The sequence below is a fragment of the Rutidosis leptorrhynchoides genome, chromosome 1, assembly GCF_046630445.1.
Source record: "Rutidosis leptorrhynchoides isolate AG116_Rl617_1_P2 chromosome 1, CSIRO_AGI_Rlap_v1, whole genome shotgun sequence".
In the NCBI taxonomy this organism is placed as follows: Eukaryota; Viridiplantae; Streptophyta; class Magnoliopsida; order Asterales; family Asteraceae; genus Rutidosis; species Rutidosis leptorrhynchoides.
Window position 1 is genome coordinate 568,824,286 of NC_092333.1, and position 72,089 is coordinate 568,896,374.

The following is a 72,089-nucleotide window of genomic DNA, read 5'->3' on the forward strand; positions in this document are numbered from 1 at the left end:
GTAATTAGGCCTCCAGGCCATGTGATCGCATGGAGCAGGAATCCAGCTCACATTTCTTTGTCTCCTAGTTTGCCGACGGTTTATATATATAATATAATATATATATAATTTTAAGAATTATTTATATATTATATTATATTTATGTGCATAGTTGACTTGTAATTTTTAGTCTGTTGCGTCGAGCGTTGGGAGTTGACTCTGGTCCCAGTTCTGGATTTTCGAACGTCCTTTCGTACTATTTAATATCTTGTACTTTGCGTTTTGCATCTTGTACTCTTGTAATTTTGAGACGTTTCTCATCAATAATTTGAACCACTTTGATTGTACTTTGTACTTTTGAGCTTTTTGGTCGTTTGCGTCTTCAATTCGTCGAATCTGTCTTTTGTCTTCACCTTTTATTATTTAAACGAATATCACTTGTAAATAGAACAATTACAACTAAAAGCTTGTCTTTCTTGAGGGATAATGCTATGAAATATATGTTCGTTTTTAGCATTATCGGGTTAGGGTTTATACCCTAATCAAGAAACAAGTGATATAATCGTGTAGAGGATGATTAGTAGAACGCGTTTATGTATAACAATGGATGATCCAAGCCTTGATTTGATGCAAGATGATGATGATGGTGAGTGTGAAGGGTGACGGCCACAAGAGGGAGCAAGAGGGAGGAGAGAACAAAAAATAAGTTTTAGGTTTAAGATGAAAATGAGAAAATGGATTGCAAAAAGAAAAATCAAGGGATTACTCCCTCCCCCCCATGAGGCTTCGGCCGAAAATGATAGTGGGGTAGGCCACACTTAGCCCAAAACTCTAACATGTAAATTCCTTGTGGCCCGGAAGCCCGAACGAAACCCGAAACGCGAAAACACGCTTACGCGATTAAAAATTCGGAGAGATAATGAATACGCAACGAAAAATAAATATAAATACTATATATAATTATATGATCTTAAAATATCATATTTAAAATAATTAGGATTTAAATATCCCAAAAACTCGACCGTTGGTTTGAAAACCGAAAAGATTCGCCGGATAGAAATCCGCGACACGTAGAAACGTATAACTCAAAATATAAATACAAACATTCATTTAACACATAATAATTAATACATATATTATTACAAAAATAATAATATAGGTCATAGAGATGACGTGGCACGAATAATAGTTAACGGTCGTTAAATAATTAACAGAAAAGATAACGGAAAAAGTAGGGTCATGACACATGAAGCCGCCGGCTTCATGGACCAAAGCCGCCGGCTTCATCTGGATTATTTAATATTTGTATGTTGTTTATACTCAGATCAAATTAAAAAGTATTCGGCGGAATTATTCAGAAACTTCAACGAAGCCGCCGGCTTCGTTGACAAAGCCCTTATGTGATATAAACAGAATTTATGTTTTGACAGAATCTTTGGAATTCCTGTTATGTTTTATGTCTGATTAAAGCACCACCGTTAAATTAATCTGGTTTACATAAATTAATTATTATTAGGTTTTAACTAGAACATCACTACGTTTAAAACTTGATAAACTTAAATATAATCGGATTAATTTAGTTGTGAGGATTATAGCTAGTAACTATAATTATGGTTTGGTTAATCACACTAAATCTATTATCAGGTCTTAATGCAAGCAGGGAGTCTAGCCATCTATTTTAGGGTCCTGATCAATTAATCTTAGAATAGGTATTCTTAGGTCAATTATTAATCTGAGTTCGATCTTAATTCAAAAAGGAAATTGTGAACAAGGTGTGAAAGATTCAAGCATGTGTTCTCTTTATCATTGTTTATTTCTTTTAGTTATTTATTTGCAATTTATTTGTTCATTGTTAGTTAAAGTTTAAAACCCAAATATATATTCTAAAAATCCACTCGTTCAATTGGGACGAACCTTAACTTACAAAATACTAAACTACATCTGATCGGGTTTTGTTGCTCGTTAGGGTGTTAAAAGTAAATCATAAATTAAGATATTATAAATTTAAAAGTAGATTAAAAAGGCACGAATTATTGCACACACTTTTGACACATCAACTTTTTGGCACCGCTGCCGGGGATCGGAGTGGAATCAAAAGAATATAAACTAAAACACCTATATATACAAGTGGTGACTGTCTTCCTTTAGGGAAAGGTTGTTGGGCTTCCGATTTAAAGGGCTCTGCCGGAACCTAGACGCTGACGGCCATTTGTTGGTAAATAACATAAAATACTTAAAAAGCACTTAAAACACTTAGAATATACAATGAATGATTTAAAACTCTCTATGGAAGATCACTTAAGAGCTTCAAGACAAATTCATGGAACAGCTATAATTCCACCAACTATTAAAATTAATTTCACTATTGAAAAACAAATATTAGACCTAATTAAAGAAGAATGTCATTTTAATGGAACTATTGAAGAAGATGCTTATCAACATCTCCGTAACTTTGCTAGTATGTGTACGCTTTTTAAATATAATCAAATAGAGGATGAACATATTTATCTTATCCTTTTTCCTTGGACACTTAAGGGAGAAGCTAAAGATTGGTTTAATCAACTTGCTGAAAGGAAAATTGCTACATGGGATCAAATGGTTGAATTTTTTTAAAAAGATTCTTCCCACCTTCTAAAATGATAAGATTACAAAATGAAATAAATCAATTCAAACAAGAACCTCAAGAAACTTTATATGATGTTTGGACTATATATGAAAGATTAATAAAGTCATGTCCTCAACATGGATTAAATGATGTTCAAAGATTAATGCAATTCTATAAGAATATTACTATAGCTACTAGAAAAGAAATAGACACCGCCGTTGGAGGTGCAGCCCTTTCTAAAACTCCCGAGGACTTACAACAATTAATTTCCAATTTAGCCGTTCAGTCACATGATTGGTATCAATTAAACAAAAATCAACAAGAACTTAAAATTGAAGCTAGAAACGAGATAATTTCCTTACAGGATAAGATAGAAGTGTTGGAAAAAGAATTAAGAGAATTGAATGAAAGACCTATGATAGAAAATATCTCTCAGGTATCACAAGAGGAAACTATAAGTAAAGGATTAGCAGACGTAATGAGAGGTTATATTCACAACCAAACTGAATTAAATAATGTTATTTTATATAAGATCTCTGAGTTATATCATAATCATCAAAGTTTGATATTAAATTTAGAAAAGGATCTAGGAACCTTATCCAAACAATTAGCTGTTAGGGAAACTGGAACACTACCATCTAAGACCTTAGAAAATCCAAGGGGAAATTTAGAAATGCAAGCTATAACTATTAGGAGTGGTAAAACAACACAAGACCCTGTCATACCTAGTCAAGAGGAAAAACATGAACCACCTAATGAAGCTAGTACTACAAAAAGTAATGATGAAACTCCTTTGAAAACAGATTTATCTTTTAAAATTGACAAACCTTTAGAACCCGTTCCATACCCTCAACTACTAAGGAAAGCCAAACAACAAAAGCGTATAGAGAATTTTGCTAATATGTTTAATAACATAAATGTTAATATTCCTTTAATAGATTTATTAAAAGAAAGTCCACATTATGGAAAATATTTAAAAACCTTGTTATCTAATAAAGGAAAAGACGCTGAAAATTCTTCTAGGTTTATTATCACAGAATGTAAAGCCATTTTTCAAAAGTTTGACATACCCGAAAAAAGCTAGGCGATGCAGGAAGTATTACTGTCCGGTGCTCATTTAATGATTCTAGAGTATATCAAGCATTAGCAGATACCGGAGCTAGTATAAATTTAATGTCATATTCATTATATAAAAGATTAGGTCTAGTAGAATTAACTCCCACTAGAATGTCTATTTGCTTGGCCGATAGTTCTTTTAGTTACCCAATGGGGATAGCCGAAAACATACCGGTGAAAATTGATAAATTCACTTTTCCCGCTGACTTTGTTGTCTTAGAAATGAAATAAAATGATAAAATTCCAATAATATTAGGAAGACCATTTCTAAGAACTGCTGCTTTCAAATTTCAAATGCAGACTAAGACATATAGTTTAGGGATAGGAAACGACGGAATTACTTTAAATAATAATCTTGAATTAGATCTCTCTTGTCCAAAGATAAAATATATAGAAACATTTATTGAAAAAGAAGTCAATGAATTGTTATCAATGGATATAGATGAATTTGTGTGTGAAATAAAAGAGGAAAATCTTGATGATGAGTTTGAAGAATTAATGAAAGATAATTTTGTAACAGAAGAAGAACATGAACCTATAACTGATGAATTAAAAATAAAATATTCGCTTGAAGTACCGTCAAAATTAGAACTTAAAGAATTGCCTTCTCACTTAGAATATGTTTTTCTAAAAGATAATTTCGAACTTCCTGTTATTATATCTTCCGAATTATCTAAAAATCAAAAAGAGCAACTCTTGGAAGTTTTAAAGAAGCATAAAAAGGCTTTTGCTTGGAAAACCTCTGATATTCTGGGAATTGACCCCACCTCCTGTACTCATAAATTTTTATTAGAAGAAAACGCAAAACCCATAATTCAAAGACAAAGACGTTTAAACCCTAACATGGCTGAAATAGTAAAAAAGAAAGTTTTAAAATTATTAGACGCAAGAATGATTTATCCAATATCTGATAGCCAATGGGTTAGTCCAGTACAGTGTGTCCCTAAAAAGGGAGGAACCACTGTTGTCCAAAATGAAAATAATGAATTAATTCCCAATCGAACCGTTACCGGTTGGCGAGATTGTATAGATTACCGTAAATTAAATGAAGCTACTCGAAAAGATCATTTCCCGCTTCCGTTTATTGATCAAATGATTGAAAGATTAGCAAGAAAGGAATACTATTGTTTCTTGGATGGTTTATCTGGATACTTTAAATTCCGGTAGATCCTAAGGATCAAGAAAAAACCACTTTCACTTGTCCTTTTGGTACTTTCACTTATCGAAGAATGCCTTTTGGGTTATGTAATGCCACTGGCACCTTCCAAAGATGTATGACGGCTATCTTTCCTGACAAGGTGGAAGATTTTATGGAAGTCTATATGGATGATTTCTACATCTTTGGAACATCCTTTGACTCTTGTCTATCCAATCTCGATAAAATGCTTGCTCGTTGTGAAAAAACAAATCTTGTTTTTAATTGGGAAAAATGTCATTTTATGGTAAAAGAAGGCATTGTCCTTGGCCATAAATTTTTCTAATAAAGGAATTGAAGTTGATAAGGCAAAAATCAATGTTATTTCCAATCTTCCTGAACCCACTAATGTTAAAGCGATTAGAAGTTTTCTAGGACATGCTGGATTTTATAGGCGTTTTATTCAAGATTTCTCAAAAATTGCTCGTCCATTAACAAAACTCCTAGAGAAAGACGCACCGTTTGAATTTAATAAAGATTGTAAGAAAGCGTTCTCTATTTTAAAAGAAAAACTTACCAACACACCTATTATAATATCACCTGACTGGTCTAAACCTTTCGAACTTATGTGTGACGCTAGTGATTACGCTATAGGAGCTGTTTTAGGACAACGAAAAGAAAAACACTTTCATCCAATTTATTACGCTAGTAAAACATTAGCATGAGCTCAATTAAATTATATAACCACTGAAAAAGAGTTGTTAGCTATAGTCTTTGCGCTAGATAAATTTCGTCCATATTTAATAATGAATAAAGTAACAGTTTACACCGATCACTCTGCACTTAAATATCTGCTCAATAAACTTGATGCTAAAGCGAGACTCTTACGATGGGTTTTACTCCTACAAGAATTTGATATGCAAGTTATTGATTAAAAAAAGGAGCTGAAAATCTGGCAGCAGATCATCTTTCGCGTTTAGAGAATCTTAATCTAGACAATTCCATCGAAATTAGAGACACATTCCCTGATGAATGTCTCATGATGATCTCTGATGAGTCATACCCATGGTTTGCTGACTTTGCAAACTATTTAGCCGCAAAAGAATTAAGGAAAGATTTAATGTATCAACAAAGAAAAAAATTCTTTGCTGATTTAAAACATTATTTTTGGAAAAGTCCTTACTTATTTAAAGTAGGACTCGACCAAATCATTCGACGTTGCGTACATGGTAAAGAAGCAAATGAAATCCTAATACAATGCCATAGTAGTGCACCAGGAGGACATTTTGGTCCAAATTACACAGCTCGCAAAGTATTAGATTCTGGATTTTATTGGCCTACCATATTTCAAGATGTGCATAAATTACTTCGGTCATGTGATGCATGCCAACGAGGAGGAAATCTCTCAAAGCGTGATGAAATGCCCCGTCAAAATATTCAAGTATGTGAAATATTTGATGTATGGGGTATTGATTTCATGGGACCATTCCCCTCTTCTGAAAGAAACCAATACATTCTTGTAGCTGTTGACTACGTTTCTAAATGGGCTAAAGTAAAACCTCTTCCCACTAATGACTCGCGAGTAGTAGTTGACTTTCTTAAGAAATTATTTTGTCGATTTGGTTTTCATAAAGCTTTAATTAGTGACCGTGGAACCCATTTCACTAATCAACTACTTGAAAGAGTTCTTAAAAGATATGGTGTTAACCATCATTTTTCTACAGCCTACCACCCTCAAACGAGTGGTCGGGTTGAAAACACTATTCGAGGATTGAAAAGAATACTCGAACGAACATTTGAAAATAACCCAAAACTTTGGTCTCGAAAGTAAGATGATGCATTATGGGCTTTCCGAACTGCCTACAAAATACCTATAGGAACTACTCCTTTTAGGTTGGTTTATGGAAAAGTTTGTCATCTACCCGTTGAAATTGAACACCGCGCATTTTGGGCTTTAAAACAATGTAACTTAGATCCTAAAGAATCAGAAAAACATAGATTACTTCAACTAAACCAACTTGATGAACTTAGGCTTTCGGCTTATGAAAACTCAATAACTTATAAAGAGAAAACGAAAAGATGGCACGATGCACGAATTAAAAATATTAAAATATTTCAACCAGGGGATAAAGTCTTAATTTTCCAATCAAAATATAAATTTTCTCCTGGATAGTTAAAATCTAGATGGATGGGTCCTTTCGTAGTTAAGCAATCTTTTTTCACTGGATATGTTGAATTATATAATAAAAAGGGTGAAACATTTAAAATAAATGGTCATAGATTAAAAATCTACTTTGAAAAAGATGCATTACCTGGAGGGGAAGTAATTTCCCTTGCCACAATTAAAACTTAAAATTCATGACTTAAAATATTGTAGATTTTTGCAGAATACTTGTATATTATTTTTGTATTTCGAAAATTGAAAAATTTGAAAAATGAAGCGAAGTCGCCGGCTTGGTCTACTGAAGCCGCCGGCCTGGAGAAATCAGAAAAAGCTGCAAACTGTCATTTCAATTAATACCTTTTGACCAACGAAGCCGCCGACTTGGCTTTAAGGCCGCCGGCTTTTCACTACAGACAGTTTTTAACCCTAAATCGCCATATTTCTTCATTTTTATACTTACAACTATTCAAAAACGCTCTCAAGGAGAAAATTTTCTGTCTTCTTAATCCAACTTGTAATCACTCATGGCTGATAGGGTAAGTTTCGATTTTTAACTTTGCATTATCAAAATCCTTTTAATTTCTTCAAAATCTGCCATGTTTGCTCTGTAAAAACATGAAGCCGCCGGCACTAGCATGAAGCCGACGGCCTCATCTACCTGATTCCTTGATGAATTTTTGCTGTTATATAATGGCTGAATTATAAATTGCTATAGAATGCTTGTTAATTACTGTTAGATCTGTTTGATTGATGTTATTAGACTTAAATTGATGAATGCTGAAAAAACCCTAAAATCTGGAAATTGATATAAAGCCGTCGGCATTATAACAAAGCCGCCGGCTTCCTGATAAAAGTATCCAATTTGAAAATTACACTGTTTGAACAGGTTTCTGGGAAATTTTGTGAAAATTGCTTATGCAGGTTATGAAGCCGTCGGCGTGGCTCCGCCGGCTTCGTTCAGCTGTTTATTTTATTTTGCTAATGTTTATGTGATTTGTGTTAAAATGGAGAGTTAGGAACAGGGAAGAGCGTGAGGAGACTGAAATTAGAATTAACTGGGTTGCTTTACATGAGTGGTTAAGGTTTCCTCAAGATAATGTTAGGTTTGAAACTATGGCACGCAGGCTCCAAAGGATGATGCATCAGGAGATGTTGGCTCCTTATACGATTGATTGGTCTGCATTTAACTCAGCTGGTTTGTTTGATACTTATAGGGAGATGCTTCAGACTAATTATTTAGTACCCCTGGCTAACGGAGGGGGGGATGAGTGTAGTGTTTGAAGATTGGTTTAACTTGTTTATCAGTAGGGAGACCATTTACCCTAGCTTGGTTTATGAGCAGCTTTCTTCTGCTGTTTGCTCCCGTCACATTCAGAGTGTGATGGAGTCCTCGTTTTTTAGATTTTGTTTGGGTGGACGCGAGCAGTCCATGAGCTTGGTTGGTATTGCTCGAGCTTTGGGTATCTATGGGGAGCGTGTTAATGAGACTTGGTTTGAGGGTTATTTGATGAGTGCTGCTAGACAGGGAGGATCGGGTACTAATCTGGGTTTTGACTATGATGCTGCTTGGAGTGAGTTTGGTGATCAGTCTATGGGCGAGTGCTGTGTGTGGTGGTCATTTTGTGACCATGATTGCTAGAGCTTTAGGGGTTCTGACTATTGGTTTGCAGCCACTTATGACTGAGGTTGGTGAGGTAAATGCTAGGATCTGGTTGAGTGCTAAGGTTGTTAAGAGAGGATCAGGTGAGATTTATATTCCGTATGAGCCGATGGTTGGCCATTTGATGGATGTTGAGCATGTGATGACCCGGGAATTTCCGACCAAACTTAAATTTAATCTCTATATGATTTTGACATGATAAGCAAAGTCTGTTAAGTTGAATCTCAAAAGTTTTGAACTGTTTATATATTCATTTACCCTTCGACTGCTCTCGATGATTCACGAACAGTTAATTGTAAATAGATATGTGTGTATGTATATATAAATAATAATTCGAAATATAATTGGAAGTATTATATGTTATTGTTATTAAAAATTAATAAAATAAAAATAGGATATTATAATAATTATTATTTAAAATATATCTTTATATATATATAAAGTATATTAAAATAAATATTTAATGAATGTAATACTCGTTTAATGTGTCGATTGATATTAAACAAGTTAAATTCAAACTTATGTAATTTTAAAATAAACGGTGATACGAAAATGAGTTCTATAAATTTTAGACTTATTAAAAATAGATTTAGGAACTATTTGTTGAATTTTAAACTTTTTGATATTTTACTTGGGGTTGGGAGTGAATAATTAGTGTAATTTTTTATTTAATAGTCAATGACCGAATTTTATATCATAATGACCGAAATAAATAAAGACACCTAATTTAAGAAATTTGAGATTTTTAGGAACACTCTTATACGTTAACTGTTTAGCAATGGACACTATTATTTTCGAAATCCAAAACAATATTTCATTCATTCCATTTCTATAAACGTGTCTCCTTTTCATTTACCAAATTAAACGTTATTTAAAAACAAGGACTTAATTATTAAAATAATCAACAAGAAGATTCAAGGATTGTTCAGTACACTCGATGAACACGTTTTAATAAACAAATAATTCTTTTGAAAAGTGATAATAATTCAGTGCATATTAACTATTAAATTGTTGACTTAGTGATCTCTTTATTACAACTAATCTATTTAAAATGCATATATCAGTATGCATATATGCATAGGGAGGAGTCACCCATGTTACTCGACCAAACCACACCACCATCTTACTCTCTCTCATTCCCTCTCTTTCTTCCCTTTTCTTGATCGTGAAAGCAACAAGACCACAACCAATCATCTAGTTCTAAATTCTATAACCCTTTCATCATATTGTTTAGACAACTCGACACCTATCAACCCTCTTCAACCACCGGAGCCACCCTAAATCGCTATTCTAACACACTACCGTGAATTTACAACCCAAACCGCCACCACTATGAAACCTTCACCTTCACCACCTATGAGCATCACCAAACCGCCAAAAACCATCACAATTCATGACTGCAAATACCTACTGTACATTTTTCTGTTTTGTTTATAAACCCAACTGCACACCGTAATTCATACTGCAGGTATGTTATTGTTTTCTGTTTTGTCTTGATGACTAAACCATCACCTTAAATCACACCACCACTGTGTACCGCTGCTATCCAGTTCCCATTTTAAATCAAGCCAAACCGCCAATATTTTTGTTTCTTTGCAGATCAAGATATTGGCGTAATTTGTTTTATGTTTTTCTGTTTCAAACGATCTAAGACCAAACCTATCGAACTTAGGTAATCACCGCTACAGCTCCTGTTTTGCTGTTTATACTCGAACTAACCAAAACTACCATATCAAAGACCCATATTAAGTTGCTGCTGCAGTTACACTATTACTATTGCTACAACCTTTCAAAACCTAAAACCACTCGCTAAATAAATGTCATTATTTCTATTCTCGCTGCTGCAGATGTTCTTGTTTCCATTTCTATATTTTTAAATATAATAGTATTAGTGATAATGGAAGATGATGATGACAAGGACAGTGAAAAGATATTATTTCAGTCATTGGGACTGTTATGTATTATGGTTGTTGCAAAGTCAGAAGAATCCAATGTTACACGTACATTTTTTTATATAAATACCGGATCTATAATCACAATTAACGGGTTACTAAGTGTGTTGCAATTCGGGCTAACAGGCCAACTATTTTACTAGTGGGCCGAATTATATAGCCTACTATTGGACCGAATGAATTCCTTAGGATTAAGCAAATGTTGGGCCAATATCACGAAACCAACACATGCAGCTGTTGTGGTTATATTTTTTTGTGTGTGTTCGTTGTAACTATAGCGACTAAGATGTTGGTGAGGGTGATATGAAAAGTAGATGATATCATATCATGATTATGATGATAGATGTAGTTATGAGCATGATAGTATAAACGATGATGATGATCTTATAAGGTTAATAATGATGATGGGTCATGATGATGATTAACTTGATGAGATGCATGATGATGATGATGATCACATGATGATGGTGAAGTGATGTCATGGTGATGGTGCCAAGTCAAGATGTCCAATTCGGTTTTCTTTTTCCAATCGAACACAGAGGAATTAAAACTCAATCTTTCATGGGTCTTCTAATTGTTAAATGGGTTTTACAAAGAGATCATATATAAATGATTATACATACTATTGGGATGATATCATTCTAGAAAAATTCATGTCATAGGAGTGGTTTAATGGTGTTGTTGGGCTTCGAGAGGTCACGGGTTCAAGCCTTGGCAGAGGCATTTATTTTTAGACTTGTTTCTTCAAAGGTTGTACTCTACAATTTATTAGCATTATTACTATTATTATTAGTAGTAGTATTATAATTGTTATTATTATTATTATTATGATTATAATTACAATTATTATTATTATTATTATTATTATTATTATTATTATTATTATTATTATTATTATTATTATCACATTTATTATTAATATTATTATTAGTATCATTTGTATTAAAAGTATTCTTTTACTATTCTTATCATTATTAGAAAACTTATCATTCTTATTAAAAATTATTATTATTATTATTATTATTGTTATCATTAATGTTATTATTAACTTTATTTTAGTATTACTATAACTAACATCTTGCAAACAGAAGAAATCATATAAAAATATATTATTACCTAAGTACCCTAATATCACATAATATTATGTTTTAACTTATATAATATTATAACGTTAACTAAATTAATATCAAATAATATAACAAAAAAATTATAAGTATTAATGAGATTATATATAAGAGAATTTATCTTAATACATAACAGAATATATATAAACTTAGTTGAATTATAAGGTGTTAATGTATATAAATGATATAGGTTCGTGAATCCGAGGCCAACCCTGCATTGGTCAATATCGTCATATGTATTTTTACTACAAAATACATGATGGTGAGTTCCATTTCCCTTTTACTCTTTACATTTTTGGGACTGAGAATATATGCGCTACTTTTACAACTGCTTTATTAAATGCTTTTGAAATATATTGTGAACTGCGAATACATGAAATGCTTTTATAAATGTTTGACGAGATAGACACAAGCAAAACATTCCTCGAATGAATTATTATGCAGACAGAAGTTCTGCAGATTATTATTGAATTATGTGGACATGATAATTGCCACCATTGAATTATGTGGACATGATAATTGCCACCATTGAATTATGTGGACATGATAATTGCCACCATTGAATTATGTGGACATGATAATTGCCACCAGTTGATGTGAATGTTATATATCGAGAGAATGATTTTATACACAGGTTATGTGTATGTTATTTTTGTGCACAAGAGATGTGTACGGTTACTATGATTTATGAAAATGGTTTCGTACACGAGAAAGATGTACTGTATGTAAAAGATATCGCATGTACATTACAGGTGGGTATAGGATTCGGGCCCATTTGTACCATGCATAATTTAAATCTTGTGGTCTATCAAAACGATGAATTTTATTATTTTATAATAAGCCTATGAACTCACCAACCTTTTGGTTGACACTTTAATGCATGTTTATTCTCAGGTATGAAAGAAACCTTCTGCTGTGCATTTACTCATTTTAAATATATTATTTGGAGTCGATCATCGCAATGGAATCAGCTGTTGAAGACTTCGTCCACATGGATTAGGACGGGTCATTTCAGTTGGTATCAGAGCGGTGGTCTTAGCGAACCAGGTCATGCATTAGTGTGACTAACTGATAGTTACTTAGATGCCTTAGTGACTCTGGACTTCGACCGTGTCTGCATGTCAAAAGTTTTGCTTATCATTTTGTGTCGAAAATTACCTGCTTATCATTCTTAGTCTAGACACGTTTTACTGCATTGACTGCATGAATAGTGTAAAGACCAAAATTTATATCTTAGCGTATCTGCTAATTCATATCTTAGCGTATCTGCTAATTCATATCTTAGCGTATCTGTTATTGTTTTATTTGCCTGACAGGTTCCGTAGATTCCTCCGTAACTTATGAGATTTTAGTATTATATATGTATATGTAAATTATGTATTGCAGGATACTAATCTACATCCTATAATCTATTTCTTATCGAAAATCCTTCATCTGATCGTACGAGATGAATCCCCCAACCAATTCGAATTCCTTGGATTCTGACATCTATTTCGATATGGAGTTTCAACTAAGCTCCGAAAACAGAGTCACCAGAATGAATCAACCAATTCATTTGATGGGTTCGTAGTCTACTTAATCATTGGAGACAAGAAGAAGGTGATCCTTTTCGTCAACCGAATTCACCTCTTGGCGAAGAACCTGAAACACTTACCGGCGAACCTATTCGAAACACCATTTTCAGCCTCATTTCCAGAGTATCTCGAAACGATTATATTCTATCCATAATTCTAAACCTTATTCATCCACTCGTTCTGACCGACAATCATCCCGGAACCATAGAAGAAGTCAACGAGCTTCGCGCTCAAGTAATCAATATGAAAAATGTAGTGCAAAATGTACCAGCTTCAGCAACACCAACGGCACCAACAGTACCATCAGTAACAGCATCAGTACCATCAACAATCCATGCCTCCACATCTCATTCTGTACCTCGAGTATAATCATCGTTCTACGTATCGTTCTACATCAATTATCTTCGTTCTTCATGACGATTAAGTGATCTCTAAATGTTTTAGAGATTATGTATTCTAGTTCTAACGGTAAACCAAATGAGTTGAATATCATATTAACTCAATGAATCCATGATTACATCTGAAGAAAATGTATATGTATATACGTTTTCATAAAGAATGTAATTAAAAATTCTTTCGTACAAAGTGTTAATTGTGAAAATATTTTAACGGGTAGGTAATACCCGAGGAATATTTAGATTTCACATTAATAAGTTAAACTGTACACTCTTCGAATCTGATTTAACAGTTATCTACTATCCTACTTACAACTACCGTTATACGTATCCGTTCATCGCAGAATAACCATTTTCATTCAATTTCATATTTGAATTTTGACCTATCAGAATCCCACAAGTGGCATAATGAAGAAATAATGGACACAATAAAAATTGATTAGAAACAGACTAATTAACAATATGAAAAATTTTGTTAAGAATCCACGCTAACTGTTTCCAGCTAACTGTTAATTCCGTATTACATTTTATTTATCGCAATCTAATTATCGCAATTTACATTCTCGCAATTTTATTTATCGTCGTTTAATTTCTGTTATTTACTTTACGCACTTTATTTATCGTCATTTATTTTCTGTTATTTATTTTACGCACTTTAAATATCGGGACACGTATACAAGGTTTTGACATATCATATCGACGCATCTATATATATTATTTGGAATCACCATAAACACTCTATATGCAGTAATGATCGAGTTCTCTATACAGGGTTGAGGTTGATTCTACAATAATATATATACTTTGAGTTGTGATCGAGTCTGAGACGTATACGGGTCACGACACGTATTAATTAATTCGAATATTATATATTAAACTATATATGAATTATTGGACTATCAACTGTGGACTATCAACTGATGACTATCAACCTTGGACAATTAAAATGAATTAAAATATTGATTATAATATATGAAACTAAACAATTCTTCAAGTTGCCACTTGATTTCATCTTAAACCTTAATTGTACCTTGACGATTCCAATCTGCATTCAAACTTTCATAATTCTTGAAAACACCTCAATCGATAGGATGAATCAACCGCACTTCATCTATGGAAGGAAAGATTTGTGCATATAGTTATGCACCTGAAAAACTCTCGGCAACTGAGTAAAAGTTTAACACGTAGTTGCGTCAGATCCTTTGACATTTATTAGCCAAAATAACTTTGCGATCCCTTTTCAAGGTAGCAGATTTTGTCACAGCTTCAGCAAATCAACTTTGACTTTTCGTTCAAAACAACCTTATTATAACCTTGATTTATATGTGTACTCTTTTATTATTATCGGAGAACCTGTTATATTCCACCATATTACCGTCAGCGTTTAATCATCTAAAAACACAATTATCTTGAAATCATCTCAGAACGATAACCAATGATTCAGATATGGTAGCAGTAAATGTAGAGGAATCGGCAATCAGTACTTTGAAAACTCACAGCGTATCTACATCAACAATTATATATATAATAATTATCTCCTAGAATTACGACCTTCAATGCAAAAATTTTGAAAAGGTACCCAGTTTACGAATCGATACTCTGTATGTTGAAAAAGCTGAATGAAGCAGCAGAAACTGTAGGCAATCGTAAACGATCTTAGCCATCGGAAATTTGATGATAAAGAATAGTATGTTGGAAAAGCTCAGAAACGTTGGAAACTGGAAAACGGATTGAGCTAACCATAAAGGAAACCAAAGAGAAATACAAGTAACATACCCTAAATTCATAGAACCCAGATAAATCCAGATCCGTTGAAATCTTTAGAGAATATCTTACTCCGAAGTCATGTTAAAATCTTGCGGAAAATCTTTCTCCATCAACCATCGAACTTAGAAATTCCAAAATATCATCATCAATATCTTCGATATTTCTGAGGATATTTTCATAAATATTCTCGTCCGAAATTATATACCTCTTCGTGCTTCCTGTGTAACATTATATTGGAAACATTCAATAGAAAGTTTAGTACCGAAAAGCGGATCATACGAAACTATGAAGGAAGCCGTGGACAAATCACAAGGAATAAGTTTGACTTCAAAGAATCCAAATGATTCTGTTTCTGATGAAATCTTTAGCGAATACCTTGCTTCCGAATCTAAACCCTTACGGATAAATCTCCTTCATCATCCATCGATATTAGAAATTCCAAGATATCATCGTATATCCACTTATAAATATCCTCCATATTTCTGAAGATATCTTCATTACTATTCTTATCTGAAATCATGTATCTTTTTGTGCTATCAGTGTTACATCATATAGAAACTGTTAGTTTCTATATTCTATAAACTTTCGAACTTAAAATATGAATGTTTTTGAAGTAATGTTGGGAACTGATGCATGAGTTAGTATAATATAATGACACTTGATCAACGTGATTATATTACAGTAAGTCATGCGGAGTTTCTAAATGGAACATGATGATTCACAGATTATAACGTCATCATGTGACATGTTACATAACTCTTTCATTCAAATTAACGTAGGAACATATCAAGAAAATATATTCTTGATAGTTCTATTCTCAGTGATTCTGGTAATTCGACAAATCAAATCGTGCCATTACGATTTCCTTCTTAGAACATTAACAATGTTCATTCTGAAGTTTATATCTGCGAATTCTGAACCATTACAAGCGGTGTTTAATCGCAAGAAGAAGAAATGAAGGGACAAAGCTCCAAATTATAAGAGAAGATATAAAGCTCAATCACAACCCGGTGGTTACAAACCGTGGATATTAATACGAATAACAACATAAAGACATGGTATAATCAAGAATAGTATCACCCTAAGGTTATATTAAAGTAAACAAATTTTCTGGTGGAAGATTGAAAAGAAGGATGACAGAAATGATAATTAGGAAAATATCAGGGTTTAGAATTGGATTAAGCATTTTCATAATCTTTTAAATTTGGGGATTGTATAGAAATAGTGAGAATAAGGGAACGGAAGAGTTTAATTTATAATGGAAATATCAGACAGAGTAATCGAGGCAGATCATCGTATTTAATTATAGAGATCTTAATCTCCTTATTCGCCGAAGAATCATATCTTTTAGATTTCGAAGATTTTCTTTAAATCCCTTGAATTCCGGAATTCAACCCTGACTCTGTCAAAAGTTAAGATGAATCTTTACTTTCCTATTTCACTCTTTGGTGATAGCTTCATTCGTACTCTTCGAATAATCGAATCATTTTTCCTGTATATTTCAATAATGATAAAACTCTATTTATCAGCTCATATTCGTCAGGAAAACATATTTATTGTTAACCATGACGACCTCACTCAAATTTCGGGACGAAATTTCTTTAACGGGTAGGTACTGTGATGACCCGGGAATTTCCGACCAAACTTAAATTTAATCTCTATATGATTTTGACATGATAAGCAAAGTCTGTTAAGTTGAATCTCAAAAGTTTTGAACTGTTTATATATTCATTTACCCTTCGACTGCTCTCGATGATTCACGAACAGTTAATTGTAAATAGATATGTGTGTATGTATATATAAATAATAATTCGAAATATAATTGGAAGTATTATATGTTATTGTTATTAAAAATTAATAAAATAAAAATAGGATATTATAATAATTATTATTTGAAATATATCTTTATATATATATATAAAGTATATTAAAAATAAATATTTAATGAATGTAATACTCGTTTAATATGTCGATTGATATTAAACAAGTTAAATTCAAACTTATGTAATTTTAAAATAAACGGTGATACGAAAATGAGTTCTATAAATTTTAGACTTATTAAAAATAGATTTAGGAACTATTTGTTGAATTTTAAACTTTTTGATATTTTACTTGGGGTTGGGAGTGAATAATTAGTGTAATTTTTTATTTAATAGTCAATGACCGAATTTTATATCATAATGACCGAAATAAATAAAGACACCTAATTTAAGAAATTTGAGATTTTTAGGAACACTCTTATACGTTAACTGTTTAGCAATGGACACTATTATTTTCGAAATCCAAAACAATATTTCATTCATTCCATTTCTATAAACGTGTCTCCTTTTCATTTACCAAATTAAACGTTATTTAAAAACAAGGACTTAATTATCAAAATAATCAACAAGAAGATTCAAGGATTGTTCAGTACACTCGATGAACACGTTTTAATAAACAAATAATTCTTTTGAAAAGTGATAATAATTCAGTGCATATTAACTATTAAATTGTTGACTTAGTGATCTCTTTATTACAACTAATCTATTTAAAATGCATATATCAGTATGCATATATGCATAGGGAAGAGTCACCCATGTTACTCGACCAAACCACACCACCATCTTACTCTCTCTCATTCCCTCTCTTTCTTCCCTTTTCTTGATCGTGAAAGCAACAAGACCACAACCAATCATCTAGTTCTAAATTCTATAACCCTTTCATCATATTGTTTAGACAACTCGACACCTATCAACCCTCTTCAACCACCGGAGCCACCCTAAACCGCTATTCTAACACACTACCGTGAATTTACAACCCAAACCGCCACCACTATGAAACCTTCACCTTCACCACCTATGAGCATCACCAAACCGCCAAAAACCATCACAATTCATGACTGCAAATACCTACTGTACATTTTTCTGTTTTGTTTATAAACCCAACTGCACACCGTAATTCATACTGCAGGTATGTTATTGTTTTCTGTTTTGTCTTGATGACTAAACCATCACCTTCAATCACACCACCACTGTGTACCGCTGCTATCCAGTTCCCATTTTAAATCAAGCCAAACCGCCAATATTTTTGTTTCTTTGCAGATCAATATATTGGCGTAATTTGTTTTATGTTTTTCTGTTTCAAACGATCTAAGACCAAACCTATCGAACTTAGGTAATCACCGCTACAGCTCCTGTTTTGCTGTTTATACTCGAACCAACCAAAACTACCACATCAAAGACCCATATTAAGTTGCTGCTGCAGTTACACTATTACTATTGCTACAACCTTTCAAAACCTAAAACCACTCGCTAAATAAATGTCATTATTTCTATTCTCGCTGCTGCAGATGTTCTTGTTTCCATTTCTATATTTTTAAATATAATAGTATTAGTGATAATGGAAGATGATGATGACAAGGACAGTGAAAAGATATTATTTCAGTCATTGGGACTGTTATGTATTATGGTTGTTGCAAAGTCAGAAGAATCCAATGTTACACGTACATTTTTTTATATAAATACCGGATCTATAATCACAATTAACGGGTTACTAAGTGTGTTGCAATTCGGGCTAACAGGCCAACTATTTTACTAGTGGGCCTAATTATATAGCCTACTATTGGACCGAATGAATTCCTTAGGATTAAGCAAATGTTGGGCCAATATCACGAAACCAACACATGCAGCTGTTGTGGTTATATTTTTTTTGTGTGTGTTCGTTGTAACTATAGCGACTAAGATGTTGGTGAGGGTGATATGAAAACTAGATGATATCATATCATGATTATGATGATAGATGTAGTTATGAGCATGATAGTATAAACGATGATGATGATCTTATAAGGTTAATAATGATGATGGGTCACGATGATGATTAACTTGATGAGATGCATGATGACGATGATGATCACATGATGATGGTGAAGTGATGTCATGGTGATGGTGCCAAGTCAAGATGTCCAATTCGGTTTTCTTTTTCCAATCGAACACAGAGGAATTAAAACTCAATCTTTCATGGGTCTTCTAATTGTTAAATGGGTTTTACAAAGAGATCATATATAAATGATTATGCATACTGTTGGGATGATATCATTCCAGAAAAATTCATGTCAGAGGAGTGGTTTAATGGTGTTGTTGGGCTTCGAGAGGTCACGGGTTCAAGCCTTGGCAGAGGCATTTATTTTTAGACTTGTTTCTTCAAAGGTTGTACTCTACAATTTATTAGCATTATTACTATTATTATTAGTAGTAGTATTATAATTGTTATTATTATTATTATTATGATTATAATTACAATTATTATTATTATTATTATTATTATTATTATTATTATTATTATTATTATTATTATTATCACATTTATTATTAATATTATTATTAGTATCATTTGTATTAAAAGTATTCTTTTTACTATTATTATCATTATTAGAAAACTTATCATTCTTATTAAAAATTATTATTATTATTATTATTATTATTGTTTTCATTAATGTTATTATTAACTTTATTTTAGTATTACTATAACTAACATCTTGCAAACAGAAGAAATCATATAAAAATATATTATTACCTAAGTACCCTAATATCACATAATATTATGTTTTAACTTATATAATATTATAACGTTAACTAAATTAATATCAAATAATATAACAAAAAAATTATAAGTATTAATGAGATTATATATAAGAGAATTTATCTTAATACATAACAGAATATATATAAACTTAGTTGAATTATAAGGTGTTAATGTATATAAATGATATAGGTTCGTGAATCCGAGGCCAACTCTGCATTGGTCAATATCGTTATATGTATTTTTACTACAAAATACATGATGGTGAGTTCCATTTCCCTTTTACTCTTTACATTTTTGGGACTGAGAATACATGCGCTACTTTTACAACTGCTTTATTAAATGCTTTTGAAATACATTGTGAACTGCGAATACATGAAATGCTTTTATAAATGTTTGACGAGATAGACACAAGCAAAACATTCCTCGAATGAATTATTATGCAGACAGAAGTTCTGCAGATTATTGTTGAATTATGTGGACATGATAATTGCCACCATTGAATTATGTGGACATGATAATTGCCACCATTGAATTATGTGGACATGATAATTGCCACCATTGAATTATGTGGACATGATAATTGCCACCAGTTGATGTGAATGTTATATATCGAGAGAATGATTTTATACACAGGTTATGTGTATGTTATTTTTGTGCACAAGAGATGCGTACGGTTACTATGATTTATGAAAATGGTTTCGTACACGAGAAAGATGTACTGTATGTAAAAGATATCGCATGTATATTACAGGTGGGTATAGGATTCGGGCCCATTTGTACCATGCATAATTTAAATCTTGTGGTCTATCAAAACGATGAATTTTATTGTTTTATAATAAGCCTATGAACTCACCAACCTTTTGGTTGACACTTTAAAGCATGTTTATTCTCAGGTATGAAAGAAACCTTCCGCTGTGCATTTACTCATTTTAAAGATATTATTTGGAGTCGATCATCGCAATGGAATCAGCTGTTGAAGACTTCGTCCACATGGATTAGGACGGGTCATTTCAGAGCAGCCACATGAGGCACCTCACACTGAGGCGTCAAGTAGCCGATCTAGGGGTGGTAGGAGAAGTGCTCATGGTGGTACAGATGATCTGTCAAGGGTGATTGAGATGATGACTGCCCTGAACACTAATTGACATCATATGACTTCTATGATGGGAGATCACCACCGAGAGTTACTGGCTAAGCGCCAGGAGGATAGGACTGAGTTTGATGCATTTAGGAGAGAGACTACTTATGAGTTGGGGCGTATTGATTACTCGATTTAGTGGGGAGTTCATAATAATGAGAGATTCTATAGCCACTATCCGAGTTCCGATCCCTTTAAGGCCACATACTATGAGCCGCCACCATATTATGCTCCAGATGTTGCCTATCCACCAGCACGTTATGACTGCACCTATACTCTAGCCCAGATCCAGCCTGCTGCTAACAGTGATGAGGATGATGAGGAGTAGGGGATGTTGAGACCTCTGTGATGATTTTATTGGCTATGTTATGTTTTAGAACATTATTATTATTATCTACACTTTGGTCTGTAATAACTTTAACTATGTTTATTTTTTGTATGCATGGGAACCTTTTTATTATTATATTTTTTCTTGGTTTATTAGCATGCATGCGATGATGATTGAAGGACGAACAGGTTGAGAAGCAATTAAAGATGCTTCTACTTTTAAAGGCTCGAAAAAAGGGAGAATTACTTTTTCTCACTTACACTTACTTTCATTTTTATTTAGTTTATGCAATGAGGACATTGTAACTTTCTAAGTGTGGGGTGGGAGATGACTAATTGATTGAGTTAAATTTGTTAAAGTTAAAATAATTGAAAATTGGGTACAAAATTTAATTTTTGAAGTATAAATTTTTAGTCAAACTTATGTCTTTTTATCTAACTTAATCTTAAAGCTAATAAAGAACTACTCTCAATTTCGAGATCGAATTACTAAAAATAGGAAATAAACGCCAAAAATTGTGAAACGATTGTAAACTTATAGCCACAACCATATGGCATAATAAGCATGGACCACTGAGGCAGCAAAAGAATCCAAATACAGACCAAGATAGAGAAATTGCTAAAAGCAATTGTTAAAAAAGGAAAAAGAGCCCAATGAAAGCCAACAAAAGAAAAGAGTTCCAATGAGAACCATACATTTTTAAAAGTTCTCTAGAACACAAAAGAGTCCAATGATGACCAAACTGTATATATCTGATTTAATAAACATTAGGACTGCTTGTATTCCTTGGTCTGGTTCAGACTAGTTCTTTTAATAATAAAAGCTAACTTATAATTAGACATCTGTTTGACTTTGCAATTGTGCTTCAACTCTCTATACCCATTTAAATTGTTTAAATTTATTTATCCCTATTTGAAATAATATGATAAATTTACTTGAGGACAAGTAAAAGTTCAAGTGTGGGGTATTTGATAACTCCTAAATTATACAGTATTTTTATAACATTTTGAGGAGTTATCTTGTTATTTTTAAGTCATTTTTATGCCAAAACACACTAAAATGGGTAAAAAGGGAAAATAGGTATTTCTGATATTTTGTTTAAGTTATGTGCAAAACAGGAACAAAAACAGTGAAAAATAAAGAATGTAAGATGAATCCGTCGGCCTGAGGGCCATAAAGCTGCCGGCTTCCTCATGGATTTTCAGAATGTTCCATTTTTGATCGTGAAATATGTAAACTTGGAGCCAAAGAAAAAGTGAAGTAAAGCCGCTGGCTTCACACTGAAGCTGTGGGCCTCGTGGACACTGTGACAACCAGTAAATTTCTGAACAAATTTAAACTTGATCTTTATATGTTTCCGACACGATAAGCAAAGTCTGTAATGTTAAATCTCAAGGATTTTAAACTTGTGGTCATACATTCATTTAACCTCGACCAAATTTCGACGATTCACGAACCATTATATAAATGAATATGATTATATATGTATATGCGTATATATTAATACTTGAAAACGTTAACAAAGTATTAGCTATAATACTTTACATGAACGTATTTGTTTCAATATGTTTATCGATGGAATTAGATGATAATATCAAATGATTGAATTATCAGATACATTATAAGTATGATTACGAGTTTCTATTGAGAGGTCCACTTTGATTTAAGAAATCTATTCTTTTTAACGGTATTCGGAATAAATGGTAAAATGGTTTACAGGTGAGAACAAAATGCCAATTATTGAGTACTAGACAAATATTAGTGGACATCCCTGTTTGATTTCAAAATTCATGTTTTACAATATTCTTCCTCGTGACTATTGATAGGTTAACTATTTTGCTTTAGTAATATTTAGCCATGAAGAGTAAATAAGTGGGATAATGTTTGTCGACAAGATAAAACCATTTATCATGTTAAGATGATTTCATACGTATAATTATCCATTGGAATTAATCCTACAATACACGAATAAACTGTCAGTTAATAACTTGAAACCTGATAGGATTTATATATAGTTTTACTTTCTTGAACAAAAACGTTTTTCGATAGAATAGACTTTTATCATTAAAAACATTTTTATGATATAACAATTTCTACTATTATAACCTTTTCAATAAAAATGATTTTGAATGTAATTGAAATGTTTTTATAAACGTTTGTGTATAAATGAGTTATATCGATTTTAAGTTTTAAAATGCAAACATTACGAAATAATACTTACTATTATTCAAACGATTTCAAAATAGATATAATAAGACTTACATATTTTCAAATGTTATTATTATAATTTACAACGAAATAAAACATATTATTAGAAAATAGTAACTTAAATATTTTTTATTCATTTTCTTGTAATAAAGATATTAAATAGTGAGGAGACGATTTATAGAAGCAATTGACTAAAACACACGAACATTCAAGTTACATTCAAGTGATATAATTCATTGATAACTTAAATTTATATTTTGACAAGGGTACGAGTCACGAAATGTAAAGTGCTAGTTTTCTAAGTGTACGAATATGCGTTCGAAAAATCAAAACCGGAACATAAGTCGAGTGACAACGTACGAGTCATCGGAACAAAAATTACAATTTAACTATGCACGTAAATATAATATAATATATAATTAATTATATGAATTAAATATATTATATATATAAATAATATAAAAACGGTGTCGGTAAAGAAAAATAAAACATTGTGTCCTAATTCTAACTTCATGCGAGTGCATGATCTACAAGCACACTCTCCATGCGAGTACATGGAGGTTAGGTGCAACAAATGTCTTTAAAACGCATTCGACGACTGGTTCCTGAATCACTTTAACTATCTATCTCTCTAAAACATACACTCCGTAATAGATTACTTATTTTATTATTATTATTATTATTATTATTATTATTATTATTATTATTATTATTATTATTATTATTATTATTATTATTAGTAGTAGTAGTAGTATTATTATTATTATTATTATTATTATTATTATTATTATTATTATTATTATTAAAGATTAATATTATTAGTCTTATATTATTAATATTAGTATTATTATTAGTATTATACATAAAATATTACGACGAGGTCATGAGCTAGTTATTTCAAAACGGGTTTTCGAGCGGGATAGAGCTAAGGAAATTATGGGTTATAGCTATGGGGGTGATGGGTATTGTTCGAGGGTATAGCTCGTGAAGTCAAACTAGTGTTTATCGTCTCCGTTGCGTCTTCGTACTTTCCTACAATATTGAATCTCAATATTGATACGTGAGCACTCATAACTTAACTTATATATATTATTAGTGTATCCCTGACTAGTGCTCAAGTATATAGGATTATGCATGCTTGTACATTTGATATTGTCATTAGATAGGTTATGTTGAATCCTGAATTAGATACATATGCTACTGAGATAAGGTATATGATATGCATGTCGTTGGAAAGCTAACGAAAAACTAAGAACTTTTCATTTAGAACTCGTGTGATTTCGATGAACGGATTAAAAGTTATAGTCAACTGAATTATTATTAATTTTAGTATTATTATTATTGTTAAAATGATTATTATTACTATCGTCGTTGTTATCGTCGTTATTATTATTATTTAAAAATTATTATTATTATCATTATCATTATCGTTATCAATATAAATATTATCATTAAAAATCGTTATTGTTATTATTAATATTATCGTAATTATAACTAAGTTATTATTATTATTATTATTATTATTATTATTATTATTATTATTATTATTATTATTATTATTTTATTTTTTTCATCATTATAGTAATTATTAGTAGTATCATCAGTATTATTATAATTATTATATTTAGTATCATTATCATTAAAACTAATATTAGTATCATTTAATTATTATAATTGTTATTATTATTATTATTACGAATGCGATATAAAAGAGTACTAAAAGCTATTAAACGAATCAATTAGGAAAATAATGAGTATAAGTATCATGATGAAATAAAATATTGTAAGTTATCAATAAAAGTATTATTAAAATTAAAACTATCATTTTTACTAAAATTATTATTTTTAATAGAAGTATCATTGTTATTATAAAATATAATTATCATTTTAGTATTATTATTAATAAAAATTATCATCTTATCATAATATCATTTTTAGTAAATATAAATATTGATATTTTTATTAGTAGAATAATAATAATTATTATTACAAAATAATACAACTTTTATTTATTATCAATATTATTTTATCAAATAAATATGTGTTACAAAGATAAATTTTACCACACGTAATATAATTACATTAATATTACATACCACTATATTTTTATTAAGTGAACTTTATAAATTTAATTATTTAAGATATATAAAAGTATATTTTTATCATATATAATTTTTAAATATAAACAAATGACTTTTATTATTTACTCTAATAAAATTTGATAAATATATTTAAATATATAGAACGACTATTTAAGTATATAATAAACATGTATAGATGTTGTAAATCATTTTGGGTCAAATTGACTTTTGTTGACTTTTGCATATCGAACTCGAGCATTAGGATTGTGATACACTACAATTTAACCTAAATTGTTAGACAGATATTGACCAACATATAAATATATATACTTAATTTAGGTTCGTGAATCCGAGGCTAACCCTACATTTGTTCAATATCGTCATATGTATTTTTACTACAAAATACAGTATGGTGAGTTTCATTTGCTCCCTTTTTAAATGCTTTTGCAATATATATTTTTGGGACTGAGAATACATGCGCTCTTTTTATAAATGTTTGACGAAATAGACACAAGTACTCAAAACTACATTCTATGGTTGGATTATCGAAATCGAATATCACCCTTTTAGCTTGGTAACCTAAGAATTAGGGAACAGTACCCCTAATTGACGCGAATCCTAAAGATAGATCTATGGGCCTAACAAACTCCATCCGAGGTACGGATGCTTTAGTACTTCGATTTTTATACAGACGAGAGGATTTTGTTATACAGACAAGAGGATTCTGTTTTGGGGATATTTTATATGCATCTTGTTAATGTCGGTTACCAGGTGTTCAGCATATGAATGATTTTACCTTAATGCAGACGAGAGGATTCTGCTTGAGGATTATGTTTATAAAATGAAAATCTTGTGGTCTATTATATTATTGGAAATGATTGTTTATGATAAACTAAGGAACTCACCAACCTTTTGGTTGACACTTTAAAGCATGTTTATTCTCAGGTATTAAAGAAATCTTCCGCCGTGCATTAGCTCATTTTAAGGATATTACTTGGAGTCATTCATGGCATATTTTGAAAGACGTTGCATTCGAGTCGTTGAGTTCATCAAGATTATTATTAAGTCAATTATAGTTGGAGGTATTATGAAATGGTATGCATGCTGTCAACTTTCGATGTAAAGAAAGTTTGTCTTTTAAAAACGAATGCAATGTTTGTAAAATGTATCATATAGATGTCAATACCTCGCAATGAAATCAATTATTATGTAACGTTTATAATCGATATGAACGGGGCATTTCAGACACGATTTCTCGACTTACTGATCAAGTTCAAATAAATAAGGAAACAAAATCAAAAGATTTGCCGGATCAATAAAGCAGCCGGCTTGGCACCAAGCCGCCGGCTTAAGTTAGACGGTTACACGTTTTTGACTTAAGGATCACGTTTTACTTGGAGAGGAATTCACCGCCTTAGGGAAGCCGCCGGCTTCACCCTGAAGCCGCCGGCTTTTGGCACCGTCTTGAAACATTATAAATAGAGGCCTTAGGCCAGAGTTTTTGATATCCAATTCAGTTTTTCTCTATTTTTCAGAATTCAAGTACGAATTAGTTAGGTCTTTATTTCCTTTTAACATTCAAGTTCATTAATCAATCATTTGGTTTTCAATTTCTTCTATGTCGGTATGATTCTTTATCTTATTTCTTATCCTTTATTTGTTTTTACTTTAGTTATGGGCTAACAGCCTTACATATGCTTGAATCATGTAACATCTTGTGATCAATTGCCTGAACAGTTAAACTGTATGAAAGAAAACAGAAATCAGGATGTGGGACATGAAGCCGCCGGCTTCATCTGGATTATTTAATATTTGTATGTTGTTTATACTCAGATCAAATTAAAAAGTATTCAGAGGAATTATTCAGAAACTTCAACGAAGCCGCCGGCTTCGTTGACAAAACCGCCGGCTTTATGTGATATAAACAAAATTTATGTTTTGACAGAATCTCTGGAATTCTTGTTATGTTTTATGTCTGATTAAAGCACCACCGTTAAATTAATCTGGCTTACATAAATTAATTATTTTTAGGTTTTAACTAGAACATCACTACTTTTAAAACTTGATAAACTTAAATATAATCGGATTAATGTAGTGAGGATTATAGCTAGTAACTATAATTATGGTTTGGTTAATCACACTAAATCTATTATCAGGTCTTAATGCAAGCAGGAAGTCTAGCCATCTATTTTAGGGTTAACCTGATCAATTAATCTTAGAATAGGTATTCTTAGGTCAATTATTAATCTGAGTTCGATCTTAATTCAAAAAGTCAATTGTGAACAAGGTGTGAAAGATTCAAGCATGTGTTCTCTTTATCATTGTTTATTTCTATTAGTTATTTATTTGCAATTTATTTGTTCATTGTTAGTTAAAGTTTAAAACCCAAATCTATATTCTAAAAATCCACTCGTTCTCTTGGGACGAACCTTAACTTAAAAAATACTAAACTACATCTGATCGGGTTTTGTTGCTCGTTAGGGTATTAAAAGTAAATCGTAAATTAAGATATTATAAATTTAAAAGTAGATTAAAAAGGCACGCATTATTGCACACACTTTTGACACGTCAGGAGGTGATCCTCACATACCACTTTTTGATCCATGTACATCTAATTATCTATTTTACCCTTAATTATATTTATAATAATAATATAAGTTCAACTCCATAGGAGCATAACTGTGAATTAATGAGATAAAATTGTACATGGATCAAAATGTAATGTGTGATAATCACCTCCCTTAACGTTAGCTTAATTGGAGCTTCTTATTTTTTATTTTTTTATTTTTTGATCAAAAAAATTAAAAACTTATATGGAACTTAGACTTTTCATCAAAGGTGAAAAAATCTTTCAAATACATGGAACAAAACAAGTCGGGATCGCTACACACCTGAAAAGAAAACAAATACAAGATTAACTTCAAAAGACATAAATTTGTCTATCCTATAGGAATATGGCCTAAACCTATAGCACCTATGTCTATCCATTGTGATAGTGTAGCTACATTGGCAAAGGGTTATAGCCAGATGTACAATGAGAAGTCTAGACACTTAGGTGTCAGACATAGCATGATTCGTGAACTCATCACGAATGGGGTAAGTTTATAGTGTTTGTGAGGTCACAACAGAATTTAGCTGATCACTTCACGTAGGGATTGGCAAGAGACTTAGTTGACAAGTCTGTTGTGGAGATGGGTTTCAAGTCCACATAAATTCCTAATTACAAGATACCAATTTCCTTATTATGAAAATCGAAAGTTGAATTCAATGTGGAAAACTTATACTTAGAAATTGGAGTACATAAAATTTTGTTTCATCCCAAGGTAATGTATGTACTCGGACCAGCTGAACGTAAGGTTGAAGTTTAACTTCTTAACGGTTCATTTAAAAAAGTGCAAGAGCTGGTGCATGACTGAAGTGAACTACCTATGTGAATGTGAAATTTTGCCGCTTCAAGATAGCTTGGACTTTTGTTGTAGATACATTCATGAATGGATACGGACACATGGCTTGTAAAGTATCATGATAGCTTTAAAGTATTTGAAAACTTATGTGTATGTTATTTTCAGTTATTCAAATGGGTTGAAGGGTTCAATTCTAAGAACACTCTGATTCTCGTATATTTGAAATGTGTAATGTACTAAGGTGAAAATTCAATCTTCAAGATATTTTCATTTATGCATGAGTTTTGTTTTAATTATTTAATTCAAATTAAACGAATTGCACTAAATTGGGAAGGATTGTTGGAAATTTAGTGTAATTGATGGATTTAGTCTACAATTGTAAATGGGTTAGGAGGTATGGAGTGTACAACTATTAAGTGATAGATTACCCGGACTCAAAAGTGGTTTTCCATGACTTGGTCTACTTGAAATTTTGACTAAGTGTTTTCGTGCTATGTCTTTTTAGTTAGCTAAAATTTGACTAAGTGTTTTCTGTGATGTATCTTCTTAGTCAGTTGAAATTTGGCTAAGTGTTTGGTGCTCCCTCTTAAAAAGCAGCACAAGTTTGGTGCCCCCTCTAAGAAGCCGCATAAGAGACAGCACAAGAGGCCGCATCAAAAAGACTTGTTATAATTCATTATGTTTTGTTACTCCTCGAGCAGCAAGGTTTTGCTACTCCCTAGACATCAAGGTTTTGCTACTCCCTCTTAGGGGCAGCAAGGAAAACACTTAACACAATTTCGGGTCTTAGCGTGTTGTTCAAATTTTAGTAAAATACAAAAGAATTATTCATGTAACCACTTATGCTATCTTTGTGGAAATGATAATTCTTGTTTACGGAAAAGATTATTGTTATCTTAACCACTTTGAATCAAGGTTGGAGAATTCGGATCTCGGGGAGATCTCGTTTGGACTTTTTTAGGGAGATCTCGGCATCACTGAATAATCTCGGGGAGATCTCGGAGGTTGACTTACGTTGACTTTATAGTTTTTTTTAATAAAAATATAAATAAAAACATAAATATATGTATATTTATATACATTTTTACGAGATTTTACAAAAATATCCGAGAAATGAGCTAGAAAATCTTAGAAATTACGAATTTTACAAGAAAATCATACAAATTAGCAAGAAAATCCGAGAAATCGTGGCTTTAACTAGGTTTGACCCCGTTGACCGAGAAATCTCGGGATATGAACATCTCATCTCGGCTGCCTTTTAAAAATGAGATCTCGGGGGAGATCTCGGCACTGCTTTGAATATTATGGGAGATATTTCTGAAAAGTCAATCGGCCAATTGATTCGAATATATCTTCTTCCATAATTATGGGTGCATATACCTATAAATAAATAGACGAATTATTCATGAGAGAAATATCATACAAAACCTAAATACTCTTATGCGAAAGAATTTTTGCTTTTCTGCCAAAAACAAGAACGTGATCTCTGTCTTATCCCAAAAGTGATATATGTGTAACCCATACAATAAGGATCGGATAATTGCTTTTGAAAAGTGATACCACGATTCAGTGAATTATTCGGTCATCGATTATTTTACTCTACACGAAAACTAAAAAACCTTCAACATATATAAGAAATACATCTTATTAAAATCAGTTTAAAAATAGGGCTGGGTAATACAATTATAGAGTTAGTATGTGATACCAACGAAGCATTGCTTCAATGGTACCGCGGTTACACTTGTGTACTCGCAGGGCTAGAGGTCTCGGGTTCGAGCCTCGTCACCCGCTCTAGGAATTGAAATATATTCCTTGAAGGTGGCCCAAAGGGAAGGTTTTACCGACCCGCTCCGGGACTAAGATCCGGCCCGCCTGCCCCTCGGGATGGTTAAAGGGTCGGATCCTCAGAGTGTGGTTCGGGTTTCCTGCCCGAAAGCGCGTGTGTGTGTGCAAATGATGACTAGGCTTCGGTCCGGACTGATGCAAGCTTGCCTTTCAAAAAAAAAAAAAAAGTATGTGATACTTCTCTTTACAATACAAGATTCATATACTACATGTCTACATGCATTACTATAGGTATAGATTTGTGCGTTGCTACATGAAATCATTTATAGCAATACACGAATCAGTATATATATTTAAAACTAGATTTAAGAGCCCGTGCGTTGCACGGCAGCTCTATAAAATAGTATATTCAAAAACGTTCATATTGACACCGATTAAGTGTATCATATAATTACAATGACGAATTCCTTCATGATTGATAGTATATATACCGAAACCAAATGTATAGAAAAAATTAATATCGTAAACGAAATGAATGAATACACTTGCAATGAAACAATCAAATTTTTATAGTCATTATTACCAAGTTTCATATACTTGCTCAATGAATATAGATTAAATAAAACTACATGCCAATTAGATAGAGAAATACATTGTCATCTATATTACGAAGAAGTGTGTATGGTAATTATCCATAATTATGAATAGATGGAGCTGCTTGTTCTGGTTGAAATTTTAGAACAGCGTTCTTAAACCATCCACACAGAGAAAGGTTAACGTTCCACATTGCAATTGAGAATAAATCAAGCCATCTATTGATACAGAACCCAACTTTATGAGGTAAACATCCATTAAATATTAAATTATAGAAAATAAAAAAAGAAAAAAAAATTACTAACGATGATGGAGTTATTGTAAGCTGACGTCAAGTTGTTGATATCAATTTTGCGCCATCTTGATAGCGAAATCAAACAGCGGAAGGAAATAATTAGGAAATTCATATTTTATAAATATAGGAAGCTAAATATATAATTCACAATGCTATGCGAATGTGTAAGTTGATTTGGCATGGGTTCGAGTAGTAATATCAACACCTGAAAGTTACCTATTCTGCACCTACCAAATCATCTGAAACAAAACAGCCACAACACTTTGTCACCTTAAACAACGCAAGTCTGACCTGTTACTTGTATAATTAGTATATGGGTCACGACTACCACTTCTAACTAATTCTCTTTAGGTTGAATGAAATACTAATCCTTCTTATCGACGACCGTCATATCAAAACCTTCTTACAACACATTTGTAGTCAGCATTTTTTTATAGAAAAAGGCTCATGATAAGGTATTAATACGATGATACCTAATTAGATAGACGTTGATAATTAAATCCTTAAAGCACAATGTTGGTAACAACCTATACAAAGATTGATGGATCATTGATTAATTAGTGAGTAGCAGTAGCAGCAAGGATGTGGATAAGATAACACCAGTGCATACAAACAGCATAATCTTATAAACTCTAAGGAATGCTAATTTACCTAAAAGTCATAATAATTTGTCTCTATTAGGTGCAGCATATTGGCACTATAACATATTAGTTTTCAACAAATTTCATCAAGCACCCATGTGGAATTAATTGCAGCAACAACAACTAAAATTCATTACTTATCTTATGAAGTTTTCTGATCAAAAGTTTTTTTACGGATCAAGATGTCAATACTTTAACCCAGTCACTAAAAAAGCAGAAAGATTAAAAAAAGGCGACAAAGATTAAACACAACATTGTTACCTTCTGGCAAGTTGCATTGGCTAGTCAACCAAGAAAATCAAACTCGTATCATCACTGCCATTGCTACCTCTTTTATTCCTTTTCATAGTTGACATTTTACTATATAACACTATCGGGCCACAACAAATGATATAAAACACTAAAATGAAAGAAAAACGCACACCAATATAGCAAGCCTAGCACAACACATAAGAAACACGCATCGAAATAACACAATAGGCACAATGCAAACAAAATAACATAATCAACAACAATAATGAAATGCAGTACCGTTACGAACACAACACACAAACAACATATGTGAACTTTGATGAAAACTCCACGAACAAACTGAAAACAACAAACACAAATCGGATTATAAAAACTCATATAACTCCCAATGATAAAACTTGTATGAAACTATTGAGAATAGTGAAATTACTTAAGCTTACCTTCTAGTTGCAAACAAATAAGGGCTTGCTTTCGTTTTCATTCTTCCTTTTCAATTCTGCCAAACAATAAAGCAGTTAGTTATTTTCTATCTGTAAAAAATAATTCAAGTAATAAACAACAAACCCTGATCAAGCCTAATTATTTATACCAAAATAATAATAAAGATTTATATTTAAATAATAGATTGATAAACGTGAAATGAATTTTAATCCACCTCAATTCTGGCCCGATTTACAGCTTTCATCTTTAGTTCAAAGGATTGATATACATATTCAAACATACAACCTTAGATGGTCAGTATCAACTACTACTACAAATCACCAGTTCAATACATTTTAAGTTTTCATTATCAACCCCTGTTTCCCAAAGCATAAAATTGATCAAAAAAACCTTACCAAACTTCTCAAGCCAAATGAGGCCAACAAACAGAAGTTTTATTTTCATTTTGGGTGTTACAAACAGTGAATGAAACCATATTATACCTTAATTAAACTTGCCCTTAATTAATCATCTATTAGATGGAGTAGCTATGCAACAATTTGAATATAGCATTAAACCACTTTATTGGCAAGTTTTACAACCTGATGTGATAGAGAAATTATTTACCTGTAGTAGCATGATTGCAATGTCAAATTTCCAAAACACCCGTTCTGAATGCCTAACCAAATTGAGCAGCTGCAAATATAGAAGCTTGTTCGCATTATAACATTATAAGTCACAAAAGTTAACAATTGCGCCTTGTGCTGTTTCCGGACGCATCAACCTGCATCATATTAAAATAACACATTTGAAGCCATGTAAATAAATGCAAGAAATTAAAACCATAAATATAAACTGATTATAAAGCCATACTTCACATAACATAAACTCATTATAAATCAATAGTCACATAAACTCGTAAACTCATTATAAACCATAAACATCAGCATTTGCGCATAGGGATTTGATGATTGGCTTTTGTTTCCCTTAGTCTTGACTTCTAAATCTGAGTCGCTAGCATTGTAACGTATAAAAATATTAACAATAATATATTCAGTTTTCATAACATGACTCACGAAATGGCATATCAACCTATTCAATCTACAAAAAAAAAAAAAAAAAAAAAAAAAAAAAAAAAAAGATAGAAGGTGTTGATTTAACCTGGATGCTTATTCCAACGTTCGAAACAAAGCTTCGACTCCTTGAAGCCCTACTTATCCAAAATCTCCTACCTATAATGATATAATTTTTGTTCTATCAATAAAATAGAAAATAAAAAATAAACACAATGGAAAACTTGATGACATACATTTGCCCAAATCATATACTATTAGTATATTAAATGGCATGAAGTCTCTATCATCATCTGCTATAAACCAAGAAGATTATTGTAATCATCTATATCACACAAATAATAAATCAGTAACTTATTGCTTGTAGAGCAAAAGTTCATGTACAGATTTACCATTTTCGAACTGTTAACAACCTACCTAATTTACCATCTCCAGACTGTAGCATACAAAGAGCACATAGTAACATTGAAGTTTCAGCCTTGCCACTTATCAACTTCCCTCACGAGTCACGTCCATGTTTTGACACCATGTATTCATCACCTTGAATTGTGAGCTCCTGCACAGAATACAAAAACACTCTATTTGGTAAATAAAATCTAACATGGAATATTGATGGCACTTATTTAAAAATAAAACCTAGTTACTAATCTATATATACTATATAGTATTCGAATTAAATTGAAGCCAATTGAACAGTGAATAACAATTAACAACTGATACACTACTCGTAAACCGCTTAGCAGTAGCACGGACGATGAAATCGAAAGACGAATTGTTGACGGCATCGGTAATATTCATACCATGGTATAAAATTACACACATATGGCTTCACAAATTTCCTCCCAGTAGGGTAACTTCAATCTCAATTACATTCAAGATCAGCAACAGTTTTAATCGATTATTTATTGCATGTTGTATTTAAGCGATTGGCTACACGTACACTGAAGGAATCGAAGGTATTTATTCTCCACGAGTACAAATCGGGTCAAACTCTTTTCCAATTGAATCATTTGAGTTGGAGGGTTTGTAGGCGATGGGTTGTAAAGGCGCTGTAGGAGAAGAGAGGTGTCGGAAATCTGGGCGGATTAAGGTTTTGGGTTTGTATGTATTGGATGGGTTGTAGAGACGACGAAGGATGAGATTTAGGGTTTGTAGTGGATGAGTTGTCGAGAAGACGAAGGAGAAGAGTTGGTGTACGAACGGTGAAATTTTTTTTTCTTTTTTTTTTATTATTAGGTGTAAATTATTACCCCTATATACTATATGTCGTGCACATTTTGGTCATTTCAATTACAACGCGTTCTATATACTATATATATGTCGTGCAAATTTTGGTCATTTCAATTACAACGCGTTCTATATACTATATGTCGCGCAAATATTGGTCATTTTATTTTGCGTTCACACTACAAAGGACCCCTCAAGTTTCGCACAAATTACACACCGCCCCTTCAAGTTTACACTTTTTCAGAGGTAAAAAGTGTAAATATATAGTTTTATTAAAATAAAAAAAACTTACTCCACCCGAATTTATAACGGGCCTCATCTTCTTGCTCGGTGGGAGTTAAATTTTTCCGAGGCCACCGTTCAACTCGAAAAAATCTCACGAACCCAACGGGACTAACTATATGCGAAACGGACATCGTTAAAAAAATACTAAATAACGGGCCCTATATTCACGCTCGGTGCGAGTTAAATTTTTCCGAGACCACCTTTCAACTCGAATTAATTTTACGAACACAACGCGACTAACTATACGCGAAACGGATATCGTTAAAAAAATTAAATATTTCGGGCTAAATTACATACATATACATACACGTCCAACAAACAACCCAACCTATTAGATATAATATCCAAATTCGACCGCGCGCCGAATACAACCGCAGCAACGCGCGGTCGAATTTTTTCTAGTTGTAATTAAGAGATGGATTAACATGTAGAGATTTTTTTTTTTTTTTTTTTTTTTGAAAGGGAAACAAATTTTATTACTTTAAAAAGAAATACAAGAAGAGACTAAGCATGTGAGAGCATGCTTATAAGTTACAAAGCTTAAAGCCTATCCTATGGATATACACAAGCAAACGGATAATCACACTAAGATGTGTAGAAACATGAGACAGGAACAAATATCACAAGAATATGTGATATGGAGTGACACGATGGAATTTTTTTCATGATTTATAAGATGTAATAGATAGATAATAGATAGATAGATAGATAGATAGATAGATAGATAGATAGATATTTATTATATTAATAGTTAACAATTTTAATACGTATATCTATGTTTGGTACATAAATAAACGTCTCTCGTTAAATTAGTTTTATCCGTAACGAATCTAACGAGAAAAATATACCCGATTCAACTGTTATAATATATATAAAAAACACTTGACAAAGGTTTAAATTCATTGTGTTGAAAAATCATATATCAATAATTGGTAAAAACTTTTTACTAGATGAGAAGTTAAAAGGTTAAGTTGAGAAAAATATAAAAAAACAATAGATATATCAATCTAACAAGGGGTTTCCGTAGTGTTAGTGACTAGTTTTTTCATATGGGAGGTTAGAGGTTCGACTACTATCATTCGCTGCAAAATTTTTATTGTTGTTACCCATTTTATGGGCCTCAGAGGTTGCGGACGTCTAGCGTTAAGGCCTCTGGCGAATCTATAATGAAAATTCAATGGGGTCTTAAAAAAAATTCAAGGCAAATTATATTTAAAGGGTACTTTAGTAGTTGTTTACCTCCGGTAAAAATATAAATTTTAAAAATATATGGGGTCCTGAACTTAAATTTAGTGGTGTCTTGTACAATTTGAAGTATACATTGTATAAAAATCTTTTTCACTAGTGGGGTCATAGGACCCCGCACCCAACAATGTAAACTCACCCCTGACCGAGGGGTTTACCACACGCGTTGCACGTATGGATTCGTCGTGTGGATTTCCTACTGAGGGGCAGTAGAATTGTAATGATTCGTACAGTGACGATTTCAGGATCAAAACTCAATGGTGTCCAATTTTTTTTTTCTTGCACTAATTATATTTGAATACTATTTTAGTGGATTTTTACCTCCAAAGAACTACAAATTCCAAAAATACATAGTGTTGATTGGTTAAATTTAGTGGTGTCTTATATATATCTTAATATAAAAACTATAAATTTAGAAACTTACATAGTGTTGATTAGTTAAATTTAGTGGTGTCTTATATATATCTTAATATAAAAATTATAAATTTCAAAAGTGTATAGGATCTTATAGTTACATTTAATGCCGTTCTATACAATTTAAAGGAAATTTTATTAACAAAAAACTACTCAGTACTGTCCTGTAGCTCCAAAGGCTATAACCTACATTCGCCATTGAATTCGTACCAAGAAAATGATCGGGTAGGTAGGTGTCGACATCGCGTTCGATTCATCCGTCAGTGACTCCTAACCGTCGTCAATAATAATAATAATAATAATAATAATAATAATAATAATAATAATAATAATAATAATAATAACTCTATACCTTAAAAATAGTCATTATTAAGTAATAAATACTTTGTAAAACCCTTTTAATCACCACTAAATCAAAAAATTCCCTTAATCTAATGATCATTATTCATCATCTAAACTTATTAGGTAATAAATCAAGTTAAAATACACACCTTCTATAAAATACTCTTAATCATATCTAAATCAATTTTCGCAGGTCTCTAAATGGGAGATGATATATCCACTCTCTTTTTTTATTCATCAACCATTATTATAGGTAAACTTCCAAAAATACCCGTGTGTTATAGCAGTAATTAGTCCGGACCGACCCGCGCGTTGCGGCAGGGGCTTTCGGCCTGCGTATTCATATTTAATATAGCGTTGTGTATTTACAGAGGGAAAAACGGGCCATTTGTTAAGCGCCGTTGTAGGTGTCGTGGTCTTCAGTGTTTTTTAAAAAGTATCTGTTTCGAACTTAGTTAGTTTCGTTTTGTTGATAAAATTATTTCGAGTATAACGGTGCTGTCGGAAAAATTTAACTCGCGTCGAGGAGGAAGATACGTGTTGTGATTGTGTTTAGCGTTTTTTAAAAAGTGCCCGTTTCGAACGTGGTTAGTTTCGTTTTGTTCATAAAATTATTTCGAGTCTGGCGCTGCCGTCGAAAAAATTTAACTCGTGCAGAGCGGGAAGATACGGGCTGTCGTTGTGTTTAGCGTTTTTTTGAGAAGTGGTCGTTTCGCGTGTAGTTAGTCATGTTAGGTTCTTAAGATTTTTTCGAGTTTTAACGGTGGTCCCTGAAAAATTTAACTCGCACCCAGTGAGAAGATATGGCTCGTTATAAATTCGGGTGGAATTAGTTTCTTATAGTTTAATTAAATTATATATTTACACTTTTCACTCCTAAAAAGTGTAAACTTGAGGGACCGTTGCAAAAATATAGGCAAAGTTGAGTGACCGTTTATAATGTGAACACAAAGGCAAAACTACATTTATATATAACTAAAAATACAATCTTTTGCACCACTTTTAGTATATAAGGTTAAAATAATAATTAATAATTAATTAATAATTAATAATAATTAATAATAATAATAATAATTAATTAAAATAATAGTTAATAATAATAATTACTTGTTTATTTTTGTTATCACCATCTATATCTTCTTGAAAACTTCATATGTTCTTCAACAACTCCATTTCTTCAAACAACTCTTTAGATGTTATCTGCTTATGTTCTTATTACAATAGCTTAAGTTGCACCCTACTTTAGTAAGATTGCTCCTGGAACGACGAAAACATAAAAGATTCTCAATTTGCTAATTTAATAGTACAATACCAACATATATATGACATGAATATAAAAAAAATTGGGTGTTTGCCTCATTTCAATGGTCCTTGCACCACATGTAAGACCATGAATAACCGTGCCTGTGACGTCACAGGCAGATTGTTTACTTTTTGGCCAAAAAGTGCAATCTGCCTGTGACGTGGCAGTGTCACCCTCTGACACCAAAATAACCCTGACGCCCCTCCAGTGTCAAATAGGTCTCACCAGTTTTATTTTTTCTTTTTATTTTTCTTTTTTATTTTATTATGTCAAATAACCCTGACGCCCCTCCGGCTTCTTCACGATTTCTTGGAATATAAATTCGTGATCTTGGAACACGCTCGGATTCGACTTCATCATCATCATCTTCTAAATGTTGAATTAGTGCAATAATACGCTCGTCTTCCGAATCGGAATCGTAACTAAGTAAATTATGCCGTGAAAGAAAAATAATTGATAGTTATGAAAGAAAATTGTATGATTTAATTGATAGAAATGAAAGGAAAATAAAGGGAAATGGTGTGTTAAAAGTGTAGAATGTATGAGTTTATATACATAAAAATATATAGAATTTTAAAAAAAAAATACAAAAATAGCCGTTAGCCAACGGCTTTATTTGTCAGCCAATCCGAAGCCGCCACGTGTACTGACGCTGGCTCACCCTTCGTGAAAAAATTGACTAACGCCCCTCAAACGTCAGCGGTAACGCCCCACTAGAAGCGTCAGGGGGCGTCACGCCAGCGAGTCTGACGGGACCCTACGAAGACGCGTTAAAATTGGTCTTAAGTAGTTGTTAGCTTTTCAATTTATGGTTGAAGATTCTTTTTTATCATATACATGTATTGATCTTTGTCTTTCAGAAATTACAAAATGAGTGTCTGAAGCTAGTAAAAGAAATCACAAACTCAACCGGAAAGAAGTTTCCGGTCAAATTACGGTAACAATCGGTGCAAAATTTCTTGAAGATGTAGGTGTTGGCTACGACGGCGACAAAACAATCCCTTTTATGTTGCCGGAAAAATACAAAAGGGTGCCGGAAAATTTAATTTCGACGAAAAAATTCTGGTTGCGCGTGGATGGCGCGTCAGAAGTCCGGTGATGGTGAAATCATATTTGGTTGATTCGGAAAAAAAAAAAAAAACTCAAGTTTAATAGTGGCAGTGGTTTAAATTTGTTCTTAAACAAAGATGGATGATGACCTATTAAAAAGATGGGATGGTTTTGGATGTTAGGTAGATAGAGAAGAAAAAGATGGGAGTATTTCGCTTTTGTTATGATTTCTAAAAGTTAGGGTTTCAAGATTTTACTATTACTTCAACAAAGGTATGTTGTAGAGATTATGTCGATAATTGTATTTATTATTGGATTAGAAATTGTTTTTTTGCGTATCTCTAAGGTAATTTTAGCAGAACTTAATCGTTAACTCTGTAGTTGAACGCAATCGTTTATTATTCTGTAGTTGATATCATTTAATCGTTCAATTATGTAGTTGATTTCATACGTTAAAAATTGTAAATTTGTAATTGTAGCCTTTCATTAATAGGTATGATGTTTAATGTTTAATTTATTAACAGTAGTTTATATCACTAATTCATATCATCATTATGTATTCTGTTTTAATTTATGTCGTATATAACCTAATAGTCTTAATTATAAAAACTATGATGTGTCTTTCATTATGTACAACTTCATAGCTTCGCTTCTATTGTTGTCTCGATCAATTTATCTAAAGGAAGATTGTTAATCTTTGCAAGGTGTTTGGTTGAAGTATGATACTTTCTTGTGTGCAAACTAAAAGCAATCAAGTAATTTATCTGTTAGTAACATCTATAAGCTATGAAATAGAACTTGAACTGAAAAGCTCTTTTACAGTGGATAATTGATTCTTGAAGTGCTTCCTTTGTTGAAGCTGTTTTTATAAACTCGGAAGAAGAACACGAGGTATTAGCAATTATATCAAACACGACTCTTGATGTTATTTTTCTTTCAACCTATCATTATTGGTTATATGTTTCTTAGATTTCTTAATTGATAATTGGTGATTATTTTTTGTTCATATCAGTTGCTTTGTATTTGGAGAATATAACCTATTTTCGGGCTCTATCTATCTGCTTTTGTGGGTTCATTTTCTTGCTGCAAATCACCACAATCGAAAGTTCTTCATTGAGGTTTTGACTAACTGTATTTATTTATATTCACTTTTGAGTTCATATAATTACGTATTAAATAATTATGCTATTGTGGGTCAAAATAGCCTCCGTTAACTTTTGTAGTTCATCCAATGTTCAAAGCTTACTTTAGATGTTGATCACTATATTGTTATCTATGGTGGGTTTTTTCTGCCAAAGGTCTAAGCCTAAATATGAAAAAGTATTAGATGATAGTCCCGCGTTTAACCTGCTTTTTTTGTTCTAGACGTTGCAGTTCCAGAGGCTTTTTTGTTGTTAATTGATACTATTGTGCAGGCTTAGAAGGCGGGGTTGTTGGTACCTTATCTATTTTCATAGGTAAATATTAGCTTACTAAAATAAATTTTATTCTATATCTATCTCATCTCTTTCTCTTACTATGTGGTCAAACTGGATATCGCCTTTTGTGATTTTTAACATTCCTGGAAACGTGGTGTGTCAAATTGGGCGATTGGGTTATGTGTCAAACCGGGTTTGTGATATACCTATATGTGTCATTCTTTTACCTTCAAAAATAGATATTATGTTAACTGTATATTTGACAATTAATAAGTTTCTATAACATTGGTATGAATGTAATGGTTATGTGTGATCATGCATATTTTAACCGAGGGGTCTTAACATGCTTGCTCAACGTAAAGGAGGGGTTTAAGGATCTTAGAACGTGGCTCTCCGGTCCGGCTACCGTGAATAACCCTGGCCGACATGATGATGTCGGCGGGGTGGCCAAGTGATTAAGTCCACCTTCGATGACGTCCGTCGATCAGAAGGCCCCAAGCAAGGTTGTAGGTACCAGTTAATAAAGAACTCACCTATTAACCTTTAGAAGATGATAGAGGATGTAAGTTACGTAAGATGTGTGGTAGAAGATGGCTACGTAACGTGGTATGTTGCTAACGACGATTAGGGTTTGTATTTATAGGCAAACCCTAATTCTAGAACCGTCATAGGATAGTGATAATCGTTTCCATAACCATCTCCCCCGAATCACGGATATAATTATAGAAAAGATATTTGCTTGTTAGCTAAGCAACCGCCGTAAAGGGACCAGATACGGATCCGCATGCCGCATGACGCATGAGAGCACCCCGCACACGCACCATAGCGCATGCACGTGTGTATGTTACATGCGCATGCGGGCTGCGGTATCATTAAGTCCCCCCAGTTTGATGTTATATGACGCAAGTCATATGATATCAAACTATTAAGCGAAAAAGAGAAAACAAAAGCACGACGAGCATTTAATGTCCTCGCGTGCGCCTCGATGCCTGTCACAATCGCAGAAGCCCATCCGGCTGACAAGACATAAAGTAACAATGCCGCAGGCGCGTGCGAACCACGCGCGTGTTTGTAATCATTCTTAACTGACACCACGCGCGATCAGCAAATGCTACCCGTCGATTGCATTACACGTGTATGGCCACGATAACACCATTCCAACCCACGCTCCCCCAATCTTGCCTATAAATAGCCCCAAATCACACACATTTTCACTTTTCCGGTGTCAAGCTTCCCAAATACGCTCTCGCCTTCAAATCCTATCAATTCCGATCAACTCCGTCATATTCCGATCGTCATTTAAAGGTCAGTCGTTCTCCATTCATCTAAAAATGACCAAAGCTAATGAAACTTTCGTAGAGAATGTAGAGTCCAACATAGGCCAGAAAAACATCGACCACTTAGTTAAGCAATACCCCCCTCTAGCGGGTTATAATCCGGTACCACCTATGCCTAGCCAGCGAGCCCATCAGCCACCAGAGAATAAGGTGGCGATCTACGAACATGCTTTTAAGCATGGTAATTTTAGGGTTCCACCCACCGACTTCTTTTTAGGCGTACTAGATCATTTCAAAGTAGGGCTAGGGCAATTGCACCCGTATGCTATAGGCAAAATCGTTCTATTCGAGATGTGGTGTGTTGCACTCAACACAGTACCATTGGTGAAGGTTTTTTGCCACCTATTCCGCTTAGCCAACCACCATAAATCTTGGTTCACCTTCTTCGCACGCCAAAATTTCACAAAAACCCCGAAATCGAATGCGGGAAGTTGGAAAGAAACTTTTTTCTTCGTCGACCAGACCGTAGTAGGCACTGGCTTCCCGCAGACGCTCATTTGGTGCGAGAAGGTAGAAAAAGATGTGAACAAGATACCAGCGTTGGATGACGAGGAGAAAAAGTTTTTGAAGCAGTGCGTCAACGCACAACTGGTGCACCGTTCGTATGGTAATGTTATGCTGCGGTTGGGGAAGATCTCCGCGTATTGGCCTTGGGAGGATGTGCGGCCGGCCATAGTTGGCCCCGATGGAAAGGGTAGGAATAGCATAAACGCGTACTTACATAAATTTTTGTATATTTTCTAACGCAGGCGTTTATTGTTTGCAGAGATGAGGATGAAGAAGGTGCTTACCGCGGAGGAGATTGCTGGGATCTCTTTCCGCAAGCAGGATGTGGACAAACAGCTAGAGCAGGCAGCTGCTAGCGAACATGTGGAGGAAACGCCGGCGGAGTCAGGCAATAAACGCAAGGCGGCTGGGACGTCCGAGGCTCAGAAGAAGAAGAAGAAGACTCCTAAGCAGCTGGAGGATATGCGCAACGACAATTTTGTTGCCATCGAGCCGCGGTCCGCAGACCTACCTCCCCCCATTAATGGTGAGCGTTTATTTTTTTCGCATGTATACCGCGTAGAAAAATCTGCGTACTAATCTGAGTATTTTGCAGAGCATGTGGAGGAGACGCAGCCAACAACACCGCGGGTCAACCCCGAGCTGCAGGCCACTGCCACATCCAAAGACAAGGCGATCCCCGTCGAGTCTGAGTCTACATTACCTCCTCCGCAAGGCAGCTTCCGTGTTGCCAACCTCCGCCAACTTTGCCAGTCCTCCGCAGAAAATGCTGCGGAGCAATCTGCATTCTTGCAGCAAATCTTCCCAGCAGAGTTCCGCGAGCAACTGGCCGCGCTGCCGTTTAACCAGGCGCTCAACGCCTTTGTCCAGAACGGGCTGGTATTCTTTGGGATGTTTGCGGACCAAGCCCGTCGATCCTCCAGCCTATACGATGTTGCACTGCGCAAAGAGGTGGAGTTGGGTTTGCTGCAGGCGGGTGTAGATCAGGTCAAGAAGGACAGGGACGCTGCTGAGGAGGCCCGCAAAGCTGTTGAATTGACTGCGGCCGAAACCAAGACCCTCTTGATTCAAGAAAGAAAAAAGAATCAAGAGCTTGTGGGTGCGGTTGATCAGGCGAAGGGGGAAACTGAGCGAGTGAGGCTGGAGTTGGAAAAGGTGACGAGGGAGAAGGACGATGCGGTTACCAACCGCGAGCTGGCCGAGGCAGATATGACAAAGCTGCGCACCGCACTCCCCGCAATTGCGCAGAAAGTGATGGACTCCGAGCCCGTGTCCGACCGGTTTAATGCCTATGTCGATGCGGTCAAGGACCATGAGGTGAACAAGGCTGTGCGGGAAGTGATCCAGGCATGCGGCCTAACTCCACCGTTCCCCGACATTGTCCAAAAGAAATTAAAGGAGGGAACGGCCGCGGCGCTGCTGGAGGCGGAAGAGGCAATCAAGTCCATCCCTATCCCTTTGATCAATGCGTTTGCGGCTGACCCGACGATGCCGCTTGATGGGTTTTTGAAGGAGGATTACTAGAGTAGTTTGTGCCGTAAGCCCTAATCTTAGGCAGGTAATTGTAAATGTATTTTGGAGCCCTAAGTCCCATGTTGGGCAGGCATGTGAAACAATTACTTATGTAATAATTTATTTGGATGTGTATATATGTTTGTCTGTTATGCATGCGTGATATCCTTGTTTATATATCGCGAATCAAAACAAATTATGAACCGCATGCGCATGCGCATAGTTAACCACAACTTATGCGTATGCGGATGGTACTGCGTAAAATAAACCAATATTTTAACTTACCTTTAACAATTTAGACTCAAAAGCTACTGCGCTATTGCTTTGTCATGTACTAGAGGTGCACTATTAGTTGTATGGTAAGCAAACGCAACTAAAAACAAACCAATGTTTTTATGCTTAGGAGTTCCTCAAGCAAACCAATGCGAGAGCGATTACGCACAAGCAAACCAATGCTTGTATATTTTTTTTTTTAAAGTCGACTTTGCAGCCATCTAGTCTGCGTGGCGCTTGGCTAGGGGAAAACCAATTCCCTTCGCCTGCCGTTATTGTCTAGCCTTGTAACCAAACAGGCTTCTGCCGCACGGGGGCTAGAGGACACCCCTTAAGTAGGCAGGAATCGCATACAAAAAATATAAATGGACAACAAAAGTATGCGCATGTAATTATTTTTATTTGGCATTAATTATGATTACAACTGCGACATATCCGAAAGGATGAAAAATAAAATAATGTGCTAAACAAATTGGAGTGATCAAGTCCATCTAGCTACATGTAACATTTTTTCAATAACGTCGCATGCCAAGTGCGTTTCACAGGTTTGCCATCTAATGTCTCTAGATGGTATGCCCCGGTGTTGCTTGCTTTTGCTACCCTGTATGGGCCCTCCCAACGAGGTCCCAGTTTCCCAGTATCTTCCGCATGACTTGCATCGTTCTGGCGCCAAACCAAATCACCGCACTTATAAGTGCGTGAACGCACACGCTGATTGTAATACTTTGCGATTTTCTGCTTGTTATTTGCTTCGTTAACAGCCGCAGAGAGTCTGCGTTCTTCAAGCAGATTAAGATTTTCCCGCAGAGCTTCAGAGTTATTTTGCTCATCAAAGTTCTGTATGCGGAACGTTGGTACCCCAATCTCTGCGGGTACAACAGCTTCTGACCCATAAACCAAACTAAACGGAGTCTCACCAGTGCTTGCTTTGGGTGTGGTTCTATGCGCCCATAAAACCTTTGGAAGCTCATCCACCCAACCAACGCGGTCATGACCCAACCTTGCCTTGATTCCAGCAACTATATCTCGGTTGGTAACTTCGCACTGGCCATTCGCCTGCGGATGCGCAACTGAAGTAAAAGTTTGCTTAATATTAAGCTCCGCACACCAACTGCGAAAAGGATCGCCGGCAAATTGTGTACCGTTATCACTAACAATTTCATTGGGTATGCCGAATCGACAGACAATGTCTTCCCATACAAAATTCCGCACTCTTTTCCCTGAAATTGTTGCCAGCGGTTTCGCTTCGACCCACTTCGTGAAGTAATCGATTGCAACAATTAAGAATTTGACATTTCCTGCGTGTGCAGAGTATGCGTAAGATAATGACGTAAGTAGCATATTTAGCAAATGAATGGCAATATTACCTTGGCCTTTGGGGAATGGTCCGACTATGTCGATCGCCCATTTGCAGAATGGCCATGGTGAGGAGACCGGTATCATTGGATGCGCAGGTGCCCTGCTGATAGATGCATGTATTTGGCATGATTCGCATTGCTTGACAATACGCGCCGTGTCTGCGTACATAGTAGGCCAATAATAACCTAACCGCATGATTTTTGACCCAATGGACCTGTGTCCCGAATGAAGGGCGCATGCACCCTCATGCACCTCGCGTATAACTTCCTCTGCCTCTTTCGGACCTACGCACCTTAAATGCGGTCCCAAATAGTTTCTTCGATACAAGACGTCACCCTCGAGGGCATAAAGCGGTGCCTTTGTGCGGACTTTCTTCGCATCAGAGGAGTCCGCGGGTGAAGTGCCGTCCCGTAAAAAAGCGATGATGGGCGTCATCCACGTTGGGCTTGATTCCTCAACCGGTGCCACTAGAGGCATCATGACAATAGATTTTGCGTTGAGTTCCTCTATTAGAATTTTCTTACCCATATGATCAAAAGCCAAGGCAGCTAGTTTGCTTAGCGCATCCGCCTTCTTATTTTGCCCCCGCATTACGTGCGAGATTTGAAAAGCCTCGAACTGGTCAGCGAGATTATGAACAAGCGATAAATATTGCTGCATAGCAATGTCGTGCGCTTCGAAGTCTCCGCAGACTTGATTGCATACTAGCTTTGAATCCACGTAAGCGTGCAAGATTTTAACATTTAGCTTATGCGCGATGCGCATACCTGCTAGCAGAGCCTCATACTCTGCTTCATTGTTTGTGACAGCAAAATTAAACCGCAGTGCGTACGTATGTTCCTCACCGCCTGGACCTGTCAAAATTACACCTGCGCCTGCGCCAGATGCGCTACACGCACCATCGGTGTATAATTCCCATGGTGATAGAACAGGTGCGGGCGGATCTTGATGTTCTGCTGACGCTTCGACATCCGCAGGTATTTCTGCTAGGTAGTCAGCAAGTATTTGACCCTTAACCGCACTGCGTGAAGAAAAGTTTATTTCATGTTCTCCCAATTCGACTGCCCACTTGGCCATTCGGCCAGAAATCTCGGGCTTGTACAGTACCTGAATGAAATAAAATGATTGCGTTAGTCAATGCGGTAACCCCGGTCATTGCCGCAAAGTAATCATGTACCAACCTGTTTGATTGGCTGATCAGTTAGAACCACAATCGGATGTGCTTGAAAGTATCGGCGTAAACGCCGCGCTGTATGGACAAGCGCATATACTAACTTCTCTATTGGCGAGTAGTTTACTTCGCTTGATGTCAGCGTCTTGCTTACGAAGTAGACCGGCATTTGTGTCTGAGAAAACCTCAGCGTTAAAGTTTTGCGAAATAAATAATGCAAGTAAATTGATAAGTTACCTTTTCGCGGTCTGCGATGAGAACTGAACTGATTGCTTCCTTTGATGCCGCAAGGTACAGCGTTAACGTCTCCCCAGGGACTGGCGCAGTAAGTGTTGGTAACTCTGCAAGCACCTTCTTCATCTTCTGAAAGGCTGATTCTGCTTCCTGAGTCCAGACAAAATCCTTTTTCTTCAAACAGTTTTTCAAAGTGTTAAAGAATGGTAGCTGACGCTCTGCGGCTTTTGACAAAAACCACGTGATTGCTGCGAGCTTCCCAGTGAGACTCTGCACATCTTTCTTTGTTTTCGGAGATGGTAAATTATCAATAGCTTCAATCTTTTTGGGATTAGCCTTGATACCCCGCGCTGTCACCACATGACCTAGAAACTTGCCTTCCTCCTCTCCAAAGCTACATTTAAGCGGATTAAGCTTCATGTTGATCCTTCGCAGAGACGCAAACGTTTCTAGGATGTCTGCGAGCATGTCTTCTTCGGTGTTGCTTTTGATTACCAAGTCATCGACATACGCTTCAAGATTTCTGCCAATTTGAGGCTTGAATGCTGCGTCAATTACACGCTGATAGGTCGCGCCCGCGTTCTTCAAGCCGAAAGGCATCTTTGTGTAACAATAAATACCCTGCGGCGTATGAAAAGCAGTCTTGTCTTCGTCTTCCGCAGCCATTAGAATTTGGTGATAACCTTTGTATGCGTCCAGAAAGCACTTATATCTGAATCCAGACAAAGATTCAACCTTCCAGTCTATCTCCGGGAGAGGGTAATTGTCTTTAGGACATGCTTTGTTAATGTCTTTAAAATCAACGCACATTCGCCAGTTACCATCAGCCTTTTTCACCAACACCGGATTGGCAACCCATGTTTGATAACGCACTTCGCGTAGAATGTTTGCTTTGACAAGGTTGTCTACTTCTGCGCATAGCCAATCACTGCGGTCTAAAGCCATATGTCGCTTCTTTTGTCTAACAGGTGTGAGCGATGGATTAACATTCAATTTATGTTCCGCAATGTCCCGCGGGACACCTGTCATATCTGATTCGCGCCATGCGAAAACATCTGCGTTTGCGGACAATATACCATGTAACTTAGCCTTGGTTTCAGCTGATAAACCTGCGCCGATTTTTATACCCTTATCTGGATGCAAGCGATTAGCAATGACCGCACTGCTTGCAATCTGCTCCCTGACGCTAGGGATGTTAATTTGCACAACTGACGCACATATCTCAATCTTTTGATGTGACGCCATTGTGGCAACTCCTCCCTTAGTAGGAAACTTAATCAAACCGTGCACTACCGAAGGTATGATGTTAAAACGCCGTATGAAATTTCTTCCCAGTAGCGCATTATATCGCGAAGTCGAGCGAACCACATAAAAGTCAACTAATTCGTTCCTTATTAACTGCGGATTCTTGTCATCTTCGAGCTCTATTAATAACTCTATCCGTCCCACGGGCCATGAGCTTTCTCCGGAAAAACCAGACAGCGTGATATCAGACGGGCGTAGCTGCGCCTTCACGTGTGCGGGAAGAAATTGATAGCAATGCTCGTACATAATGTCAACGCCGCTCCCAGTGTCGACATGCATGCGCTTGACCTGCACCCCGCAAGAAGGAATGCGGCACTTGATAATGATAGGTTCATTCACCCTGTCAATTGACATCACAGGAGGGAAAGTGATTGGAAGAAGTTCCCAATCCTGATGATCGTTATACTTTCTTCGCTGACCTAATTTCTCTGCATCAACCATGTTAATGGTTAAATCAGCATTTTTGGTCTTATCCACTTTTTGCCACGCGAAGGTTTTAGTTTTTGACCCCTCTTCTGCGGCTTTCCCTTTATCTTTCTTTGGCGGTTTGAGGTGATCCAACTTACCCGCACGGAGCGCCTCCAGTACCCGTTCCATCAAGTTTTTACACCTATTCGTATCGTGCCCGTAATCATCGTGAAATTCACAATACTTTGTCTTATCCCGCTTACCAAATTCTGTAAGCGGAGTTGGGACCGCGAAGGTCGCGCATACTGGCTCCGTCGCCAAAATTTCTTTGGGCGTTTTGGATAAGCTTTTAAGAAGCGCATAGTTCTGATTGTTGATGCCGCGCTGATTATTGTTTCGATAATTGCCACTTGATTTCCCTTTATCATTCCTGATAGGACCACCGCTAGGATACCTTCCGCGAGAGTTGTTACCACGATTTTGATCGCGCGAACGATCATCATCGTCCTTCCTCTCGTTGCGTGTGCTAGCTGTTGGAATGTCATTATCTTCGCCACTCCGCATATAGTCGTGGCATTCATTAAGCGCCTCAGCATAAGTTGTTGGGACTGTATGGCGCAGACGCCTTACCAGTGTTGGATGACGTTCTGAGTTTATACCATGTATGAGTCCGGAAATCTGTTGCTCTGGTTTGAGATCTGGTATACGCAGGCACTCATTAGTATACCTTGTGAGAAATTCGCCCAAAGATTCCTTGGACTTCTGCACGATGTCATGGCATTCAATGTGAGTGCGCTTGCGTGGTCTCTGATTCTGATATTGCAGTAAAAACTTTGTCCGCTGATCCATAAACCCGGCAATACTACCCGCCGGCAACTTATTAAACCACTCACGAGCAATACCCTGTAGTGTCATAGGAAATATCTGACACGCAACCGGATCCACCCAGCCTTGAGTGCGCATTGCGCCTTCGAAGCGCTGTAAAAAATCATCTGGATCGGTCAGGCCATTGTAAGTACCCAACGTGCTAGGTATCTTTGGTGCTGATGGAAACGGGTAGGCGGATATATGCGGAGGAAACTTGTCAAAGGTAGTCGGTAGCTCGAAGGGTGGTTTAACAGGATCCCCTTTCAAATTTGCAAAGAAACGCTTCATCATGTCCTGAACAAAGTCAGGTTGTGAAAATAAGTGAACCATATCGGGAGGTGCGGCCTGCATGAATTGACTTGCAAGATTTGCCTGCCCTTGAACATTTTGCCAAGGTTGACCCTGCGTCTGCGGATATGACCAAGGCTGCTGCGTTGGAAAAGAGGGATAACTTGAAGACGCAGAGTACACAGGTGGCTGTAAAGGAAGCGAAACCTGTGGCGCAGATATCTGCGAAACTTGAGGATACACACTTAAAAGCCCAACTGTATGCGCTGTGCTTTGCTGCTGCGCTGTTATCGGCGCCCAATGAGAGTTCGCATCTGGGATGACCCCAAATCCCCAACTATTAAGTAACGCCTGCGCATCCGCAGGAGTTAAAAATTGTGAAACTGGGCGCGGTGGTTGCCAAGGTTGCAACGGTGTAAATGACGAATTCTGCTGAATGCTCTGCGTATGCAGAGGTATTGAAACAGTGGTACTGTAAATAGGTACCTGGCCGCAGCAAACCACATGCGGCCCCGTTGTTCCACCGCCAACGCCTGCAAAGATGACCCTTGGATCCACTGTCGAAAAGTCCAGCCGCGTGGTTGTGACTGGTGAGTTTGCTCTTGGCGGTGTGACCCCGTCTGAATATATCGGCTTGTACCTCTGAAAGGGTTCGCCGGATATAGGTGGAGGGTATATCGTGTATCCCGCCTGAGTAGCGGCCTCCGTAGTCATAACCGGTGTATGTTGACTACCAGACGGTGCGTTCTGAACATCTGTTTGGGTATGTTCCGATGATTCCTCGGAAGTCATGATACTGTTAAAGAAAAAATTCAAAAATTTTGTAAATAACGAGTCATACAATTCAAAACCTTAAAAGAAAAAGCAATTAAACAGTCTTGAATTAATTCGACTCTCAATGAAAGCACCACTTGATCATGCATATTTTAACCGAGGGGTCTTAACATGCTTGCTCAACGTAAAGGAGGGGTTTAAGGATCTTAGAACGTGGCTCTCCGGTCCGGCTACCGTGAATAACCCTGGCCGACATGATGATGTCGGCGGGGTGGCCAAGTGATTAAGTCCACCTTCGATGACGTCCGTCGATCAGAAGGCCCCAAGCAAGGTTGTAGGTACCAGTTAATAAAGAACTCACCTGTTAACCTTTAGAAGATGATAGAGGATGTAAGTTACGTAAGATGTGTGGTAGAAGATGGCTACGTAACGTGGTATGTTGCTAACGACGATTAGGGTTTGTATTTATAGGCAAACCCTAATTCTAGAACCGTCATAGGATAGTGATAATCGTTTCCATAACCATCTCCCCCGAATCACGGATATAATTATAGAAAAGATATTTGCTTGTTAGCTAAGCAACCGCCGTAAAGGGACCAGATACGGATCCGCATGCCGCATGACGCATGAGAGCACCCCGCACACGCACCATAGCGCATGCACGTGTGTATGTTACATGCGCATGCGGGCTGCGGTATCATTAATGTGTGAATTTATTATCCCTCCCAACCATTAACACATTCTTTTCGTGCAGCAAAAAGATTGGCTATAATGTACATTGTTGAGAAGAACTGACAGATTGAAGCTTTAAGCAAGTAAATAAGTTTTTTTCAACTTATTGAAAAACACTTCCTACTGATTGAGCTGTTTGATTCCAAGGTACTACCACTTCATCATGGCCTGAAAATTTTGCTAATTAGTATCTTAGTTCATTATGCTGCACTCAGATTCTCATGTATGAACTGTTAAATTTTTTGGTGCTAAGAAGGGTAATAACTTTGCAAACAGGTCATATCGAGATGTATGGAACGAATACCATGAAATGGGAATTGAGTGTATCAAAGCTGTTGCAGATTACAAGGCTTAATGCTTTCACACTTGAATCTGTTTTGGAACTATTGCAATTTGTGGATCTAAGGATGATGAAACACGGTAGTTCTCATCTTTCTTATCGAAATAGTTGATAATTTAGAAGATGAAATATACAAGCACTGTAAGTACTAGTCAAATCTCTTATAATCAAGGTTGGACCCAATATCTTACATTATGGTATATGTCTACTATGCGATTTTTTTTGGGTGGGTTTTCTTATTATTTGTCATTCGATTTGATGTAGGTATGTAATGGTTATTATTAGTCAAATCGTTTATGGTGAATTCGAATCGTTTATGGTGCAAGGCTATGCGTTATGACTTATTTATAATAGTATGTTCTTTTATTTTGACAAATTAATACTGATGCCTTTTGTTTATTAAATTCAAATTGAACTCATGTTATGTTTGACTCTGTTAATTTAATTGTATCAATGCAAATCTCTCAAGAAACAATAGATGTATTTGCTACTAAACATGAATAATACGCCTTCCAGAAAATTGTTTATTTCTTATTTTTACACTTTTCCAGCCACCAAAGGAATGGACCGGTGGTGGTGTTTTGGTTTCACAAGAACTTATCAAAGTCCTTCGCTCTGCAACTGCCTCTGATATCAAGGTGCAGTTTAAAACTTCTTAGAATTTTCCACCAACCATTTTATGATGCAATATATCGTATAGTCATGAATCAGGTGGCGATATGGGTGAGTATCTACATTGACTTTAGTTAATACGTGGGGATAAGCATTTCAACCCAAATTTTTTTAACTGATTACTTTAGGCAGTAATTTTCTGGTAATGGGTCAGACACGTGTATACATGTATAGCCAAAAAGTGTGTCAAATGAGTTAGGCTTTATCATGTGTATTTAAATGCTCATCATGGCCTAAATTTTCTTACTTTCAAAGAAATTACATAAGGTTTTTGTAATCGTAATCTATTTTCTTTCAAATAACTTGGTGATTTACAAAATATATAAAATTGGACAAAGAGTGTCAAGTGTGTTACTCCAGTCAGTTTTGAGCTGTTACCAGTTCACCCAAACCGCTCTACCTGAGGATATGATTGAAACAATGGTTGCTAAGGTATACATGTTGGCAATGACAACCTTTTTGTGTTTCTTATTTAGACTTTCACGTAAACATATACACCAGCTGTTGATTACACCAGCTGTTGATAATCATTAAGTTAGTATTGTGTTGTTGCAAAAAAACTCCTTCCATCTCAAAATAAATATACGAGTAGCTCTTTTTTGACTTACAACTTTTAAAGTTGTTTTTGCAGGTTGAATGTGATAAACGTTTATTTACACAAAGGTTTCTATCAACGGTTGAGAGCTTAAAATAGGGTCATCAGGCGGTTATAATATCTCATACCCACCGAGGAACAAGAAACAATCTAATCCCACAAAAAAGTAACCATATCACAAAATGACTCGCCGCAGCAACGTGCGGCCGAACCCTTTTCTTGTTTATTCTATTTGATTTGATATGACCCGCCATAGTAAGATTATTGACTTGTTTAACCAAATAAGCAAATTATAATAGTAAAAGTTTTGTGTTGTAATTAATGAAGCTACAATATTAGAAACTCTAGTGTAGATTGAGTGCTCACTGATAACATCGAACAACTGAATTAGTAGTCAAAATTGTAGCCTTTAGTGTAGATTGAGTACTCACTGATAACATCGAACAACTGCATTAGTAGTCAAAATTGTAGACTTTGCTTCATACTTTACACAGTGAGAATAACATTCTAATTCTAATCTAATTAATCATTACTCTGTATTTCACCCAAAAGAGTACATTAATTCGTCTTATTTCTTAAATAACTGGATACACCTTATTTTGAAAACATTATGAAATGATTGTCAAATGAATTCATAACATCAAACAATACAAATTATATCAATATTGCAATATGCATTTTAGAGTCCTGCAAAGTTGCGGGTATTAACATTATGAAGATTGTCTTAAAATATCATCAATCAATAAAACTTGCGGTTTCGCGGGCCTTTAACTAGGTTTAGGAGTTAGGGTTTATGGTTTAGGGGGTAAGGGTTAGGGTTTATGATTTATGGTTTATGGTTTAGGAGGTTTAAGGTTTATAAGGTTTAGGGTGTATGGTTTAGGGGTTAGGATTTGGGGTTTATTTAGGTGTTAGGGTTTTAGGGTTTATGGTTTAAGGGTTAGAGTTTAGAGTTTAGGATTAGGGTTAGGGTTTAGGGTTTAGGGTATAAGGTTTAGGGTTTAGAGTTTAGAGTTTAGGGTTTAGTGTGTAGGGTAAATGGTTGGTGGTTTAGGGTTTAGGGTTGGTTTAAGGTTTAGATATAGGGTTTAGAGTTTAGATATAGGGTTTAGGGTTTATAGTTTAGTATGTAGGGTTTAAGCTTAATGGATAAAAAGGTTAACGTCGAGAGTTAATGGTTTAAGGTCTAAGAATTACTATTTAGGGTTTATGGTTTATAGTTTACATATTACAGTTTAGGATTTAGGGTTAATATTATAGAATTTATGCTTTAGGGTTTAGTGTATAGGGCTTATGATTTAGTGTTCAGGGTTAAGAGTTTAAGGTTTAGAGTTTAGGCTTTAGAGTTTAGGGTTTAGCTTTAAGATTTTATGGTATAGAGTGTAGGGTTTAGGGTTTTATGGTTTAAAGTTTAGGGTTTAGTGTTTAGGGCTTAGATATAGGGTTTAAGGTTTAGTGTATATGGTTTGAAAGGACCCGTTCATATACATTATAAACGATTCACAATAGTTGATTACATTGCTAGGTATTTGACCTCTATATGATACATTTTACAAACATTGCATTCGTTTTTAAAAGACAATCTTTCTTTACATCGAAAATTGACAGGCATGCATACCATTTCATAATATCCACTATCCAACTATAAATTGATTTAATAATAATCTTTGATGAACTCAATGACTCGAATGCAACGTTCTTCGAAATATGCTATGAAAGACTCCAAGTAATATCTTTAAAATGAGCAAATGCACAGCGGAAGATTTCTTTAACACCTGAGAATAAACATGTTTTAAAGTGTCAACCAAAAGGTTGGTGAGTTCATTAGTTTATCATAATCATTTATTTCTATCATTTTAATAGACCACAAGAATTTCATTTCCAGTTCTCATAAATATACGTCCCATGCATAGAGACAAAAATAATCATTCATATGGTGAACATCTGGTAACCGACATTAACAATATGCATATAAGAATATCTCCTATCATTCCGGGATCCTCCTTCGGACATGATATAAATTTTGAAGTACTAAAGCATCCTGTACTTTGGATGGGGTTTGTTAGGCCCAATAGATCTATCTTTAGGATTCGCGTCAATTAGGGTGTCTGTTCCCTAATTCTTAGATTACCAGACTTTAATAAAAAGGGGCATATTCGATTTCGATAATTCAACCATAGAATGTAGTTTCAATTACTTGTGTCTATTTCGTCAAACATTTATAAAAGCGCATGTATTCTCAGTCCCAAAAATATAAAGGGTAAAAAGGCAAATGAAACTCACCATACTGTATTTCGTAGTAAAAATACATATAACGTCATTGAACAAGTGCAAGGTTGGCCTCGGATTCACGAACCTATATTAATTATATATATTTATATGTTGGTCAATATTTGTATAGCAATTTAGGTCAGGTCATAGTGTAATCCTATCCTATAGCTCGAGTCTGACTCTACAGTATAGTAACATGTTATATTACTCATGCTCAATTAAGATTCTAGTAAAAGGTGACGTGTGAAACAACGTAACACAAATGGTTTCATAATCATAAAATAGTATTTTAGGTATTTTTTTTTTTTTTTTTTTTTAGAGAAAATCAACACAAAAAGTTAACTGAAAAGTTAACAGGAAAAGTCAAAGTTCAAAGTCAAAAGTCAAAGGTTAAAGTCAAAATTCAAATGTCAAAGTAAAAATGAGGTCGCATGCAAATATATAATAACTTATACAAAAATGATTTTCGGTCAAACATGACTAAACGGGCCACTTCAGCTATTTTTAGAAAAATTATCGGAACTCCGATTGATAAACGGCCAAAGATAAAAGTTACACATTACCAAAAAGATTAAGCATAAATATTACAGAAGTAAACTAAACCTAGACAACTCGTAGTTGCCAACGCGTTTTCGGCGTTTCAAAGTTAATTTTTCAGCTTTAATAAATTTACAAAAGTGACCGAGTAGCCTACTTTGGAGATTTTTAGAAAATTCCTCAAAACTCGTATTGACAAACGGTCAAAGCATGCAAATTCTCGTTACCACAAAGATATAACATGATTTTTGTCAAGAGTAAACACATATCAGGCCGACCATGACAACTGATACAAAACTGACATTTTTAAATAAAAAAGGTTCAGCTCTTTTTAGAATTTTAAAATGTGACCAAATCGTCAACTTTGATGATTTTTAGAAAAATCGTCGAGACTCGAATTGACAAACGGCCAGAGTCGTTTGTTAGACCTTACAGCAAAGAATTCAGTGGTATTTTTTTTTATATATGAAACAACGCAGATCAGCGAGAATTTCAGTTCCCGTTTCGACATTTCATCAAAATTTGCAAAACTTCTTTTGTCCATAACTTGACAACCATTCAACGAAACGAGACGTGCTTTATATGAAAATTTATCTACTCGATGAGTAGAATCCAAATAACCACTTTTTATAACCCATAAAATTAGTTCACTAATTATCATCAGCAATTTTAATTACGAAATTAATTATGCAATTTGTTTATTTCATAACTTTCTAACCGTTACTTGGATTCAAGTGATTCTTAAACCAAAATTCAACTAGTTTTCGTTAGCTTTCCAACGACATGCATATCTTATACCTTATCTCAATCGTATATGTAACTAATTCAGGAATCAACATAACCTATCTAATGACAATATCAAAAGTACAAGCATGCATAATCCTATATACTCGAGTACTAGTCAGGGATACACTATTAGTATGTAAAAATTAAATTATGAGTACTCACATATCAATATTGAGATTCAATATTGCAGGAAAGGTACGTAAACGCAACGGAGATGATAAACACTATATTGACCTCACGAGCATACCCATGAACCATACTCAATCACCTCCATAGCTATAACCCATAATTTCCTTAATCCTATCCCACTCGAAAAAACAACTTCGAAATCACTCGGACAGCACTCCGTCGTAATATTTTATGTATACTAATAATATCTTGAGATAATACGGAGTAAATATATATATGTAAATCGATTGAGAGAGTTTAGAGAAAACTATTTTCAAGTTTCTATGAAATAATGAAACCTATTGAATTCTATTTATAATAGATTTTTGAATTATTAAAGTGAATTATTAAAGTATGAATTATTAAAGTGAATTATTAAAGTATGAATTATTAAAGTGAATTATTAAAGTATGAATTATTAAAGTATGAATTATTAAAGTGAATTATTAAAGTATGAATTATTAAAGTTAAAGTAAAGTAAAAATAAAGTAAAGGTAAAGTTTAAGTATAGTAAAAGTATAAAACTATGTACGTATAATATGCGTATAAATATATATAATATTAATTTAAATCGTTATATATATTTAATAAAATAAAATATAAATATCATTATCTTTATCATACTAGTTAAGTAATGAGTTGTCAAAAGTGATTCTAGATATTTATAAAAGTTATATACGTTTTAATAATAAAGTTCTTTTTAAACTGAAAACGTTTTTGTATGTTTGAAACTAAATAGATCAATCGAGTCTTTATGAGATTCAATCTTCCACTATCCTTTGTCTAGTTCTCAATGATTGACAATTTGTTCATATTTATAAATCACTTTACCATTTTTCGAATATTGTTAAAATGAAAAGATTTCTCAAATCAACGTGGGCCTTTCAACAGAGACTTGTAATCATAATTTAATATATCTGATAATTCAATCATTTGATCTTATCTTCTAATTCCATTAATAAACATTTTGAAACAGATACAATCATATAAAGTATTTAATCTAATATTTTGTTTACGTTTCAAGTTATAATATATATACACATATACATATATAATCATATTCGTTTAATGGTTCGTGAATCGTTGGAACTTGGTTGAGGTTGAATGAATGTATGAACATAGTTTAAAATTCTTGAAATTTAACTTAACAAATATTGCTTATCGTGTCGGAAACATATAAAGATTAAAGTTTAAATTTGGTTGGAAATTTCCGGGTTGTCACATGGTTTAGGTTTTAGAGTTTAGGGTTTAGATTTTAGAATTTATGGTTGGGGTTTAGGGTTTAATGCGTATGGTTAATGGTTGGTTGTTTAGAGTTTAGGGTTGATTTAGGGTTTATGGTTTGGGGTTTAGGGTTTAGATATAGGGTTTATGGTTTAGATTTTAGTGTAAAGGGTTTAGTGTTTTGGGTTTATGGTTTAGACTTTAAGGTTTAAGGTTTAGCTTTTAGAATGTATGGTTTATGGTATAGGGTATAGGGTATAGTTTTTAGGGCTTAGGGTTTGGTTTTTACAATTTATGGTTCAGAGTATAGATATAGGGTTTAGGGTTTAGTGTATAGGATTTAGGGTATAGGGTTTAGTGTATAGGGTTTAGGGTATATGGTTTAGGGTTTAGAGTTTAGATTTTAGAATTTAAGGTTTAGAGTTTATAGTTCAATGTTTAAGATTTAGGGTTTAGTGTGTAGGGTAAATGGTTGGTGGTTGAGGGTTTAGGGTTGATTTTGGGTTTGGGGTTTAGATATAGGGTTTAGGGTTTAGAGTTTAGTGTATATGGTTTAGGTTATAAAGTATGAGATTACAAAAATTGAAATAATTTAGGGTTAAGGCTACTCAAGGATCATATACTTTTTTTTATCCCGATGTAGGCCATGTACCCAAAAAATTACTAATGTAGGTCACATACTTTCAAAAAGTGTATCAATGTAAACAAAAGGTAACCTGCTACCGGCTAAACATGTCACCTTTTGTTTACATCGATACACTTTTTGAAAGTATGTGACCTACATTAGTATTTTTTGGGTATATAGCATACATTGGAACCAAAAAAAATATACTTTTTTGAATCTCAATCTACAAAATCGATTAGGGATGATTCTCTTAACAAATTGACTTCAGATTAGTGAATCATAACATCAAACGAAGTTTCGAACATCATCAGAACTGATAATCAACAACAAATTCAGAGAGTTTGATCTCGAGTTCATCCTTCACCGAAAATCGTGCTCGATTTGAGCACCGGATCAATCTGAGAGGTTATAGTGAAATGTAAAAATACTGATGTGATCGAAGAAATGAATTCGAATTTCGAAGTTAAAGTTTCGGAAAAAAAGTCCAACGAACAACCTTATTTATCAGGTCAACAAGTTAAGTTGGTGTACACTAACACATTTTTTTTTTAAAGTTTATGGCCTATAATAGTATTTTTTTTTTTTTAATATATGGCCTACATCGGGACAAAAAAAAGTATATGACCTTTGAGTAGCCTTAACCCAATAATTTATTCTAACTACATTTACATGAGTCAAATATAAGTAATATGTTATTTATTTTTTTAAATTTGCAGAAAAAAAGAAAAAAAATCAAAGAATAAAGAAGCAGTTATGAAACTAAAAAAAAAAGTTCCAATTCTTAGAATGACAATAGTAATTGTTAATTTTAAACTGTTATAATTAATACAATTATATTTTTTATTGTAGACGTACTTCATTAAGATGGAAGAAAACGTTATACAACTGAACAGAAAAATACAACTAAAAAACGAACTACCACAAGAGGTAATTTTTTAATACATGTTCACCAAAAAATAGAAAATATACGCATTTATGACTTTCAATTTTCATTCCATTGGCAATTACATTGCTAAAGTATTATATCATATTTACAGATTGCCATGAACCAAGGCCTTAACCGTGATACATCTTAATTTAATATAATTTATATAATTCGATCTTTTATAAAACAATACTATGTATATCTTATAAGTTTTTGTTTAAATATTTCCTGAAGACCCGATTAACTTTAGCAAAAAGTATAGTGATTGGTTTGCTAAACATCACCAACGTATATTATAACTGCGTAGAAGATTGATTGGAGAATTCATTGAAGACGACATTCTACCGATTATCGAAAACATATTTTCACATTTTATAGCTTATTTAATATGAAAAAATTTGATACTAAATTGGATGTCTTTAGTATTACTTATGGTACTTGGATGTATCCTACTCAACGGTGTATAATGTGGATTGGTGGATTATGTCCAACTGATATGCTACAGGCAAGTACACGAAACTATTTCTTTACCTTATTTATTATTATTGATTTTATATTAACTACTTTTTCATATTTCAATTTCGAGATTAACATACATAAACTTAATCTTGATTGTGACAGTTAATATAACAATCATATAGAAGTTTTTGGACCTCAACTTGAAAAAATGAAATCTTTAACATATGAAATTACGAACGAAGAGATTCCACTTACTACAAAATTTAAAAATTTAGAAGCCACAATATCAAATACTTTAATAAAGAAATATTTTGTGAATAAAGGAGACGAAGTGGCAATGTCAAGTTATTCTTAGTTGGAAAACTTACTATTGTGCACAACTTTATGAATGAGATATACTAAATCATAAACTTCAAACATCTTCTAAATAATTTATAAAATATAACAATATTATACATTTTATTACAAATATAATGTTTCAACTCATTATAGGCTGACGAATTACGACAGAAGACTTTCTCAGGGATGCACAAAGTACGAACAACAAGGCAAAGAGTTATGGCATTATTCACAATTCATGATCATCTAACAAGAATAACTACATTGTCGAATATGTGGGAAAATACAACGAAGATTCGAGATAACCATCCACAATTCTTAATTCAATCGCCTAAAACTACATCACGATATTGGAGATAATTTATTTAATTTGAATTAAGATTTTTTTTTATTTATTCCTTAGTACATTTTAAAACTTTAAAAAATTGAATTTCCTATAAAATATTTGGTTTAATGTTCATCTAGATCTAGACATAATAATAGTTTATTAATTTATATATTTAATTTTATATGGAGTAACTTAAATGATTAGACATTTCAAAAATCCCGCAAAATCGGGGGATAATAATAATAATAATAATAATAATAATAATAATAATAATAATAATAATAATAATAATAATAATAATAATAATAATAATAATAATAATAATAAAAGTATCAATTTATGAAGCTATTATAAAATATATAGAAAAAAGAAATACTATAAAGAAACAAAACTACAAATATATACTCTATGTAAACGGTAGAAAATGACAGCCTCTTAAACGTTAAACGACACTAAAAGCTTCAGCTGATATATATCTGTTAATTAATGTGTTGTTTAGGTCCTTGACGTATTTTGAATTAATGACCATGTTTTTAGCATGTGCAATTAACGTAGGAACATTAGATGTGGGTGAAGAAAATATGAACTTTTAATACTCTACTTAATAATATTGTTTAGGATGGGGTTGAAGTAACGTTTATGGCTTGTCAATAGAGTTAACTATACGACATGTTTCAGATTTGAATTATGAGGATGTATAAATTTATTCGCTAAGTGAATTACCCCTTACAAGTTACAATCATGGATGTTCACCATACAGAATTCCGTACAACTTATAAAACAAGTTCTTGCCTCGAAATTAGTCACCTCGTATAGCATGAATCACTGGGCACGAAATTAAAAGAAAGAGAAAAAAAAAAGAATAAAAAAAAAGAAAGGGAACTTCGACGACCAAGGTGGAAACACATGTGGCTATGATCTTGTGACAAACAACGACTGATAGAATTTTATGTCAAGTACTGTATAGTTTTGCTTTTGGATTTACATTTGTAAACTATGCGCAAGCTTTTTCTAATCCATATATGACATTGACCTATTCATCTTATAACGTATAAGAACAAAGACGTTTAGATTCATATCTGAAAGAGGTTGAAAATAAATTCTTTCAAAATTGACTATTTGTCCCTCTGTTAAAGGTGTTCCAGAAATGTCTGCGATCGAGTAAATAGTGTTATTACCATCAGTCCATTACCAAACACAAAAACATACATCAAAATTTCAAAAGTAACCATCCAAATCTAAGCTACAAAATGTAATCATGAACAATAAGCAATGCAAAGTTACACTACTGGAAAAATGCTTTTTTCGAACGATAGATCCGGACGACTAGTCACCCCAGAATGTCTTCTCGGACGGCACATCGTCCGGGATGTGTCGTCCAGAAAGGTTCGTCCCGGAAAGTTTTTCGGGATTGCATTTTTTTCCCAGACGGAGGGTGGGGCCCACATTGACTTTCAACGCTAGCCTTCATGGACGATATTTCCGGACGACTATTGGAGACGATATATCGTCCCGAAAGCTTTTGGATTAAAATAATATTATATTTTTATTAATAATTATTAATTGATAAGAAAAATAAAATAATATTATATTTTTATTAATAATTATTAATTGACATACAACTAAAAAACAAAAACAAACAATAAAAAATTCCACATATCTACTCTAAATCATTAGTAACACATGAAACAATCACAAAAGCCTGACCAAACCAACATGACCAAACCAACATGAGATTAAAATCCGAGACCAACTACACTCTTCACAAGTCAATCATTAAGAATTTTTCACAAAGTGTTGGAGTGCGAAGCGAGTTAAACAAGAATTTGAAAAATGAGAAAAAAAAATTGTTTCAGCTTTAAGCAGCGGCGCGACTCCTTTAGCCACGACGCGACTTAACACTATGATTGAGGTTCGAAAGTACAATGCTGTCGGATTGGAAATCATGCCTTAAGCCACGCCGCGGCTCCTCCAGCTGCGGCGTGACTTAAGCCTATCCGGGAGGCTGGCGAGAAAAAACGTGTTTTCTTGTTCTCAAAGTTATTTCCTTGTTGAGTTTTGCCTATTTAACCATCTTATTGTAACCCATACATGTATCCACGAAAATTATCAATAAAAGAACTCTCTTTGGTGGCCGAGAATTAAAGTAATCATTTGTGATTACATATAACCTCGTTAAATTCTCTTGTCTTTATCTTTTTTGCTAGTTTCTTCATATACATCTATTATTTTCGTTTATTGTAAGTGAGTTTGATAACCTAGGGTTATCAAGTCTTGTTAGGGTTCACGTGCTTTAATCCTAACACAAAGTCCATCAAATCTTTTACTTTTTGACCCTGGTTGAATACCACCTAGGGATGGCAATGGATGCCCGATCCAAGGAATATCCACCCGATCCACCCGATTATTCGTGGATATGAACAATCTAAATGGATATGAATACGGATATAGATGAACCGAAATGGATATGGATATGGATGACAAGTTTCATCCATATATGAACCCGCACCCGAAATAACTAAACATATAAATTTATCACTCAAATTAATATCATTTATGTAGTGATATTTCATTAATTATATTCATCTTTCTTTATATTTTCTCTAAAATTATAAAAAATTTATTATATTTTGTTTTTTTTAAATCATTAAATGTATTTATTGTACTTTAGTGGTTTAAATGTGATTCCATGTAACTAAAAAGTAAGCAACTTACCAACAAGACAAGTGAAGGCCACTAAGGTTATGGATGACATACTGTTGGCTCTATTAATCGCGTCAACAGCAAGCGTCGATTTATTGGCGACTTGACTGTCGCTTAGAGCTTAAATTGAATTCAGGAAAGGATTTAAAACCCATGAAAATTTGATTCTACAATTTTCATGCCGTCTCATTTTTTATTTTTTTATATTTTATTTTTATTTTTTAAAATTTTTTCCTACTTATAGGCCGGAAGTCCTTTTGGAAGCAATCTCTCTATGCATAGAACATTGAGAGGGCTGACTTTCTTTACTATTGGAAGTGTTTCACTTCGGGTGAAGAAATGACTTGTCTTTATTCTAGGATAGGAAATGATTGTCTACATCTCACCTCCCCATACCTCGCATATGCGGGATTGAATTTTGTTGTTTTTGTTGTTGTTGTTGTTGTTGTTGTTTAATAGGTTATTTGTTGACTATTTGTTATATAGATTAGTAAAAATGTGACTTTCGATAGCATAAACTATTAAGAAATATTACTTTTGATCGTATACAGTGAATTACCGCTTATAATTGCTAAACATGAAATAAATTTAAATAGATATGGATGATTATCCATTAATCCGCGACGAATATAGATATGGAAGGATGAAATTTTTATAAATAGATATGCATATGAATATGGATTAAAAAAATAAATGGATATGGATAGCGATACAGCCTCACCCATAAGCTCTCCGTTAAATGTCACGGACCACGAGATACAAAGAGGACCACACCCTTACCCTTGACCGCCAAACTAATTTCTCACACTTTGAAAATGATCGTAACAACTTATATTAAATAATTCAATGTTCACTCAATCTCCTTGCAACAAGTTTGCAATATAATATAGTATCAATAGTTTCAACCACTTCCAAACAAGAATTTAAACATTTATAAGCCTCCAAATGAAAAGACACGTAGACCTTATTTTAAACTACCCAACAACACACAATAGCATTAGTTCTGCAACCAAATAATCTCCTATCTTTACCCCCCATTGAAGTCTAACTTTATTAAAGACATTCACAAATACAAAAACATATACTCAAATCAGAATAAAAATGACACAAAAACCGGGTCCTTTTTTATGTTCATCTAAAAATCCAAATAATAGTTCTAAAGGAATGCACACCCATACACAAGCCAACCACTGTATTAACAGAAAAACATTAAAAAAAAACAAAAAAAAAAAACTCATTGTACCAAATTAGTTTATATATTTTCTGGCTGTCATTTATTTCTTCCCACCCATCATACTTTGACCAGAAGAAGTCCCAGGAAAGTTGGACGTTGTGCCACCTGTCTTTTGATTTCCAAGCACATTAAGATCTTCAAATAATCTGTACGAAGGAATAAACGGTTTTTGACCCGTACCAACAGCATTTGACCCGACCCGCCCATCCCCACTCACCCCTGCTGATGTCATGTTGTTCGAGTATGAGTTTACTTGCTGTGAAGGGACATTATTATAAGACAAAGCATACGGGTTGTTGGATTGAGGCACGGAATGAGAAGCATACGGGTTGTTCGCGTTAGGTACAGAATTAGAAGCATACGGGTTATTTGTTTGAGATACGGGTACCGAAGAAGAAGCATAGGGGTTATTGGTGTAATAGCCAGGTGTTGCAGCCCAAGGTGGCGGAATATAGCCCTGTTGTTGGTATTGCGGCTGAACCTGTGGTTGCATTTGTGGTTCGGACTGGGCCCACGGAACAACGTAACTAGATAAAGGGGGTTGGGTTTGGTGCGGATAACTCTGGGCTGTTGCTGGACCCGAGGGTGAATGGTCAATGTTTTGGTCAATGGTTTGCGGGGGAGTGACTGGTGGTGGAGAGGGTGTGTTTACAGTTGATAAGGTGAGGCTAAGAAAGTCGATCATGTCGTCGGCTCTTGTGGTGTTTGGTGGTGAAAGTGGGTCGGTTACGGTTAAAGCCATACTCATTGACGGGTCTTGGGTGGGTCCTGATTCGGTTGCAATAACACCGTTTTGCGATACAGGAGTATTTGGTTTTGAGTGCCTGCAAATAGATAGTATAACTAAGAGAATCGTACGGAGTAGTATATTTGTAGTTGTATTTAACACAATAACTTATAAATGACAAAAAATTTAGTTTACAAAATATTAAACCCGAATCAAACCAAAGTTATGTCTTGACCCAAACTCATTATAACCTGTTACATAGCCCACCAGACCCACTCATATTGCCACCTCTAGTTTAGATAATAAAAGACAAAAAAATGAGTTTATGTTAAAATAAGAACAGCAGGGTTAGGTTAGCTTGGACCACTTTTTATTTTATTACAGTATTTTTTCTCTAACTATTATTCCAAAAGCTGGATGCTTACCTAATAAGCTTATATTTTAATTTAGACGGTTTAAATGGTCGTAATCATATATAAATACACTTCAAGTCCGACTCTTTTGACCTATTTCCTCTTTAGCTATATGTTTCTACTTAATCCCTTTGACCAGGATAAAAAAAAAAAAAAAAAAAAGATAACCCATTTCTAGGTTTGTGATTTAAATAGTTAGCCTAGAAAAGTTCATCGGTTTGGTTATCAGTTTCCTCGGATTTGAAAATTTTGGAGGGAAGACCGAAAACCGAATTCAATTTCAAAACCGAAACTGAACCGTTTCGGTTAAAACCGACAAACTCAAAAAATCATAATGTAACCAAAATAATCATAGCAAATCGATTTTAAACTCGGAATTTATTTTAAAAAATGGTTTTTCGTCTATATATATCACCAATTTACTAATTATTAGCTGAATTCAGTTTGAATTCAGTTTGAATCCGGTTAAACCGAATTCGAAAAAAGTAAAATCGAAAAGTTGAACCGAAAACCGAATTCAAATTTGAAAACCAAACTCAAACTCGGGTTTAGTTTTCTTTCGGTATTCATTCGGTTCGGTTTTCGGGTTAATCGGCTGAAACCATATATTGAACACCCCTAATCCAGTCATCAAAAACAAAAAAATTTACCTTCTAGCAAGCAGAGCAAAATCATCTTCATCTTCCTCTTCTTCTTCTCTAGGTTCAGTTTTTAACGGTGGAGGTATAGGGGAAGAAGACGGGACACTTGCTCTCGAGTTTTCGTCTTTTTCTTCAACAGGTTTCATCGGGGACGTCTGGGTAGTAGTAGTAGATGTTGATGACGATGGTGAGGCAATAGAGCTTGTTACATGTACAGGAATTGGAGAACCAGATGCAATTGCATCATGTTTTGCAAGAACCGTTTGCAGGTTGTCGTTTAATTCGATACCCTGTCCAAGAAGCTCTTCATCACTGCCACCCAAAAAAAGAAAAAGATTATTATCAGAAACCAAAGAAACACGGTAGTGTTTATTACAAAATACAAATGAATTATATATAATTCAATTACAATAAAAGGCTAATGGAACATGATAGAGAGAGTTCACTTACCTAGCAGAAGATAACATTTGCATCAGTTTTTTCTGATTTGATCGACACCGGTCAACAATATCAACTATGACTTCATCTTTAACAGCCTATTAATATAAAAGATAAGTCAAAATTCAATCAATATCATGCACGACTACAATATAGTGACAAGAAAGAAAAATAAAAAAACATACTGCACGGTCATTCGGATCAACTTCTTGCAACATCTCAGATAAGAGATCCGAAACGCTCTTCATTGAGTCGATCACTGACGCACTAGCAAGAAAAAATAACATTTTTCATCAGACAATTTAACCAATTATTCTGAAAAATCACATTCATACGATTAAATAAAAGTAAAGTAGAAAAAGCAATATGAAATACCTTAAATTTTCAATCTCCGAAGCCATGACTTCATCAAGCCGCGTTGAAGAATTGCTTGGCATTCCGTAACTTGGTTGAGGGGATCTTGAAGGTGGATAGGTAACTGGAGGTGTTAATATTGGAGCTGCATCGGGTGACCGATGAGGAAATTGTACTCCAGATTGCTGTTTACATAAACATAATCCAAAAAAGAATAACAATTTTAAGCCCATAATAACATAATGTCTAAAACACATAGCTACATCAATATAAATATAAATATATTAATAATATATCAATTTTTTTCATATACTCATACTCATATATATAAATCACAAAAAATTATAAAAGAATTCAAGATACAAAATGACATATGTTCAACTATTTCTCAAATGCCTAAGACCACAGATTGACAAGTCTGGTAAATGTATGAAATTCAGTATCAATATATGTTTGTGGGCAAAAATGTAAATTTAAAACTTAGTTTGAAAGCTTTATAGTAAATATATCCTGACATGGAAACATCATTAAAAATCTTTTATTTAAACTTCAACGGAAATAGTCGCTACTATATATAATGATGACGCTTTTAAACAAGACCAAGGAGATCTATATATAGTAAGCTAACCCGTAATTCATCATAAGCAAAGTAATATTGAGGATATTTTCCTCCTCGGCCACCAAACGCTTCTTGCCATGAATCTAAAAGAACCAAAATTTTCTCCCTCACACGCATGTCCGCCTGCACAACATATATTTCTCATCAATCTTTTTGACGGTGGGGATTTAAACATCAATTTGGTCAAAAGAAAAAATTAAATGACCTTCTTTGAATTTTAAATTTGTAAGAAATCAAATCTCAACTTTTCAGAACGGATAGTAGCATATACAAAACAAAATTTAAAATTCACCTTTTTCTTAACAATCTTGATCATCTCTGGGAGTATGTTTCTTTCTGCTATTTGAAAATGAACGTATTCACCACAATTCTTAACCATAGTCTCTAAAAGCTACAATCGACAATGATAAAAACAGTAAAATTAGCATTTTAATAGTACCATCATTTCAAGATTTGTGTAACGCAATGAAAGAAGCAATATTGTTGTACAACAAATTTCAAAAAAGATGAAATACCGTCAAGGAAAGTAGTTGAACATTTGGGTTCTTGTGTTGTAACCTTTTCTTAAGAGTCTTGACAACATCTTTTGAAAGCCTGCGAAATATTTAAACATGATTGGCTACAAACATAGGGCAAGGATATAATATCACTTCAACTAATAATAACTGAATAAAGAACGAAAGATTAATATAAACGTGGAGGTCATGGTTTCAATCCCCATCAATCATGTTCCTTTAACCACAGCTACGCAATTTACCTATCTCATGTTTGGCCATGGACTGGCCGGAAGGGGCCCGCCATAGGGTCGGTTTTACCCTTCTTTTAAACCACGTAATATAAGGTCCAACAACTTAGAAGGTAACTCACATCAGAAAAATATATTCTTTTAGTGATTTAGAACATTAAAAACAGTAAGTACAAATCAACTGATGCTAATCAATTACTCTGTTTTGGCTAAATAATCCAAACTAACGGTTTGAACAAAAAGCATAGATAAATTCAACTCAAACTCCTTTGAAATCAATTAGCAACAGAATGAACACAAATTAAAAGCCTAAAGTCGAAAACAAAATACTAACTTTATTATGTTTTATTTGTGAAGGGAAATTTATTTAACCATTAATGCTTCATCTGTCACCACTTGATAACCATAGCAGAAATTTATAGTCTCACATGAAATTAAGTACTAATATACCATGCAATTATTAGGTTTCTAATATTAAAGCCTCTAATGAACAGTAGTTAACTACTTATCTTACATCTCTTAGAATTAAATTAAAGTTACAATTAAACAAGTCATATTAAACCCTAGAATAAAACACTCCATATATCAAAAGGTCAACAATTAATTTCTTCAATCAAAATTATAAACTAGCACAAAAAGAACTAAATATCCAACTAACATAATCTTCCGTTAACAAAAAAACCATACAAAAGTCTTGATTTTTCTCTACAAAATTCAAGAAAACCCTAAACCAAGAAACGGCATAAATCAAGAAGTCAAACTTTTTCTTTACTTTTTAACAAATTTTATGAATTATTAACAGCATGGGTTCAACATCCCACTAACATAACATAAAATAATTCTTCTATAAACAAACCCCAAATCAAAAGGGGCAAACTTTATTGTCAATAATAATTGAAGAAAACAGATAATAATTAACTGGAGAAAAAAAAAAAAAATACCAAGAATTAGCGTTGATGGTGTCACAAATATCAATATTAAGAGTCCAATCAGGACCATTCAAGAACTCACTGGTGGCCTTATCCACTCTAATAACAACTGAATTAGCAGATGAAGATGAAGGTGATGAAAAAGCTGTTGCCGGAATCATCATTCAAGGTCTTATATGTATATGTTTGTGTATGTATATGTAGTTTGTGTATGTAAAGATTGTGATGAAAAGAAGGGTGATTATGAATTTAGATAAATTCGAGGGGAATATGAAACAAGAAAGAAAAGGGGTTTCGATTTATTATTTTTCATGGAAATTTTGCTGCGAAATTTTGTTACTATTCTATTTATTATTTAATTATTTATTTATTAAAATAATAAACAATAAAATAAAGGAGAAAATTAATAGTAATAAAAAAGGTGTTTTTGTTTTATGATGAGTGAAGAGATTCCTAAAGAAAGGTTGCCAAGAAAAGTGCGACTTTTTGGTCATTTTAATAGGTTAAGAGAGTTGGACCATTCCAAATTAAAATTCCATATCTCATCACTTTTTCCATCTTTTGCTTCTTTATTTCCCTTTAAAAACATATTTTCATAATCACACGTATCTTCTTCTATCTTAAAACAAATACTCATTACATACAAAAACTACATGTAGTTGTAAAAAAGTATACAACTTATAAAAAGTTTACAAACACTTGGCATACTAAATACGGAGTAATTGAACAATGAAAAAGACTAATCACAATTGATTTATTTGTGAAATAAATACTTTTGTCAATTTTGCTTTAGGATTAGGGCCAGAACAACCCTGATGCATCGAAGTCGCCCATTTTCGAATGTTGAAATATGATTTTTTTTTAAATGTGTTTTTTTGGACAGCGATTGAGATCATCCGATGGGGACTAAACCACCCGTTGTGATCATCTCCCGTTTCGACTATGCCGATGCAGCGATAATAACCCCGCCCCCATCGCTGCCCGGGAGGAAACCTTGAAACCGATCCAAGGGCACGGCCAAGTAAAACCACCTCCCTTTACCCCCCAAATGATATGGGAAAGGTGACATAGGTGGATGCTTCATGTCAGGGATGAAATTGTGTTTTTAATATGTAGCCAACGGGGGTCGAACTCCTGACCTCCTCTAAAGGAAGCAGGCCACCAACTGCTGGACCACATCACAACTTCTTAAATGTATTTTTAACTTTTCGTTTGTGTGATTATTTTCTTATTAAATGAAAAAAATGTTAAACGTTAGCTCTTGAAGTTGCGTTTAAACTTACTATATTTAAGTTTATTATAAACTCATTTGAATTGATTGTAAAGTACATATATTTCTTTTTAATAACGATAGTTGTTGTTTATATTTGGTATAAGTGTTTATTAATGCTAATTTTGAATTATAAATAAGAAATTAATAAGTTATATATAATATATAATATGTTTAAAAGTCGTCTTAATCTTAATAGTTATGTTTATCATTCTTCAATAAAATAAATATAAAGAGATAATTGATAAATGTTTCTTTTGTCCATATATGATTTACTCCGTAGTTTTTTTTTTTCTTTTATGGACACCATACCTATGCGGTCAGATGGGTGTACGTATTGCCTTCTAAGAAACTTTGGTAGCAAGATAGTTTGTAGAGTGATTATTAAATACAATCTTGTTCATTTACAAGTATAGATCCTATAGTGATTATTTGATATAATGATT

At 34.1% G+C, this 72,089-nt stretch overlaps 3 protein-coding genes and 2 long non-coding RNA genes across 16 annotated transcripts; 3 read left to right on the plus strand and 2 right to left on the minus strand.

The window, feature by feature from the left end:
- Window positions 1-4,132: 4,132 nt before the first annotated feature.
- LOC139844931 (uncharacterized) lies at window positions 4,133-7,353 on the plus strand. The gene is made up of 3 exons (XM_071835152.1): window positions 4,133-4,838; window positions 5,777-6,387; window positions 7,213-7,353. The coding sequence occupies exons 1-3, from the start codon at window positions 4,133-4,135 to the stop codon at window positions 7,351-7,353; spliced, it is 1,458 nt and encodes a 485-aa protein (XP_071691253.1).
- A 25,602-nt stretch (window positions 7,354-32,955) lies between these two features.
- LOC139881696 (uncharacterized) lies at window positions 32,956-35,472 on the minus strand. 6 transcript variants are annotated; one of them, XR_011771739.1, is made up of 7 exons: window positions 35,051-35,472; window positions 34,668-34,806; window positions 34,487-34,543; window positions 34,339-34,409; window positions 33,805-33,961; window positions 33,198-33,253; window positions 32,956-33,096 (listed from the first exon to the last, which is right to left on the minus strand). It is a non-coding gene; the product is annotated as an uncharacterized lncRNA (long non-coding RNA). The 6 variants fall into 6 exon arrangements; XR_011771742.1 differs by having other exon boundaries at window positions 34,487-34,546; XR_011771741.1 differs by having other exon boundaries at window positions 34,339-34,546.
- A 4,411-nt stretch (window positions 35,473-39,883) lies between these two features.
- Window positions 39,884-54,295, plus strand: LOC139881719 (uncharacterized). 7 transcript variants are annotated; one of them, XR_011771750.1, is made up of 7 exons: window positions 39,884-40,389; window positions 40,821-41,007; window positions 41,129-41,573; window positions 52,324-52,448; window positions 52,578-52,721; window positions 53,193-53,279; window positions 53,945-54,295. It is a non-coding gene; the product is annotated as an uncharacterized lncRNA (long non-coding RNA). The 7 variants fall into 7 exon arrangements; XR_011771749.1 differs by having other exon boundaries at window positions 41,129-41,234; window positions 41,482-41,573; window positions 52,578-53,279; XR_011771744.1 differs by having other exon boundaries at window positions 41,129-41,234; window positions 41,532-41,573; window positions 52,578-53,279.
- LOC139886423 (uncharacterized) lies at window positions 41,983-44,516 on the plus strand. Its single transcript, XM_071870238.1, has 4 exons — window positions 41,983-42,044; window positions 43,638-43,904; window positions 43,974-44,064; window positions 44,492-44,516. Exons 1-4 carry the CDS (start codon window positions 42,005-42,007, stop codon window positions 44,514-44,516), a joined length of 423 nt encoding a protein of 140 aa, XP_071726339.1. The 5' UTR covers window positions 41,983-42,004.
- An 11,046-nt stretch (window positions 54,296-65,341) lies between the features above and the next one.
- LOC139881744 (TOM1-like protein 6) lies at window positions 65,342-70,781 on the minus strand. Its single transcript, XM_071866164.1, has 9 exons — window positions 70,386-70,781; window positions 69,215-69,293; window positions 68,992-69,090; window positions 68,709-68,822; window positions 68,102-68,265; window positions 67,912-67,993; window positions 67,739-67,824; window positions 67,298-67,600; window positions 65,342-66,331 (listed from the first exon to the last, which is right to left on the minus strand). The coding sequence occupies exons 1-9, from the start codon at window positions 70,535-70,537 to the stop codon at window positions 65,548-65,550; spliced, it is 1,863 nt and encodes a 620-aa protein (XP_071722265.1). The 5' UTR covers window positions 70,538-70,781; the 3' UTR covers window positions 65,342-65,547.
- Between the last annotated feature and the right edge of the window lie 1,308 nt (window positions 70,782-72,089).

What these genes read in the sequence shown, in the direction of transcription:
- LOC139844931 (XM_071835152.1), top strand. Translation starts at nt 4,133, where the DNA reads ATGGATATAGATGAATTTGTGTGTGAAATAAAAGAGGAAAATCTTGAT. An exon ending in ATACTATTGTTTCTTGGATG is followed by an intron (nt 4,839 to 5,776) that starts GTTTATCTGGAT and finishes GATTAAAAAAAG; the next exon opens with GAGCTGAAAATCTGGCAGCA. An exon ending in ACGTTTCTAAATGGGCTAAA is followed by an intron (nt 6,388 to 7,212) that starts GTAAAACCTCTT and finishes AAAATATTGTAG; the next exon opens with ATTTTTGCAGAATACTTGTA.
- LOC139886423 (XM_071870238.1), top strand. Translation starts at nt 42,005, where the DNA reads ATGACGTCCGTCGATCAGAAGGCCCCAAGCAAGGTTGTAG. An exon ending in GGCCCCAAGCAAGGTTGTAG is followed by an intron (nt 42,045 to 43,637) that starts GTACCAGTTAAT and finishes TATTGTTTGCAG; the next exon opens with AGATGAGGATGAAGAAGGTG. An exon ending in CCTACCTCCCCCCATTAATG is followed by an intron (nt 43,905 to 43,973) that starts GTGAGCGTTTAT and finishes AGTATTTTGCAG; the next exon opens with AGCATGTGGAGGAGACGCAG.
- LOC139881744 (XM_071866164.1), bottom strand. Translation starts at nt 70,537, where the DNA reads ATGATGATTCCGGCAACAGCTTTTTCATCACCTTCATCTTCATCTGCT. An exon ending in TCGGAGATTGAAAATTTAAG is followed by an intron (nt 67,994 to 68,101) that starts GTATTTCATATT and finishes TTTTCTTGCTAG; the next exon opens with TGCGTCAGTGATCGACTCAA. An exon ending in TTGATCCGAATGACCGTGCA is followed by an intron (nt 67,825 to 67,911) that starts GTATGTTTTTTT and finishes TTATATTAATAG; the next exon opens with GCTGTTAAAGATGAAGTCAT.